Source organism: Diuraphis noxia, unplaced genomic scaffold (assembly GCF_037042655.1).
Source record: "Diuraphis noxia isolate RWA-SAM2 unplaced genomic scaffold, SU_Dnox_SAM2 contig0003, whole genome shotgun sequence".
In the NCBI taxonomy this organism is placed as follows: Eukaryota; Metazoa; Arthropoda; class Insecta; order Hemiptera; family Aphididae; genus Diuraphis; species Diuraphis noxia.
The window spans coordinates 15,642,773-15,714,861 of record NW_028301713.1 but is presented as its reverse complement, the minus strand read 5'-3'; the positions used below and the strand labels follow the sequence as shown (position 1 = coordinate 15,714,861).

General features: G+C 33.7%; 4 protein-coding genes and 2 pseudogenes across 4 annotated transcripts; 5 read left to right on the top strand and 1 right to left on the bottom strand.

Moving 5' to 3' along the window:
• Positions 1–19,472: 19,472 nt before the first annotated feature.
• Positions 19,473–20,712, top strand: LOC149056793 (uncharacterized). The gene has a single exon (XM_089223758.1). The coding sequence runs from the start codon at positions 19,651–19,653 to the stop codon at positions 20,485–20,487; it is 837 nt and encodes a 278-aa protein (XP_089079884.1). The 5' UTR covers positions 19,473–19,650; the 3' UTR covers positions 20,488–20,712.
• A 142-nt stretch (positions 20,713–20,854) lies between these two features.
• On the top strand, positions 20,855–24,430 carry LOC149056792 (uncharacterized; annotated as a pseudogene).
• A 19,819-nt stretch (positions 24,431–44,249) lies between these two features.
• Positions 44,250–46,632, bottom strand: LOC149056791 (uncharacterized). The gene is made up of 3 exons (XM_089224296.1): positions 45,174–46,632; positions 44,846–45,096; positions 44,250–44,754 (listed from the first exon to the last, which is right to left on the bottom strand). Exons 1-3 carry the CDS (start codon positions 46,041–46,043, stop codon positions 44,475–44,477), a joined length of 1,401 nt encoding a protein of 466 aa, XP_089080422.1. The 5' UTR covers positions 46,044–46,632; the 3' UTR covers positions 44,250–44,474.
• Positions 46,633–52,088: 5,456 nt separating this feature from the next.
• On the top strand, positions 52,089–54,820 carry LOC149056790 (uncharacterized). The gene is made up of 3 exons (XM_089223178.1): positions 52,089–52,278; positions 53,023–54,185; positions 54,737–54,820. The coding sequence occupies exons 1-3, from the start codon at positions 52,089–52,091 to the stop codon at positions 54,818–54,820; spliced, it is 1,437 nt and encodes a 478-aa protein (XP_089079304.1).
• A 945-nt stretch (positions 54,821–55,765) lies between these two features.
• Positions 55,766–61,979, top strand: LOC149056789 (uncharacterized; annotated as a pseudogene).
• A 2,040-nt stretch (positions 61,980–64,019) lies between these two features.
• LOC149056788 (uncharacterized) lies at positions 64,020–69,245 on the top strand. Its single transcript, XM_089223177.1, has one exon. It carries the CDS (start codon positions 64,020–64,022, stop codon positions 69,243–69,245), a length of 5,226 nt encoding a protein of 1,741 aa, XP_089079303.1.
• Positions 69,246–72,089: the final 2,844 nt, after the last annotated feature.

Genomic DNA, 72,089 nt, shown 5'->3' with positions numbered 1-72,089 from the left:
TTTAATATTAAATCAACTTACGTAATACTATAAGAGACAGAGAATAACCGATAATAATAAATAAGCGTATAATATATTTTATAACTATAAAATATTTATCAAATTTGATGATTAAGGTGGAAAATCAAGTGATTTCTTTGAAATATTTGCAATTGATTTTCAAGGATTTCCGTAGAATATAAATTTCGAAACATAATAATAAGTGTAGAAAATTCATTTGAATTTAAATTGAAATAAGAGTTCTTAGTTATAACATATTCATACTTATATGTCTTCTATCAGGTCATGCATAGAATTAAACATAACGAACACGTAGTTTTGGGTTAATATTTTGTTATAATAGATTATAACTAACAGTATTTTTTTTATAGAAACTCGAAAAATTGAATACAGATACTAAATAAAAATAAACCACACTACTTATTTAAATCATGTTGGATATAATGTAAACAAAAGATTTAACTTTAAACATATTAAAGATGCATATTATGAATCGTGTAAAATTAAATAATTATTTAATATTAAATCAACTTACGTAATACTATAAGAGACAGAGAATAACCGATAACAATAAATTAGTGTATAATATATTTTATAACTATAAAATATTCATCAAATGTAATGGTTAAAGTGGAAAATCAAGTGATTTATTTGAAATGTTTGCAATGAATTTTAAAGTTTTTCGGTAGAATATAAATTCCAAAACATAGAATTAGGTAGTAAAATCATTTGAACTTCATTTGAAATAGAGTCCTTATAGTTAAAACATATTCATATTAATATGTCTACTATTAGGGCAACATAGAATTAAACATTATAAACCTGCAATTTATGATTAATATTTAATTAGGTATAATAGATTATAACTATAACAGTACTTTTTTTTTTTAGAAACTCGGAAAATTGAATGCAGATATTTAAAAAAAAAAATCACACTACTTATTTAAAGCATGTTGGATATAATATAAACATAAGATTAAACTTTAAACATATTTAAGATGCAAATTATAAATCGTGTAAAATTTATTAATTATTTAAAATTAAATCAATTTACCTTTTGCTATAGTAGACAGAGAATACACGATAATAATAAATAAGTGTATAATATATTTTATAATTATAACATATTCATCAAATGTTATGATTAAATTGGAAAATCAAAAGATTTATTTGAAATGTTTGCAATGAATTTTCAAGTTATTCGATAGAATATAAATTCTGAAACATAGAATTAAGGATTAAAATCATTTGAACTTCATTTGAAATAGAGTTCTTATTTAAAACATATTCATACTAATATGTCTACTATTAGGGCAACATAGAATTAAACATTATAAACCTGCAGTTTAAGATTAATATTTAATTATAATAGATTATAACTAATAGTTTTTTTTTTTTTTTTAGAAACTCGGAAAATTGAATGCAGATATTTTAAAAAAAAATCAAAATACTTCTTTGATTTATGTTTAATATAATATAAAAATAAGTAACTTAAGATTAAACTTTAAAGATATTTAAGATGCATATTATAAATCGTATAAAATTAAATAATTATTTAAAATTAAATCAACTTACGTAATGCTATAATAGGCATAGAATATCCAATAGTAATTAATAAGTGTATAATATATTTTATGATGATAAATTATTCATCAAATGCTACGATTAAAGTGGAAAATCAAATGATTTATCTGAAATGTTTGCAATGATTTTTTAAGGTTTTCGATTAAATATAAATTTCGATACATAGAAATTAGTGTAGAAAATTCATTTGAACTTAATTTGAAACAGAGTTCTTAGTTATTACATATTTGTACTTATATGTTTACTATGAGTCCATGCATATAACTAAACATTATAATTACTTAGTTTAAGGTTAATATTTTATTATAATAATTTACAACTAATGTACCTTTAAGTATTTTGTTAAACTCTGAAAATTGGATGTCGATATTTAAAAAAAAAAATCACATTTCTTAATTAAATCATGTTGGATCTAATATAATCATAAGATTAAACTTTAAACATATTTAAGATTCATATTATAAATCGTGTAAAATTAAATAATTATTTAAAATTAAACCAACTTACTTCTATCTAATAGTCAGAGAATATCCGATAATAATTAATAAGTGTATTATATATTTTATAATTATAACATACTCCTCAAATGTTATGATTAAAATGGAAAATCAAGTGATTTATTTGAAATGTTTGCAATCAAATTTTAAGTTTTTTGGTAGAATATAAATTTCGAAACATAATAATTAGGGTTGAAAAATAGTTTTAACTTAATTTGAAATAGAGTTCATAGTTATAACATATTCATAATTATATGTCTACTATGAGGCCATTCATATAATTAAACATTATAAATACGTAGTTTAATGTTAATATTTAATTATAATAGATTATAACTAACAGTTTTTTTTTTTAGAAACTTGGAAAATTGAATACAGATATTAAAAAAAAAAAAATCACACTACTTATATAAATCATGTTGGATCTAATATAAACATAAGATTAAACTTTAAACATATTTAAGATGCATACTATAAATCGTGTAAAATTAAATAATTATTTAAAATTAAATCAACTTACCTTCACCTAATAGACAGAGAATATCCGATAATAATTAATAAGTGTATAATATATTTTATAATTATGAAATACTCATCAAATGTTATGATTAAAGTGGAAAATCAAGTGATTTATTTGAAATGTTTGCAATCAAATTTTAAGATTTTTGGTAGAATATAAATTTCGAAACATAATAATTAGGGTTGAAAAATAATTTTAACTTAATTTGAAATAGAGTTCATAGTTATAATATATTCTTACTTATATGTCTACTATCAGGCCATGCATAGAATTAAACATTATAAACCCGTAATTTAAGATTAATATTTAATTATAATAGATTATAAATAACAATTTTTTTTTTTTAGAAACTCGGAAAATTGAATGCGGATATTTAAAAAAAAAAAAATCAAACTACTTATCTAATTTATGTTGAATATAATATAAAAATAAGATTAAACTATTAATATATTTAAGATGCAAATTATAAATCGTTTAAAATTAAATCAACTTACGTGGTCCTATAATCAACAGAGAATATCCGATAATAATTATTCAGTATATAATATACAACATAATTAACATAATTAATCATGTGATTAATTTGATATGTTTGCAATTAATTTTCAAGTTTTTCTGTAGAATAAAAATTTCGATACATTATAATTATGGTAGAAAAATCATTTGAACTCAATTTGAAATATAGTTCTTAGTTTTAACATATTCATAATTATATTTCTACCTTAAGGTCATGAATTGAATTAAACATTATAAACCCGTAATTTAAGATTAATATTTAATTATAATAGATTATAAATAACAATTTTTTTTTTTTAGAAACTCGGAAAATTGAATTCGGATATTTAAAAAAAAAAATCAAACTACTTATCCAATTTATGTTGAATATAATATAAACATGAGATTAAACTATAAAAATATTTAAGATTCATATTATAAATCGTGTAATATTAAATAATTATTTAAAATTAAATCAACTTACTTAGTCCTATAATTGACAGAGAATATCCAACAATAATTGATAAGTGTATAATATATTTTATAATTATAAAATATTCATCAAATGTTATGATTAAAGTAGAAAATCAAGTGATTTATTTGATATGTTTGCAATGAACTTTCAAGTTTTTCGCTAGAATATTTCAAAAAATAAATTTAACTTAATTTGTATAGTGATTTATCAGTCGTCCACCCATCTAATTTTTATTTATAAAAAATATTTTTACAGTTTAGCACATTTTAGTTACAAGCATATGAATTTCGTTAACACAAATTAATTTTAATTATTCCAATATTAATAAAGCCAAATAACAAAAAAATTACCTACTTTTGTATACTAGAAAAAAAATAAATAATTGTATGGTTACTTTAATAAAATAAATTATAAAATATGATACCTAACTTATGGTTTTTTATTAACAATAGATTTCACGATTTTGAAGTATTTAGAATGTAGGAGTTTCTTTTTGTAATTTTGTCAATCATTTATGTATTTATATTTGAACTAGCTACATGATTTGAATTTTAAATAATGAATACAATCATAGTAAAATTAATCAAAATTATTTCTTTATACGTATGTCGTCACAAATTACAAGAGCAATAAATTCAGTCTTCGGAAAATAATGAAAAAGTGAACCTATTAATAGCACCTAGTGTTTAGTAGACTTTCAGAAGAGGTAGGTACTCCGTCATCGAAAGATGTAATTTAAGTGAGCAATTTTTAATCAATGACTTATAATATTGAATAGAGTTGGTGTGTTAGCCTATACTAAAAATTATTTCAAAGGACAGGTATTAGACTTATTTTAGATTCTGAACGGAGTGATGAATAATGAATATATTGATTTTACCATAATGTGTGTGGTCCTTTTTAATTTTAAATTTTTAAATCTTTTTTTTGTGTCTGTCATCACGTTTTGGGGCACTAAAAATTCTTTGATTAGTACCTTGTTAGATCAGAAAGTGAATCTAGTTGCTCCTTTGGGGTTTCCAAAGTAAATATTCTCAATTTTTTCTAAATAATCGAGATAAAGAAACTAAAAATTAAGGGGAAAACGGGAATTTTTACGCACAATCAGTTTTTGACAAAATCAATTTTGGTTTTTGATGTAACTTTAAAACAAATGACAAAATACATAACATTTTCACCGAATGTTTATATAAGTATATCATATCCACCGGGCAATTTTTTAACTTAAGTTGAACTATTTGTAAGCATGTGCAGTTTTCGATCATTATTAGTTTTTTTTTAAATAATATCGATAAAAAATGTATTTGATGGGTAGAAAAACTTGAAAATTTAATACAAGACTCCTAACATATTGTTACAATAGCAGTTGAAAATAAAAGAAATACTTATTCACAATTTATAATTTTTTATAATCATTTAAAGTTTGAATTTTAACAAAATACGTAAAAATCATGAAAATTTGCAAATTATTTCAAGCTAGAAATTCATAAAACATTTTCTTTTTCAATCAATAATTTGAAAATTCAATTCAAGATTCCTTACAAGTATCTCAATCTTTATCACAAAAAAATTTTCCAACGAAAATTCAAATTCAGTTTTTACGAGTGTTTGAAAATTAAAATTTTACGACAATGGATTTTCACTAGAGTTCTCATTTAACGATTATCCTATTTTGGTGTAGGTAACTCTAAAAAAAATGACCGCAGATACTTGAAATTTTCACTGAATGTTTATATAGGCATTTTTTATATTTTCAAAATTTTCAAAATATTTGATTTGTTTAGAGCTTTTTACTGACATTTTAATTTATTAACTTTTTTAGTTTTTTTTTCTATAAATATCTATAAAAATGTATTTATTGGGTTGAAAAGCTTGAAAATTTAACTCCAGACACCTAACATATTGGTACAACAACAGTTATAAAATATTAAAAATACAAAGGTATGATTTTTTTTATAAGCATTTAAATTTAAAATGTTGACCATATACGTAAAAATTACGCGACAATGTTCAAATTATATTAGATAGAAATTCATAAAATTTTTTCTTTCTGAATCTAAGATTTGAAAATTTAATATAAAGCTCCTAACATATTTTGACAATAGCAGTTGAAAAATAAAAGAAATACATAGTCACAATTTTTTTTATAAGCATTAAAAGTTTGAATTTTGACAATATACGTAAAAATCACGAAAATTCGCAAATTATATATTATAACATAAAACGTTTTGATTATAGTGGAAAATAAAGTGATTTTTTTTTGAAATATCTGAAATTAATTTTCAAGTTCTTCGGTAGAATATAAATTTTGATACCTAAAAATTAGGGTAGAAAATTCATTTGAACTTAAATTGAAATAAGAGTTCTTAGTTAAAACATATTCATATGTCTACTAGCAGGCCATGCATAGAATTAAACATTATAAATACGTAGATTAATGTTAATATTTAATTATAATAGATTATGACTAACAGCTTTTTTTTTTTAGTCACTCGGAAAATTGAATACTATTATTGAAAAAAAAAAAATATCACACTACTTATTTCAATCATGTTGGATATAATATAAACATAAGATTAAACTTTAAAGATATTTAAGATTCATATTCTAAATCGTATGAAATTAAATAATTATTTAAAATTAAACCAACTTACTTCTATCTAATAGTCAGAGAATATCCGATAATAATTATTAAGTGTGTAATATATTTTATAATTATGAAATATTCATCAAATGTTATGGTTAAAGTCGAAAATCAAGTGATTTATTAAAAATGTTTTCAATGAATTTTCAATAATTAACATAATATTTATGGTAGAAAAATCATTTGAACTTAATTTGTATAGTGATTTATTAGTCATCCACCCATCTAATTTTTATTTATAAAAAATATTTTTACAGGTTAGCACATTTTAGTTACAAGCACATGAATTTCGTTAACACAAATTAATTTTAAAAATTCCAATGTGAATAAAGCTTGCAAATAACATAAAAATTACCTACCAGATGGTACTAGAAAAAAAAAACAATAATTTTATGGTTACTTTAATAAAATAAATTATAAAATATGATATCTAACTTATGGTTTTTTATGAACAATAGATTTCATGATTTTAAAGTATTTAGAATGTAGGAGTTTCTTTTTGTAATTTTGTCAATCATTTATGTATTTATATTTGAACTAGCTACATGATTTGAATTTTAAATAATGAATACATTCATAGTAAAATTAATCAAAATTATTTGTTTATACATATGTCGTCACAAATTACAAGAGCAGTATTTTCAGAAAATAATAAAAAAGTGAACCTATTAATAGCACTAGTGTTTAGAAGACTTTCAGTTTAGGTACTCCGTCATTGAATGATGAAATTTAAGTGAGCAATTTTCAATCAATGACTTATAATATTGAATAGAGTTGGTGTGTTAGCCTATACTAAAAATCATGTTAAAGGACAGGTATTAGACTTATTTTAGATTCTGAATGGAGTGATGAATATATTGATTTTACAATGATGTGTGTGTTTTTTTCTGAATGTTTACCGCATATACAGTCGAAATAATGCTGCAATTTCATACTTGGGGGTGGTTTTTGATGAAAAGTGAATATCCTTGGTGCTTTATAGAGGTCAAAAGTAAACATTTTCCAACAGTTTTCAATAAAATCGAGAAAAACAAAAATAACTAAAAACTGACAGTAAAACGGGCATTTTTACGCAAAACCAGTTTTCGAACAAATCGTTTTTTTTATATGGTTGTAATTCAAAAACTAAACACTGTAAATACTTGATATTTTCACAACATATTTATGTTAGTGTTATCTATATGCAGTTTAATTTTGACTATTTTTGAGTTATTTATAGACCACTGAAATTTTCGATTTTTATGAGAATTTTTTTTGAAGTGTCGATAAAAAAATTTTAAAATTTAAGACAAGGTTCCTTATGAGTTGTTCTTATTGTAACTAAAAAAAATTAAAAATTGTTGGTCAACATTTTTTTTTATAAGCGCGTTTATAGTTCAAATTTTAACGAAATCGATCGAAAACGCGAAAATTTGCAAGTAATTATTTATAGGAAAAATTTTAAGTGCGTTTGAATTTTAAATTTTTATGAAATAGTGTAACGATAACGATTTATCCTCAAACGATTTTAAACATTTGTTATTATTGAAGAAGTATAAGTCGTAGATACTTGAAAATTTTACCAGTTATTTAGATTGGCATTTTCTTTACATCATTTAATTTTCAAATTGTTTTGACTTTTTTTGAGTTGTTTATAGACAACTGAAATTTTCAATTTTTCAGAAAAATGTTTTTCTAAGTGTGGATAAAATTGTTTTGGCCCAATCAAAATACTTGAAAATATAATTCAAAGTTCCTCATAATTTATTCTTATAATGATTAAAAATTATAAGAATACATAGGCACAATTTTTTTTATTAGCATTTGAAGTTCAAATATTGACAAAAATTCGTCAAAACCATGAATATTTGCAAATTATTTTGAAGTTGAAAAATCATAAGATTTTTTTGTGTTTATAACTAAGGATTAAAATTACAACACTAAGTTTTCCATAATTTTTCCTTCAAGTAGCTATAGAGAAAACTCGAAGCATCATCATAGGGAAAATGTTTTTAGCATTTGAGTTTTAAATTTTTATGAAATCACGTAACGATAACGATTTATCCTCAAACCAGGTATATGTGTATTGTATATCTATGATGATATAAATTATAAGGTATTATTGATTATGATAACTACATGCAATGGTTTTGGAAAAATTAATAAACCATGCCTTATGCAAAATGCATCCTGATTGAAAAATAAAATATTTGTTTCAAAATAGAATATATGACAATATTTAAATATAATATATCCTAGACTGACAATTCATTTCCGTTCAGAATCGGTTTTCGTGCAACGTAGTCAAGAGACCTTGTTACGATATTAGTTATCCAGGGAAGGTTTTCTATTCCTTATGGATAAGTTTTCCGTAGCTGGGGGTTAGAGCACTGTGTATGAGGCATTTTATCAATAATAAGACACGTTTGATTTATTGATCCATATTAATTATTATATTAAAAATAATACTTTACTAATGTAGATGGCTGTTAATAAGTATATTGGTGAGTTCGCTCCTGTTGATGGTGACTGTCGAACTAACTGCTGTGTGTCATTTTATTAATAAGTAATATTATGTGCATGGGTAGAAAAGTGTTGAGTGTGTATATTATGTTTTGGTCAATCATATATAGTGTGTGTTAAGTGTAGGTATAATATTTATATATATATAAAGGGTAAAGAATGTTACATTCGTATACAATGATAGGTACCTGTAATTTCATTCAAATTAACACATCCATCATAGTGACCTACGGTAGGTAGTATTGGTGCACATATGGGAGTGCCAGAAGGTGCTTAGCACCCCTAAATCCTTAATTAGCACCCCCAAATTATTTTGAATTAAAAATGTTGTTTAAAGTGTAATTTTTCATTTAGAATTAATTATTTCCAGTTTATATTGATAATGCACTAATTTTTACTAAAAATTTTGTTTTCGTATACTGCAATGTCTAATGGAATGATGATTTATTGATATGAAAATAATGATTTAAACTAAAAATTTTTAGTTTGATAGTATAGAAATGTTTAGCCATTAATTCTTAGTTAGTAGTTTTTTGATATGGTGTTTTTGATTCAGTGAAAACATCACTGATATTAAATTATTTTATTTTATCATTATTTCCAGTACATTTAAATTGAGTAAAACAAATAAAAAAAAAAAAATGCTGAAAGTAGTGAAAATATAAACGACCCTGATTGCAACACTTGTTCATTTAATAATATCATAATAGTCGTTATAATAATCGGTTATAGGATAATATATTGAAAATCAGAGTCATTAATTTGAGAATTTTAATGTAGTAATGTAGTAATTTTTGAAATAGTAAGTGTAACCGTATAGGTGGTGTGTGGAGAGCAAAGTCTCCCACTAGCCACTTTGAGGTAAAACATTTTAGCATTCCCGAGTTTAAGACTGAATGTGCACCTATGTCATCTACCTACTCTACATCTCTACTGGACGGTGGAAAACTCTCCCGATTTTTAAAAATAGTAAATCTCCCGATGGTAAACTCTCCCGGGTTAATATCATGTTTACCTAAAGTAAATGTGTAAACTCTCCCGGGTTAAAACTATGTTTACCTAAAGTAAATTTGTAAATTCTCCGGGGTTAACTTGAGTTACATGTAGGAAGTATGTAAACTCTCCCGAGTTGTTTTAAATTTTAAAACATTTTTTTAGAAAAAAAATAGATACTCTAACTTTTTTTAAATCTGCATGTTCTATTATTATCAAAAACAACAATTTTAACATTTTTACGTATATTTTGTATTTGTAACTTATATTATTATTATTATTATTATTGACTATTTTTAAAAGAAACTTAAATGTATATTAGATTTTTTGAAATTTTATTTTTTATTATATTTTGACTGTAATATTATAGCTCATAGCAGCTAAAGACATTAATTTATATTTTTATTATTATTATTGTTATTATATATGATTGACTATTTTTAAAAGCAACTTAAATGTATATTAAATTTATTTTATGATTTTTACTAGACCAGGGATAGTTTACAATGTAAACTTTACATGTTTCCGTCAGGTAGTACAGGAATACCCACCGGGAGAGTTTACACGTTTCCGTCAGGTAGTACTGGAGAAGACCAGGGAGAGTTTATCATCGGGAGAGTTGACAATCGCCCTCTATACTATACAGTAGAGCAAAACCCACTTGCCCACTTTAAAAAAAAAATTTTTTTAGTTTTTTCTAGTTATATATAGGTACAATCTGTATCATTATATACATTAAGAATATATGCTAAAGAGTAAAATTGACAGGAACATTATTGTTGCCATCCAATGATGACACTTTCTATGGTTACTAAATTATTATATTTAATTACATATGTTGCTTTTTTTCAACAGTCATTGTAACAATATATTAGGAGCCTTGTACTACATTTTGAAGCTTTTTTAGTTTAAGTTAGCATTTTAAGTTTTTTTATTTATAAAAAAAAAACTAAAACGATCGAAATTACAACTTAATTTTTTCCTGTTTTTCCCTGTAGTTTTGAAAACTACTGGGAATTAAATTTGACCTCCTCGTGCAATGCACTAACAATAGATACACTTTTCAATTGGGAAAGCTACTGAAGTTTAAAATCGAAGTATTATTTCGATAACTTGTCATTTACACAGACACACACAAAAAAAACAACACATCATTGCAAAATCAACACATTCATCGCTCCATTCACAATCTACCACCTATCGTGGCATTACACTTAAAAATATATGAAAATGAACATCAAATATATTTCGCTGTGTCTATATCCCAGACAGTCGGGTCTTTATTAAAGACCCGACAACTTTTATAAGAAATGCCCGTGTTATATAAGTCTTTATTAAGCAATCTAAACATAAAAAAAATTGAAATAATTATTCATCAGTTTATCACATTAGTCACTCAAACACATTTTTACAATTTTGACAAAACCGATATTTTTCTATTCTATTATTTTTTAAATCATCAATTGAATAATATCCGATTTATCTTTAGGAGTCATACGGCGTTGGCTAGGTAAATTATTAAATAGTGATTCATTTATTTCATGATTATGAGTATCACACATTTTATCCAATACTAATTTATCAATATCATTTATTTTTGAGTAAATAAATGATGGACACATATAATATATATATATATACTATTTAGAATACTATGACGATGTAACTCTTTTCTCTAAACATGTTTTTTTTTTTTATGTAGGGGAAACCCTCGGTGACAAGTTGGAAGTGGGGTGGTACGGTAGAGATTATTTTTGTGTATTTGTTTGTAGGTTTTTAAATTGATAGGGTTGTAACATGTGTTTGGGGATGTGTGTCAAGGATATGTTGCTAAAAATCCCGGGAGGTCACCCATCCGGGAGCTAGTAACTGCGGCCGGTATGCTCAGTGTGTTTCTGAAGATTGAATGTACGACCGCACCTCACCAAGCCACAAACATGTTTTTCTTTTGTTATGAACTCCACCATGGATGTATGTATACTTTACAAAATAATATTTTAAGTTCTCCATAGTTTTTTTTTTTTTGACAGGATTTTCGCTGCTTTCAGCGTTCTGCAGTTACTAATGCCAAAATCCATACATTTTGCATTTTTGTAAACAATTAACGCTTGTTCAAAATGCTCAAAAGAGTTGAATCGGTCTCCTATTTGCAGAGCCATTTTAATCCAAAATAAATAAAATCAAGGTGGCCATGGTAGATTTTCAACGCACTTAAATTTAATAAAAAATTACCTCAACGGTAACATCTTTACAGACTCATCTCATTTGCAAGTTCACCTCTATAAAGTATAAATAATAATTATGATATGATTTCTAAATAAAATGTATATATATATATATATATATATGAATGAATATTGTAATATTATGATTATAATATATTATTATATATTATAATATATTATTAATCATATTATTGTATGATTAAGAAAGATGTAAAATAATTATCGCATTATCATTCTTATATTGTTATCAAAAGCATTTCTCACGCACGCGCATTTCTTATAATAGTTGTCGGGGATATAGATACAGCGAATATATTTTACAATTACTGTATAGGTCAATATAGTATAATTAAATGAATTTTGAATTCTCAATTTTTTTTTTTTTTTTTTGAATGCTTACAAAAAAAAATTTCAATTTTAGTAATTTGTAATGAAGGTACATAGTTTTTATACAGATTGTTAACTTTTTTCGTTATCTATCTATCTATTTATTTTTTATTAAATCACAATGTGTGACAAATACAATTGGTTTTACTGTCTCAAAATAGATTATATCGTTAACACGTCCACGCTCCTGTCAAAATCTAACATTTTTATTGATAAATTTCATTTAAAAAACATAACAAAGTTCCTTCTTTACATAAAAAAAAAATACATACGGTTCAGGACTGTAAATGATAACGTTCAATTAATTTCTAACTATGAAGATACATAATATTTTTCATAAATAGATTTCAAGCTTACTATGATTAATGTAATCACTCTAGATATTTGGGGGGAAAGTATTTCGAATGTTGCAGATGTTTTCTAACCTTTTAGTGGTTAAAGTAATAATTTTTTATTTTATTAAATAGTATTGTGCAATTTAAACAAACAAATAAATAAATACTACTGTGTTAAAAAAGTCACAATGATATCTGGATACGTACAATACCTACTAATAATTATAAACAAGATCTCAAATAATATAACAACATTACTTTTATCATTGATTAAGTATACATAGATAGCTCATGTAACGATAAAATACGGCAGCGCTGAAACCACAGCCATGGGAGCCAGAAATCTAGTAGTGTGGGAACCAGACACGGGGCGCGGTGTCCATCAATGTGGTCTAGTTGATAGTGACGGGTGTTACAAAACAAAGACACCGAGATCGTATCTGCTCATGGCAATAATATTTTTTGCTGAATTTTTATACAGATTTTTAAATTCTTATAAATTTGATTTATTTTGTATTTTGTATTTTGTAATTTAAATACATGGAGTAATATATTTGGCATATAAGTCCTTTGGTCGATATAAAAAATAGTGGCTAATAAGTAATGACTATGTTTAGATCACTACCAGGTGTACTGCAAATTTCTAATATAATATAATATATAAATAGCTTATACAAACATTTCATATTTTCATGTCATAGTTAAATCAGTCAAAAATCACTATAGCTCATTAAAGTCCACAATAATATATTATTAAAAATAATATATACAAGTTTCCCTATGATTGGTTGACGCGGTCCCGCGTAATAGCCGTTTGAATTCAAACGGCCTATGCGCGGAAATCCGCGCCGTCTATTCTCTCTGTCAACCGCCAATCGACGGCGGTCGACACCGACACGCGATAAGCGCGCCTGGAGATGTCGACCGCCGGTACCGCGAACCGTGTTGTAGCAAGTCAGTTCTACGACCTCGCTTGGAGTGATCACCGCATCACACCCACCGTCCTCGCACGTGTCGTAACCCTCCGCACTAATTCTTTTTGTTGTTCTTTGCTTTTGTTTTTTTTTTAATATACGACAAACCACCGCATCTCTGCGACAAAAAAAGTTTGTGTTAATTTTTTTTTGTTCTATTCCGTCAAACAACCACCACATTCATCCTCGTGGTAACCGTGCCAGGGCCACTACAAATCCATAGTAAACCACTATCGCTTTCACACTTGTGGGATCCGTCCAGGACCGCCACAAAATTGGCTCCCCGTACAGGAATCACCGGTAAGTAAACACTGTTTATCTTAACTTACCCCATACTACCCCCATTACATTTCCCTGTTGTGCAACTCGCGGAAAAATCCCCGATCCCATACGACGCAAACGTGGTTTGCAGGCGGTAACGGAAAAACCCGGCGTTACGTAACATAACCACAAAGCACGTAACGACCGACCGACCACGCCGCCCGACTTACGGACGCACCGATCTCAGCGCGCGCGACACCGCAAACACACGGAGTAGGATAGGTAGGAACGCTAGAGCGCGACAAAGTCACACAACCACCGCCAAGCACCACCACCCGCAACGTCATCCGCGATCACCCGGGACGGAGATACAAATAACTGCCGCCGCATTCGTAGTCGCGATAGTCGACCGGACAGCGCACACACGCGCAACCGCGACATACGCTGCGAAAACCGGTTAGTGTAATCACCCCGGCGCGCACAACGACAACAGACCCACTGACCTACATTCGGACGGAAATAGCACCGATAAGCGGTCAACAGCACAACAACAACAACAATCGCTGTATAGTGTGTTTACTATTTTCCCCATCAACAACACCGGAAACACAGCCGGACGAGATGTCGGGAAAATACATAAACGAATTGACCGTTGCGGAGCTCCGCTACGAATGTAAACAGCGCGGGCTACCGGAAGGGGGCGCGAAAGACGCCCTCGAAATCCGGCTGACCCAGCATTTCGCGGACATGGATCTGCAGGCCAACTCCATCCGGTTTCAGCCGATGGAGACCATGAGGGCGGCCGCAAGTGACTCGGACACGAGTCAGACGCACCACGCCGGACTAACTGAGAACACAGCGGACGACCACACGGACAACCACCAGCCGCAGAACATCACCAACCCGCCGCCCACTCAAAACAATCAACAAGCCACGGACCTGATAAGGCGGGCCCGCGGCATACTGCAGGAGGCGCAGCAACCGACAACGACACCGACGCGTGCAGACAGTTTGGAGTCGCGACTGGCCATGCTCGAGAGCTGCATGATGCGTTTTGGTGACGACCAGCGTCGCATAGCAGAGACGATGCGACGCCTGGAGATGGGCATGTCTCAACAAACACCGGAACGACAACCGGAGGTACCATCACCGTCCCGCCTCCACAGCACGATGTTATCTGGACAACACCGGAGCACGCCGGAAACATCGGCGACCGATAACACTCGCGCGGGCACACACACACACACAAACACGTCGACCACCACGGACCACGGATCAAGTTACACCGCGACACGCGAATCACGTGCCACGGATTATCAACGACCCGAACACGCACCCGACCGGTCAGTACGATTTGAAAACACGGCGTGTCATCACAATGCTCCAACACCAACCCACACATATGAACCGCAGCAGTCTATACTGATACCGTACGACGACGTACGTACAGCGAGATTTTCACTGCCAGAGTTCCACGGAACCACACCCGAGGACCCGGTGCGGTTCATACATAAGGCGGAATCGATACTATACCAGTCACGTATAGATAGGTCGGGCTGGACAAACATTATTGAACCGCAGTTAAAGGGCGCAGCCAGTACATGGTGGGACACCATCAGGTTACTGGACCTCACCTGGGATGAGTTCCGCGCCGAATTTTTAGAAAAGTTCGACAACGCGGACATACAATCTCGACTGCGGGCCGAGATAGTATCGGTTAGACAAACGTCGACGCAGTCACTGACGGAATTCGTGATTAAAAAAAATCAACTCGCGCGCCGCATCAACACCGGGCTACCTGAACCACAGCTAGTCAGTACGATAACCGGATTAACGCGAGACGAATACCGCACGCACATACGGCTGCAAAGACCAGCGACATTCGCCGACCTTCGCCGGATCGCTGGAATCCTGGATTACACACCGGAACAGACACCACCACCACCGCTATCTCGACCGCAACCGAAACCGGAATATAAAAAGATCGGACAAGCCCGTGCAACACGGCCGACAAACCAGCAGCGAGCACGGGACGGTACAGCTGGAAAGCCACTACCGCCCAACCCGTGCAAATACTGCGGAGGGCCTCACTGGAACAGTGACTGCCCCGGGTACACACCGGCGTCGGGAAACGGCAACTGAGTCGGCGGACATTTGTCCGCGCCGCCGTCTCACACACACACACACACACACAACAACGCCACCACCAGCAACACTCGGCATTACGGACGGGGATATAACTGTCAAACGCGCATCAACAAGCTCGGCGTCATCAGATATATCACCCGCCCACACACACATAATTTCATTAAGTAGTAGGTCGTCATCACCACACACAAACACACAGACCACTACTATGAAATTCACGCGTGCACCGTTGGAACACACAAGTAGCACAGAGGCAACCGAACCGGACGCTCTGATAATGGCGGTGCAAACCGCTCACCAGAGCACCGGAAACGCGGTTCAGAACCAGTTGCCCCGCTACAGTACACAACCAACGACGAGGAACGAAAAGCGAACATGCCCCGACAAAATTCCGACCCCCGCGGTCGAGCTCGAATTTAGGTCAGGCTTCGTAACAGCGTTACTCGATTCACAAGCACAAAAGTCATATGTAAGCCCGAACATTGCACACACATTTGGCACACCACACCAAGGACAATCCACACACGTACGAATGGCGGACGGACACACCACAATGACAAGTGGTACCGCCACATTCGTAGCCAGGATCGGAGACCTAACGGTCACTTTCACTGCAGCCATTCTGGACAACCTATACTGCGACATGCTCCTAGGACACGACTTCCTCGTACACAACGAAGTCACCTGGGACTACACAACGAGCACGATCCACCTTGGTACACATAGGAGAACAACGGCATGCTGGAAGGGTCGGAAAAGCCACCACCACCCTACACCAGACGTCGATAATTTGGTAATACATGGTGACATACACACGCGCGCGAAAATAACCGAAGTAATTCGCAACTACCCGGACGTTTTCAGCGGCAACGTAGGTCGCACCAGATTAATCGAACACGACATACTCCTGAAGAACCAAACACCGATAGCACTCAAACCATATCCCTACCCGCAGGCAAAACAGGCCACAATCGACAACATGGTACAGGATATGGAACAACAGGGACTTGTGGAGCAAAGCACATCACCATGGGCCGCACCCGTCGTCTTAGCAAAAAAGAAAGACGGATCGCCCCGACTGTGCATCGACTACAGACGACTCAATGACGTCACTGAGTCCGACGCTTATCCAATGCCGGACCTCAATACGTTGATACGTCAAATGCGAGGCGCAAAAATATTTAGCATTTTGGACCTTAAGTCGGGATACTGGCAAGTACCACTTAACCAAAACGCTCGAAAATACACGGCATTCCGGACGCGTCGGGGTCTGTATCAATTCCGAGTCCTTCCCTTTGGCCTTAAGAACAGCCCCATGACCTTTGTACGTTTAATGAACGAAGTACTGAGAGGGTACCTGGATGAGTTCGTCCGCGTATATCTTGATGATATAGTGGTGTTTTCAAACACTACGGACGAACACCAGTGCCACTTGGACAAAGTTCTGGAACGTTTACAGAGACACGGGTTAACATGCAACACCGAAAAATGCAGTTTCGGATCAACCGAAATATCATTTCTCGGACACCTAGTCACCTCCGACGGCATAGACAAACAACCGGAGAAACTAGAAGGCATCATGCGGTTCCCAACACCAACCAAAGTTAGGGACCTACGGAAGTTCCTGGGCGTCTGCAACTGGTATAGCCAATTTGTCGACAACTACGCGGACACCGTAGCGCCACTAACAGACCGGCTCAAACAGGGTACCAAATGGTCATGGAGCGAGACCGAACAGGCGGCATTCGATACAATAAAACGCGCCTTGTGCGACTCGCCAAAACTGTCGACACCGGATTACGGAAAACCGTTCTGCCTACAAACGGATGCTAGCGAAATAGGAGCAGGTGCCGTCCTTTTCCAACGGGGTGACAGACCGGACGAAAGACGGATAATCGCCTACGCAAGCAGGAAGTTTAGTGACACACAGAAACGGTACGCCGCGGTTGAACGCGAGTGTCTCGCGATAATTTGGGCAATCGACAAATTCAGACCATATTTGGAAGCTCGCCGTTTTGATCTTTACACGGACAACGCAGCACTAACATGGCTCCACCGAGCAAAGAACACAAACTCCAAGTTAACCAGGTGGGCACTACAACTGGCTAACCTGGACTACCACACCACGCATGTACCCGGCGTACAGAACGAGGCGCCGGATATGCTATCACGGAACCCGGCACCCGGGCCACCGGTAGACGAGGAACACCTCGAGGAGCGACTAGTAGGGGTACCCACACCACCACACAACACCACTACTAGCGCACCGGCTGACAATCTGTTCGCCACTACGGACCCGGACAAACCAAACAACGACCACACCATCACACACACTATGCTCGCAACTTGGCAGGCCAACGACCCCAAAATACGAGACATAGTGGACAACGGGACACCGGACGAGCCGGCGCACAGCACCAGAAACGCCACGAGAAAGAATAGCCAATACATTTTTACCGACGGCCTTCTGCGGAGAAAGCTGGGCGAACACACACCCGTAGTCGTACCAAACGACAAAGCACAAAAGGTGATTTGGATATACCACAACCACGTCCTCGCAAACCACCCAGGTTGGAAAGAAACATACAGGGCGGTAAGACAGCGTTTTTTTTGGAACGGCCAGAAAAACGACGTCCGACTGTATGTCAAGTCGTGCCACATTTGCGCGTGTACAAAACCACTGAACGCGCGCGCAGATGACCCGATCGCCGCCAGAACACCGCGACACCCCTGGGAGGTAATCAGCATAGATCTCATGGGCCCCTACCCGCGTACGAGTAGGGGAAAACAATATTTACTGGTTGCCACGGATTTGTTTAGTAGATGGACCGAAGCATACCCGCTCGGGACAGCCACTACGAAGACAATAACCGAAACGCTTGAAAGAGAATTCTTTTCACGTTTCGGATATCCCCGTGTGTGTTTAAGCGACAACGGCCCACAGTTCGTATCGAATGACATGTGCAAAGCAATCGAACGATGGGGGGCCGAGGGCTGGACAACTCCGGTATATCATCCGAGGGCCAACCCAGTCGAGCGCCGCAACCAGGAAATAAAAAAAGGTCTACGCGCGCTACTCATCGACGGGAACCACAACACCTGGGACACCAAGTTAGCCCCCATACTGTTCTCTATCAGGAATAGACGCAACGACCAGACAGGATACCCACCGTCGGTACTTGTCCTCGGCAGAGAGGGCAAGCGACCCGGGGACTGGGCACTGACTCGGACAGCGGACAACCAGATAGAGCACACAGATAGGGACAGAGCGAAACGGGAAAGTGCCGTACTGGACGTACCACCTGTAACAGGGGGCCAGACGGACACAAAATACCGAACAGGTGACTTGGTGTACTACAAAGCACACCACCTGTCGAGCGCGCACAAAAAATTTCACGCCGGCTTCGCACCGAAATGGTGGGGACCGGTGAAGTTACACAGACGCGTGGGTAAAGGCGTGTTCCTCACGGACCAACAACCCGCACGCAAAATCCACGTGTCCTGTCTCAAACGGGCGACGATCACAGCATAACCCCACCCTACACCACCCCACCCACCAACAAACCCATAACTAAATCTAACAAATTTTAGTCGGAACAACAGCCCTACCATGGACCAACAACGGCCGACCACACCGCCAACCGCCATCCAACAAGCGGCCGAGTTGCTGGAACGTAGCCAGCAACTACTGAAGGCGGCCAGCATGGAGGAGGCGACCAACACCACCACGGCGGCACGGGTACGGCGGATGTCAACGGCGCAGCTGCAGCGGGATCCGGTGTTGTGGGCCGCCTACACACGGGGGTGGGAGGACCGCACCGAGGTTTTCAAGAGAGCAACAAGCGGCGCTCCCACAACCGTGCTACGGCCAAACAGGTCACGCAGTCCCCGACGGGCGGCAGTACCGGCAACGACGCGACCGACAACCACGTCACGACCGGCAACAACTGCACGACCAATCAGGCCGCTGCTGCAGCACCCGGTACCCGCACCACGGCTGGCCAAACAACCCACGGCCGACGTAGGCAGCCGTCTCGCGCCAACCACGCGGACGCCAACAGCCGTCACCTCCACGCCAACACCCGTACCAGCCTTCAACGCCCGTCAACGCCGGAACCAGCAGCGCCTGCGGGACCATCGGGCGAAAAAACAACAAGAGTCCCAGCAGTTCCGCCTGGAAAAACCGGCACCAATCACGGCCCCCCCAGCCAACTACCCGGCCCGCACCGTGACCTCGGTACCGGAGGTAGTGATACCTGCCGGAACAGCCGGGACCACGGAGCAACCGACCACCGCCTTCTCACAACCCGTTGATATGGAAATATCAGCGGAAGAGGAGGCGGAACTGTTGGACGGGCCGGACACGCACCTTGGTGACGAGGAAGACATGGAGACCGTGTTCGATAACACGTTCCATAGTCTCCCGGCGTCACCTCGGCGGCAGTAGACACGCCGGGGCCACGTCCGCTATCACCAGCCGGAAACACGTGCCGGAACCCCGGAAAAGTGCCCACAGCCGACATCGGCAATCTCTCCCCAGACACCGCCGGGGCACGTCCGCTGTAATCAGCCGGAAAACGTGCCCGCGGACAAGGTGTCCACCACAACCACACTCCAACACCCACACCACCGCACCACCGATACTGGCTGGCACACCGCCGTCGTTGGCGGTTTGGGGGGGGAGTATGACGCGGTCCCGCGTAATAGCCGTTTGAATTCAAACGGCCTATGCGCGGAAATCCGCGCCGTCTATTCTCTCTGTCAACCGCCAATCGACGGCGGTCGACACCGACACGCGATAAGCGCGCCTGGAGATGTCGACCGCCGGTACCGCGAACCGTGTTGTAGCAAGTCAGTTCTACGACCTCGCTTGGAGTGATCACCGCATCACACCCACCGTCCTCGCACGTGTCGTAACCCTCCGCACTAATTCTTTTTGTTGTTCTTTGCTTTTGTTTTTTTTTTAATATACGACAAACCACCGCATCTCTGCGACAAAAAAAGTTTGTGTTAATTTTTTTTTGTTCTATTCCGTCAAACAACCACCACATTCATCCTCGTGGTAACCGTGCCAGGGCCACTACAAGTCCATAGTAAACCACTATCGCTTTCACACTTGTGGGATCCGTCCAGGACCGCCACATGGTAGTAAGTTCTGTCACTGGGCTTGGAGCTTGGTATAACATTTTTTAACAACTCCCATGGAAAGTAAACATTTAATTTAAAATTAGAATAGATTGATAATTTTCCGTGGTCACTTGATCACTGTATCGACACGACGACAAATATACACAATAAACATATACATTCATAATAATATTATTATGTATATTAAATGTATCGATTTCCGAAAGATAAATCCTTATGTACACAATGGGTTGCAAATTCAGGTAAGAAGAATAGACATTTTTATAATTGATGCTACTGCTACAATAAATATAAAATATAAAACACAGTATAGTGTACGTAGGATTTTAGTTCGGTTAAGTTTTACTTTTACACGAACAAATAATTTTAATAATAATAAACAATTTAAATAATTTATATGATTTTATATGATTAGTTATAATTTTTAACAAATTATAGTTATTAATAAATTAACAATTTAATTTATATCTATTAAAAATTACCATTAATTTATTGTGTGTGTATTAAAATGGGGGTGAATAAGTTTTTTTTTGTTAAATTAAAAAATTTTGGGAGAGGGAGAGGGGGTTCAGAACCCTACCCCTACGTACGCCACTGTAAAACGATATAAATACACAGTGTTAACCCCACATTTCATGTTCAAATTTTTGTATGCATCACATAATGGATATAAAACGTATACCAATAATAATATTTAACGAAGTAATCAAGTAACAATAAAATCGATATTTTTTAATAAAATATCAAATTTCTTCTTAATTTGAACATAAAATATCTATAAAAAAAAAACATTGTGTCAAAATATTTGTATGGATTTTTAGGATACATTTTCGCTCATTGTGGCTTTTTATAGTTATACCTAATTAAGAAGATGTCAGCGCAATATTTCTTTTCTCTCTCACTTCTTCACTTTTTTCTCTCGCAACATAGATAAAACGCTTTAATCTAAAATCGTTTTTTTTTATGATTTTTGAGTAACCTTATAGACCAAAATAACCATCACAAAAATTATAGAAGATAATATTTGTAAGGGAAGGACATATCGATTTTATATTTAATTATTATTCGGCTTTGTATAAGACTTTTTAAAAAAAAAAATTGAAATTGAAATGATGTTTAAATTATTTTGAGACATTATTTAGACAAATCTATATGTCAACAATATTATTCTCTTTTGATTTTGTAATAGGTAGGTGATTTTACTCTAAAATTATTCAAAAACATTAAAAAAATGATTCTGCGTAAATGCGTTTTGTCAATGTTGCGCGTGGCCTAGAGAGAGAAAACAAACGGTGCGCTGACATCCTATTAATATGATTATAGTACGGCCAGCAAAAAATGAGCCGCAATGGCAACGATACTAGTGGTGTATTTTAGTGTAATAAGGAGTTCTCCGTTTGAAGCTATTGGCGCACTATTCAAAAAGTCAACTGACGTTTTCTTACGCGCGTCCCTACGATTTTTCAAACCCCTTTAGGCAACAAGTTTTTTTTTTTTTTTTTTTTTTGTAGCATTGACTATATGATAAGGATCCACAACCAAATCAGTATGACCACTATTTGGCCATACAATTTCATCACCCATAATGCGAATAAAGTCACACTGATCATCGACTGCGCGCCAACAACATGATACTTCCTTTTGAATTATACATATAGCCAGCTGCATTCCTTTATAAAAAAAAGTAGGTAATCCTGCCGGGTGTTTCAGGACAATAGGAGTAGTAGTCGTAATACGCTAGCGGCTAGTATGTTCACAACCGTTGACCTGTGAGTTTGTGTGTACGTTTTATCGATTTTCCTGTGTTATAAGTATTTTACGAGTTTTTGCCTGCTTTTTTTTAAAAAGTGTTATATAGTTTGTTATAAATTTATAACATTTTTTTTATAATAGAATCTAAACAAGATATTCATTCCCAAACGAAAAAAGTAATTTTTAGTGTTTACAATTACTTAAAAGTATTGGCTACTGACAAAAATAATCCTGAATTCGTTAATTTTTTCCGTAAAACTCGTGAAGTAACTGCCGAAGCATGTGGTGTAAGCGTTGCTAGTGTTAAGCGAATTTGTGCAGGAGGAAAAAAATTAGAAGAAGATGACGGAACCTCTACTTCATTCAAGTCGCCTAGAAAAAGTTATAAACGAGTAAAGTATGCTACTAATCTAGATGATTTCGACAACGAAGTTGTTAGGAGAACCGTTCATAGTTTCTACGACAATCATGAATTTCCTACAAGTTCAAAAATATTAGCAGCAATGCGCGAAAAAACCAACTACCCGGGTTTAAAATCGTCCATGAAAGTTCTTTTAAAAAATTTAGATTTTAAATACAAAAAGTGTAATGATGGACGTACATTTTTAATGGAACGAAATGACATTGTTGCTTCTCGAGTAAAATTTTTAAGAAAAATGAATGCGTTTAGACGTAATAACGATTCGTGACCAGTTGTGTATCTGGATGAGACGTGGGTGAACCAAAACCATACCTGTGGGTACATTTGGCAAAATTCAGATAATACTGAAGGACTCAGGGTACCTATAGGGAAAGGTAGTAGAATCATTGTGTGCCATGCCAGGTCACCGTCATTTGGTTTTGTTCAAAATTCCAAACTGGTATTTCGGTGCAAGTCAGGTAGTTCGGAAGACTATCATTCACATATGAACGCCACAGTGTTCGAAAAATGGTTCATTGAAATGTTCGGTAATTTGGAGGAACCGTGTATTATAGTCATGGACAATGCCTCATATCATTCAATGTTAGCTGAAGACTACCCTAAGACTAATACTAGAAAGGCAGATGTTCAAAAATGGCTACAAGAAAAATCAATACCATTTTCTCTCGAAGAAACATTGTGTGAACTACGGGAAAAAGTGAAACTGTCGATGCCAAAAGAAAAAAAATATAAATTAGACGAGATAGCTTTACAAATGGGTCATGAAGTGGTGAGACTGCCACCATATCATTGCCAGTATAACCCTATTGAAATGATTTGGGCACAAATCAAGGGAGAAGTCGCTAAAAAGAATCATTCCTTCAAAATTGCGGACGTAGAAGTGTTGGTCAATAATGCCATAGATGCGGTGACAAAAGAAAATTGGGCAAAATGCGGTGAACATTGTGCAAAAATTCAAGACGAAGACTTGGTGAAGGAAGGGATAAGGGATGAAATTATGGAACCCATCATTCTTACCATAAATCCCGACGATAGTTCAAGTGACGATGACGACGACGATGACAATTAATATTGTATAAAACTTAAGTATTTTTATTTATTATTTATTATTTTTTGTATAATAATATAACATTTATATTTTATATTTATAAATTTGTATAAATAAATTGCATGCACTGTAATATTACGTATTTTATTTCTTCAAAAATAAGTATTTAACAAAATATAAAAGAGAAATAATAATATTCGTATAACAACATGTTTGAAATTAATTTACGCGGCAAATAGTTGTAGAAGCCCTAACGAAATTCGGCCACCCAGAGCGTTAGTATCGCGTCTCATTTTTCGCTGGCCGTACTATAGTATTGACAGTGGCAGCGCATAAGGGTAGACAATGAATCGTTGTCTACCCAAAAAATATGTAAAATAATTTAATTTTAAAAATTAGTTGTTTATTATTTGCCAATATAATGCCTAAGTCATCTCCGTTCAGAATCGTTTTTCGTATACAATGATACCTATCGGCTATCATTGCATTCAAATTTAAAACTTATATAATATATAATAGTGATCCGTACTTACGTAATATTATACTATACGTAATGTTATTTAAAAACAAATAACTTTATAGAAACTTTTTTAGCTAAAGATTGAAAATTTAAAACAAGGTTCCACGTAAGTATCGTTAATTCTGTGAAAAAATCTAAAAACTGTATTAACACAGTTTTTTTTATAGTTATTTTAAGTTCAAATTTGGATATGATAACATATTAATAACCAAGAATAACAATTTTAGTTATGTCGTTTTAATTAAAAAATATTATTCGTGGGTACTTTGGTACTTAAAACTTCTAGAGTATATACTTTAATATTTTATATTCTAATTGTAATAGTTAATTTATTATACAATTCTATATAGAATTCTATATTTCAACAAAATCGGTAATGTTATTAAAAAATTAACAGAGTTAAAAATATACTTAGCTTAATTAATAATACCTAAACTCCACTTACTTTTTTTTTGTACAGGAAACATTAGTTTAATACATTTAACGACAGATGATTTGTATAAAAAACGATTATGTATGGAACATTTTATAAATAGCGATTTTACTAATGAAAAGACCAAAAATTTAAAAAGAAATTCTGTACCTCAAAAGTATGAAGAACCACAATCCATTAAAGTATTAACACCAACTAAAACTTACGAAAGGCATCCACTATTTCTTTAAAGTCCCCAAATAGCAGTGTATAAAAAACGTCAAAGCTGTGATAATTTCGATGAAGTGTACATACAGACACCAACAAAAATATTTAAAAATACAGAAAATAAGTCACCATGTTTCACTTCTGACCTAACACCAAACACAAAATCACTTCTCAACGCAACACGAAATTTACCAAGTCCTACAACTCAGTCCTCAATTAACTCTCCGCGATCATCTTCAAAAAAATCATTATTCGAAATTGTTAACAAATTAGAAAATACTATACAAAATCAAAAAATTAAATTAAAAAATAAACGTTCATCAATTTCAAAACTTCGTAATAATCTTTCAACTTACAAAGCAAAATATAAAAAATATGATATTTTTAACTCTTTAAATTTTCCATCAAAAGAATCTAAAACGTTGGTAAAAATGCAAGTGTCAAGAAAAAATAAAACTACAAAAAAAATCTTGCTTTGAGCAGTTTTTATAAATCTCCATCGACTTATACATTTTTACGAAATTCGAAAAATATTAACCTATCTGCTGAGTCTACTATTAGGCGATGGATTGGCAATTCAAAGTTTAAAACTGGGTTCAACCCAAATGTCTTTAGGCAACTTAAAAAAAGCAGATACAATGGATGAAAAAGAACGTTTTTGTACTCTTGTGTTCGATGAAATGAAGATAAAACATTTTTTAGAGTACTCGAAATACCTTGATCTAGTTGAAGGCTATGAAGACTTGGGTCCATTGGGAAGGTCAAATAAATTAGCTGGCCAAGCAATGGTATTTCTAATTCGTGGTTTGTATGCTTCATGGAAGTTACCAATCTCATACTTTTTTACTTCTACATCTGTAAAACACACGGATTTGAGTATCTTACTTATGAACGTCATTGAAAAATTGTTGGACTGTGGATTTATAGTTACCACTATGATTTGTGACCAGGGTAAAAATATATAATGTTGCAACTCTTGTTAATGATTTTAAAATGACAAAATATAAACCATTTATTGAGATAAAGGGCCGAAAGATTTATTCTATTTTCGATACACCGCATATATTTAAAAATTTAAGAAACTACTTCAAATCAAACAATTTTATTTTTAAAGGAAAAGAAACGTCATTTAAAGATCTTAGAGACGTATATGAAATTGATAAAAATAGTGGAAGCAGTAGGTCTCTTTTAAAAATTACTGACAGTCATATGAACCCCGGCCCGTTTCAATTAATGTCGTGTAAATTGGCTATGCAGCTCTTTAGTAATTCGATGGCCACCGCTATGGAAACTTGCATAATGATAATGTCTAAACAACTGAAATCGAATACTGCTTCTAATACACTTGATATGATTAAAGAGTTAAATAATTTATTAGACGTTTTGAATAGTAAATCATTATTCGACAAGAATCCTTACAAATGTGCAATATCCGAAGAGCGTCATCAACAATTGGAGTTTTTACTTTAAAAAAATCTTGGATCGAAAACTTAAAAAAAAGTGAAAACCAAATGTAGGCAAGACGATAGACCTCCGTGATTTGATGGACTCTTGTGGACCATAAATTCAATCGAAATGCTCTATAACCAACAAAAAATTCAAGGATATACTTACCTTCTGACAAATCGATTGGCGTCTGATGTTATTGAAAATACATTTTCAGTTTTTAGACAAAGAGGAGGATACAATCGGTAAATATTTTCATTTTTTAATAAATAAATTTAATTTCTGTACTATGTAATTATATGAACGTAACTTTTTTAGAAATCCAACAGCTCGTGTGTTTCGGACGACATTTCGTATGAATGTTAAAATAAATCTTATGAAACCGTCTATACATTCGAACTGTGAATCAGATGTCGACACTCATTTATTAAACAATGATAACCGTGATGAAGCAGCCCAACATAATATTGAAGAACTTAATGAAAATTCAGATTATGCTACCTCTGAATCGAGTCTATCGTTGTCATCTACATCATTCACTGGGGAAAGTGATAATGGTTGTACACCTAACATAACACTAGAACAATGTTCAAATACATATTTTTCAGGTTACTTGGGTAAAAAATTAGTAGCCATATAGTTGGTGGTGGCGTGCAGGACTATAGAAGAGAGCCTTTGAGCGGGATGGATGAGATGGAACTTTAAAGGATATTTTAGAGAGAAGGACTGGAGAATCTATACTATTATTTAAAAGACCTGCAAGGAATTTAATACCTGCGATACTGCGACGTTCGGCCAAGGAGGCCATACTTAGATGAATGCCAATTGGTGTATAGTTATGTGGTGCACAAGGTATTTTAAGTATGATACTAGCATAGCGTAAGAACCGGCACTGAACATGCTCAATTTGTTTTGCATTATCAGCAGTATGAGGGTCCCATACTACAGGCCCATATTCTAAAATGGGACGCACAAGCGCACAGAAAAGCGTTTTTAATGACAATTCAAGCTGAAAGTCCTTAATTATTATTCGCATGACAAGACCGAGAGTTTTCAAAGTTTTACAACATATGTACTCAATGTGAGCAGTTGGATCGATATTACTGCTAAGTTTGTAGCCAAGATCCATGACACAATCCATAACACGAGTAACAATTGCATTGTTGATGAAGTATGGGGAGAACGGGATCTAGTGAAGGTCATAGTTTTGCATTTATTGAGATTGAGTGATAGACCTAAAGAGTTGAACTATTTGAAAACCGATCCAGATCGGATTGAAGTTTTTTGCAGTCATCTGGCGTGGTTATGTGGAGATATATTTTGATGTCATCAGCAAAACAAAGAAATTGACAATTTTGTAGCACATGATTGAGGTTATTTATAAATAATGAAAACAATATTGGCGACGGATAAATCCCTTGGCGGACACCCGAAGAAGCTAGGAACAAAGAAGACTTAACATCAAAGACTTAAGCCCATTGATACATCTTACTAAGAAAGGATCTAAACCAAGATAGGAGATGTTCGCCAAACCCCGATTCTTTGAGTATATGTATAAGTACATTGTGATTGACCGAGTCGAAAGCTTTTTGAAAATCAATGTAGATTACATCTACTTGAGTTCGATGATAAAAAGAGTAGAAGACATAATTATTGAATACAAGATTGCATGTGATGGTAGCCGTTTTGGGCGAAAGCCACGCTGTTTTTCAGCTAGTATAGAGTTTACAGTTTGTTGAATGGCGTTTAAGACTAGATGTTAAAATATTTTTGAAATATGAGATTGGATGGAAATAGGTCGATAATTGAAAACATTTGAAAGTCTACGGGCTTTGATGAATAAGCTGAAGAAAAGTAGGCAGAAAAGATATTGGCGACCTTATAAGTGCATTAATAGAAGTGAGTTCGTTGTAGGACATTTCCTTAGGAATAGAACTATTAGCACGATTGCTCTTAACAAATTTCCAAAAATCAGTAGGTTTAGTCTTAAGAGCCGTTTCAGTATGGTTTATGAAATCTCGATAACATTTTTTTTGTTTCATATTTAAGTTTAGCTCGGAGTAAAAATAATATTATGCTTAGTATACAATTTTATTTATGTATTGAAGTTAACAGTGAGAAAACTAGGTTGAGTAATTCAGAAATCAATCATTCAACGGTTGACGTTTTTAAGATACCTATTCTAATACTGTATCTACATGATGCCCCATGGGGATTTGACAAATGAAATAACTTTTGTTCTAATCAATATTTAAAAAAAAGAACATTTTTAAATAGTTACAATTTATATATTTTTTTAATTATAATATTTCATACATAATATAAACTAGATCGTAATTTACTTAACAAGAATACTTATATTTAAAAAATTTGTAAAAAATCAACCATTTTACTAAGATAAATTTTTCTCAAAATAAAATTTACAAATTGGCTATGAAGTAATAAAAATAACCATTCAAATGTCCGTAGTTATTAATCACTTTAGAAAAAAATTAAAGTATGAAATATTTTAGTCATTGTCGAGTTTAATTACTTGTGCAAACGTTGTTGCATATTATTAGTAATTTTAATCATATAAAATGCAGTGATAAAGATAAAACAAGTCTGAAAAAACTACCAACAGTGTATATCATTCCAAAAGAAGAGAAAATACAAAAAGACAATAAACATAAAATATACTCACGAGCAAATGCTGTAGAAAATATACATAATATACAATTAATCATTGATAAATAAATAATATTAAATTTTAAATGTTAGTGATGTTTGTCATTGCAGGTTTTATCTACCTATACTGATAGTGAAACAGTATAAAATATTAATTACGTACGATATGTGAACTGCATTCATAATATTATATAGTATGACAATCATTATATTTCTACGTTCATATTTTCGAGTATTTTTAAAAATAACGTTGACATTTATTTTAATATGCTTCACTTTTGAAGGGTATAGGTGATAAGAATGAATAATTATGAATAAAATATGAATAATCAAAACAAAAATATACGTACCCAACGTTTCTAGAAAAATATATACAATAATAATAAATTAGTTACTATAGAATACTGTATTCAACAATTTCATTGCTGGACTTTCGTTTTAAAATTAAGTAATAATAATAACAACCATTTCTTTCTAATATTAATGACAATATCGCAACATTTACCAATGCTATAATTCTCTCCGCTCACACAGCAATAGGTAAAACACAATACAAAAGAAAAAGATCAACCGTTCCGTGGTTGAACGCAGAATGCGACAATATAGCGAAAAAAAATATGAAGGCATTTAGAAAATTTAAAAAATAATAATAACATAGGCGATCTAATAACATTGAAAAAAATCAGAGCCAAACCTAGAAATATACTTGAGACCAGCAATACAAATCCATGGTGTAATATCACTAGATCTATTTCATCTCAGTCTAGCTCCAATGAGTAATGGAGCAAAATTATAAAATCCAAAGGTACGCTCTCACAGCAAATTAAGATACTAATTAATGATGGCGATATAGTTACGGTACCATTCGACATAACTAATAAACTAGGTCACTAGGAGAAAAATTCAAATTAAATAGTATTAAATCCGAAAGATTGTGAAATCCTGCACACCACCGAAGTTTACCACCCAATATCATTGCTGAACACTATGAGTTGAATAATAGAAAATATAGTCATATGGTATCTTGAAAAACATATATTAGTGTCACCACATCAACGCGGCTTTTATAAAAATAGATCCCCTAACGATATACTAGTAAGGTTACACACTGATATCATTGACGCATTAATTAACAAACAAAATATAATACTAATTGTTAGCCTTGATCTAAAAAAAGCATACGACACCGGTTGGAGATACAGAGGCTAAAAATTATACAACAATTTGACATCCATGGAAAAATGCTCAAATTTACAAAAAATCACATTTTTTACGAATAGAACCTTTAAAATTAAAATTAAAAATACATTATCTCAACCGTTCTCAAACCAAAATGGCGTAGTATAAGATAATCAATTAGCATTAACATTATACCTCCTTTCGATTAATGAAATATCAACTCAAGTCCCTCCACCTATAGTGATAACACTTTTCGCTGACGGTGCACTGATTTATTGCAAAGGAAAAAATATAAATTCAATAATAAACCAAATTAAACTTACACTCGATAAGTTAAGAAAATGGAGGCTCGAAACTTTCCCCAAACAAAACGAAATATATACTGTTCATCCGTCAAAGAAAAATAGCCAAATCGATAATTCAATTTGAAAATACAACACTTGACTACTGCGAAATTGTTAAAATTCTAGGCTTAACATTTGATAAAAAAAATTCAACTGGTACTAACACATCAAACAATTAAAAATCCATACGCTAAAATCAATTAAAATATTAAAAACATTAGCTCACACTTAATGGGGATCCGATCCAACCCAGTACATAATAAAAATAGCCAAACGTCAAAAAAATCCAGTGTACAATAAAATCATTAAAAACAGCTACCAGGCAAACCCAATTAATTCATCTCATCTCAGACCATTATAAAAATCGAAACCTTAATCAACAATAAAATTTTAAGCACTGTATTAAAAGTACCCCCTTGGCGCTTTAATAAAAATATAATAGACCTAAGCATATCATTACAAGACAAAAATACTACAGATAAAAATATTTATAAAGGTCTTCATTTCGAACTACTGCAATTATACAGTGATATCCTGACGCGTCGAAAATCGAGCAAAGGTCAGGATTAGCCGTGATATCAAATTGTTTAAACATACAATTAAAAACAAATAAGGTATAAACTATTTTTACCGTAGAAGCCCTAGCGATACTCACAGCCATTTAAATCATTCACTATACTAACGATAAGAAATATCTAATAATATCCGATTCTTTAAGCAATCTAATAAGCATTTGCAATTTAAATACGTCGCATTCAGTTATCTGCAAATAATTTATGAACTCAATGAATGCAAAATCAGTATATCGCTTTCGTGGATCACGGGACACGTCGGTATAATAAATAACGAAGAAGCAGACCTAATAGCAAAAGACACAAAAGGTACCTTCGCTTTCGAAGTATGTCCCCACATATTATCTGACTGAGACTTGATAAAATCAACCAAATTCAAGTACATGCATGAATAGCAAAACTTCTGGGCTAAATGTAACAACAATCAGTTCAGATAAATGAAACATTCTATAATATTATCATGGCACAAACCATTCGAGATGTCCAGAAGGGACGAGGTAATACTCGTTCGCCTATGAATAGGCCACACCCGCATGACTCACGGATACATCATGCCCAACTTGCGGAACAATCATTACAGTCAAGCATGTACTGACAAAATGTCGACAATTCATTGAAAGGTTCTTCGAACTGTAACTTCCGGAGACACTATACGAGATGCTAGCACCAACTCCTGAGACGAACAAAGACTTTTTAATTTTGTCAACACAACAGAATTGCGTCAACTGATAAGCAATTAAATGCAAATTCAAAAAAATGTAACGATGGCTAATAACCTCGTTGATGATGCCAAATATAATTAATAAAAAAAATAATAATAAATACTAAGGATGAATTGACAATATAGAAATATTTTTAAATATTGTATGTCTTTGCTTAAGAAAAAAAAAATATATTTTTAATTATTATCGATCGATGTTTCTATTAATAATAAGAAAATATAATGTTATGTATTGACATTTCAACTTTTTGGACTTGATAATTGTAATTTTATAGGCATTAGAAATAATTATCAAATGAAATAAGTGTATTTAATAAGGAAATATATAAATAATTGTTTAAAAAATGTTTTTATTTTTATAAATGATAATTTATATTTTTGGACTTTCTGACAATATGAATGTGTTTTGGACATTTTTTCAAAAGGAATTTTTGTCCTCGGACTTTTCGTACGAGATTTCACACAAGTATGTAATGCGATGTAAAAAAAAAGCGGTTAAGTCGTGGATGTCGCTCTGCTGTACAGTAGGTTTCTGTAATGGATAGGATTAAATTTAAATGCAATGATAGGTATCATTGTATTCGAAAAACGATTCTGAACGGAGATGATTTGTCAGTCTAGGATATTATATTATATTTAAATATTGTCATATATTCTATTTTGAAACAAATATTTTATTTTTCAATTAAGACGCATTTTGCATAAGGCATGGTTAATCAATTAGTGTAGTTATCATAATTCATAATACCTTATATTACAATAGATATACGAATACCTGGTTTGAGGATAAATCGTTATCATTACGCGATTTCATAAAAATTTAAAACTCAAACGCTCAAAACATTTTTCCTATAATGACGCTTCAAATTTTCTCTATAGCTATTTGAAGCAAAACTTATGGAAAACATAGTGTTGAATTTTATAACCTTAGATATAAATACAAACAATATTATGAATTTTGAACTACAAAATAATTTGCAAATATTCATGGTTTTGACGAATTTTTGTCAATATTTGAACTTCAAATGCTAATAAAAATTTAATTTGAATTTCCGGTGGAAATTTTTTTTGTGATAAAGATTGACAAATTTGTAAGGAATCTTGCATTAAATTAGATTTAAAAATAACATTTTTTATGAATTACTAGCTTATAATAATTTGCGAATTTTCGTGATTTTTACGTATGTTGTCAAAATTTAAATTTAAATGTTTGTAAAAAAAAAAATGTGACTATACATTTCTTGTATTTTTCAACTACTATTGTAAAAATATTCTAGGAGCCTTGTATTAAATTTTCAAATCTTAGAATTAAAAAGAAAAACTTTTATGAATTTCGATCTAAGATAATTTGAACATTGCCGTAATTTTTATGTATTTAGTCAAAATTTGAACTGTAAATGCTTATAAAAAAAATTCGTGTCTATATATTTCTTTTATTTTTCAAATGCTATTGTAAAAATATATTAGGAGCCTTGTATTAAATTTTCAAATCTTAGGTATAAAAGGAAAATTTTTTATGAATTTCTAGGATAAAATAATTTACGAATTTTTGTGATTTTTACGTATGTTGTCAAAATTAAAATTTGAATACATGTAAAAAAAAATGTGGCTATACATTTATTTTATTTTTCTACTGCTATTGTAAAAATATATTATGAGCCTTGTATTAAATTCTCAAATCTTAGAATTAAAAAGAAAAACTTTTATGAATTTCGATCTAAGATAATTTGAAAATTGCCGTAATTTTTACGTATTAAGTCAATATTTGAAATTCAAATGCTAATTAAAAAAAATTGTGCCTATTTATTTTTATAATTTTTTAATCACTATAAGAATAAATTATGAGGAACTTTGTATTAAAATTTAAAGTCTTTTGATAGTGCCATACAAATTTTATCGACACTTCAAAAAAAAATTTTCAAAAAAATAGAAAATTTCAGTTGTCTATAAATACCTCAAAAAAAGTCAAAATATTTTGAAAATTAAATCATGTAAAGAAAATGCCAATCTAAATAACTGGTAAAAATTTTAAAGTATCTATGACTTATACTTTTTGAATAATAACAAATGTTTAAAATCGTTTGAGGATAAATCGTTATCGTTACGCTATTTCGTAAAAATTTTAAATTCAAACACACTTAAAATCTTTCCTATAATGATGCTTCGAGTTTTCTCTATAGCTACTTGAAGGAAAACTTATGGAAAACTTAGTGTTGTATTTTTAATCCTTAGTTATAAACGCAAAAAATGTTATGATTTTTCAACATCAAAATTACTTGCAAATTTTCGCGTTTTCGACAGATTTCGTAAAATTTTGAACTATAAACGCTTATTAAAAAAAATTGTGACTTACGATTTTTAATTTTTTTTAGCTACAATAAAAACAACTCATAAGGAACCTTGTATTTAATTTTCAAGTTTTTTTGGTCGTCCAACATTTTTTTACCGACACTTCAAAAAAATTGAAAATATCAGTGGTCTACAAATAACTCAAAAAAAATTTTTTGAAAATTAAACTGTATATATATAACACTAACATAAATAATTGGTGAAAATTTCAAGTATTTACAGTGATTAGTTTTTGAATTACAACCATTTAAAAAATCGATTTGATCGAAAACTGATTTTGCGTAAAAATTCCCGTTTTTTTATTTTTCTCGATTTATTTGAAAACTGTTGGAAAATGTTTACTTTTGACCTTTATTATGCACCAAGGATATTCAACTTTACATCGGAAACCACCCCCAAAGTCGGAAATCGATGCATTATTTCAACTTGTTATGCTGTACACAGACACAAAAAAAACAAACACACATCATTGTAAAATCAATACATTCATCACTTCGTTCAGAATCTAAAACACAAAAATTACATACCTATAAATTGATTTTTTTTTTTTTCGTCAAATGTTTCTATAAAATATTAGAAAATTATAAATAATATTTAGTTGACAAGATATTTATATGTAATATATATAATATATATATATAGATAGATAGAAAGATAATGCAGATATCCATGCAACAACCATACTATTCTACGAAAACAATTTAATGAAAGAAATATTATTTTATTTTGGTATAACAACCTTAAGTTATAGATTAGTAGTAATGCAATTTTTTAGATAATCAGGTCACGACACCATTGTCTTTTTAGTTTTTTATGGGGGTTTTCTGTGACGGTTGGACGACAAGGGAAGTTAGATTATGGATCAGCTTGCTATTAAATCGTTTATAGTGAAGCATGACTAATTCAGTGACGATGGGTAAATTAAGGTTAGAGTGAAGGGCATTATTGGAAACATACAGAACGGATCATTAGAGATGACGTGAAAAATATAAGATGCAATCTGCAAAAATGTATGTTTTGTAAGGACCGTAGTATTGATTTCGGTACCTGGTTGAGCAAGCGTAACACGCTTAGCACTTTCCGGGATTTCCACATTACCACTAGGTACTTTTTGAAATTTACACTCTACCACCCGTCACTTTTGGGTTCTATGCACTTTACCCCCCCCCCCCCCGGTTGACGGAAAAAGGTCGCTTGTCAACGCTTTAAACGTTATGGAAAACTTAACTGACGATGCTGGCGTTATAAAAAATATTTTACTAACAATATAATATTGTAGGAACTCTAATGTTTCTGAACTTCGATTTTAATACGTGCCAATTGATCAAAAAACACTTGCTCGCAAACGAAAATTAATCGAAGAACTAACATCTGCGATGATACACGTTCATTAGCTCCACCGATTTTTATGCAATAATACACAGTTAAAACCTAACCTAACCTATGGTATTTAGATTTTATTTATCTATAAATTAAATTGACATTGGAGCTAATTTATGAAATAATAAATACAAATACAATATTTAAATCTCAAACAGAAAAAAATAATCAAAACAAAATATACGTACTTAAATTGTCTAGAAAAATATATATAATAATAATAAATTAGTTATTATAGAAAACTGTATTCAACAATTTCAATGCTGGACTTTCGTTTTAAAATTAAGTAAAAATAATAACAATCATTTCTTTCTCATATTAATGACAATATCGCAACATTTACCAATGCTATAATTCTCTCCGCTCACTCAGCAATAGGTAAAACACAATACAAAAGAAAAAGATCAACTGTTCCGTGGTTGAACACAGAATGCGGCAATATAACGAAAGAAAATATGAAGGCATTTAGAAAATTTAAAAAATAATTGTTGGATACAAAGTATTTTTAATTTCGCGCGGTCATGCCGCAAGTAATTGCATGCCGTAATGTTGTCACACCGGAGCATTGTCGCCGCCGCAACGCGCAATCCAACCTTTGGACCCCCGATATCGCCGCGACCGAGCTAGCCGTCGCCGGTGCCCCGCCGGCCGCCACCGTATGGTGTTGTTGCTTTTCTACCGTCAGCGGGACTGGTCTACGATCCGGTGTCTCGTCGCCGTTTTTGCTCCGCCATTGTTTTGGCCGTCTGAGCTCATCCGAGCTGATCGGCGTTTCGCGTCCTGTCGCGTTCGCGGTCGTAGTGTTTTTTTTTGGCTCGCTTGCCACCCGGCCTATTGTATTTTGTATCGTCGCCCGTCCGTTTCTACGCAGCGCGACCCATGTAGTGCACCCCTTTCAGTTTGTCGCCCACGACGTCGAGTTCGCCGTGCGAACACGTTAAAACGTATTCAACCTTTTGTCACTTGTGCCGCGGTCTACGCCGTGACAACGGACGCCCACGCGCAACGGTTCGCGTCGTCGAGTTCGCGACCGTTATTTGCTATACGAGCACGCGTCGTCCGGAGGTTTGTATGTTGTTTTGTTCCGTCCATTCTGCTCGAGTGAACTAAGTCACATCCGGACATATTGTCGTTGACCCGTTTCGTCGGGATCGACATTGAAGCAATTGTCGCAGCTCCAATCAACGTCACCGACGGTTATCATCGACCAGTTATCACGTCATCAACATCAACATCACTGGTTATCAGGTCGTACACGCGAATTATTATTTTGTTATTGTTTGGTTGTCGATTTATTATTCGACGTTGTAATTGTGTATTATTTTTTTGTGTATTTCATCGTTTTTCCGCCGATCGACTTGTGATCGTGCGCCCCCTTTTTACTAACCCTAGAATATAAGAGTACTTATTTGCAGAACCGACGCAATAAATTTATATATATTATCAGTCGTCAAATTCTAGTTTTATATTTGTGTTAGGGTGCCGTCGCTCATCATATTATATTATATTATATATATTATATTATATCATATCATATTATACAATCATCTTATTGTTATAGGAGTAATCCAGCCTCCTCGTCCTTATTAGCCTTTTTTTATCTCTTTATACAGTCCACTCTCTACCAGGTTACAGGATCGACAAGACAATCGAACGCACGGCGGGTTGCGTGTTGTCACCCGTTCGCACACACACGCGTACGCGTATTCCGCCGTGTCGGGCTTTCTTTGTGCAGCCCCTAATGCACAATAATAATAACATTCAAAAAAATCAGAACCAAAGCTAGAAATATAATTGAGACCAGCAAAACAAATTCATGATGTTGTTGCAATGGCCACAAGGTCTGAGACCACACATATATTGTTTAGAAAGTATTCACAGGATGTACGTGTTGTACATGTACAAATGTATCACGTAATGAACACAAGGAAAAGTTAGTTTCTAAAAGTATATCGAAAAGCCCACTGCGAATACTCAAGTGGGACCTTGTAGAAAGACAATGCATTCTGACTGTTGTCTTTCCTATATAAAGACGCTCGTAGGGCGATCTCAACACACTATTTCTGCGTGACGACTAGTTGACAGTATTCATGCTAGAGATATTTGTCTTAAGTTGTACATTACTCTGAGTGTTTAGAATAAACTTGTTAAAAATACTAATCTGTCAATAAATCTATAATAATATTTAAATTGACTACTGTGTTAAATTCATTTGATTCGACCCTTGTCAACCGAGCTCCATAACTGGTTCGCAACAGAAAAAATTTGGTGCCGAAACCAGGGATCTTTACAAACATCGTATCAACACGACGAAGATTTCTACCCGAATCATTCAAGGGAAATCTGATCAACTTCTCAAGAATAAATTCAAAACATCTGCCGTGGACCAGCGAGTTCTAGAAGTGTCGACATCAATTCAATGAAAAATTCAGTAATGTACAATAGTTGGTAAGCGTAACTCATATGTCAGATAGTCCGAAAAAACGTAGTAGTTTAAATATAACGTTAGACGATAGTCCTACGAAAGTAGAATTATCCAAAGCACAGGTTTTTGAGATTGTGGTGGGTACTCCGACAAGTGAAAAAATGTTAGGAGACAATAGTAACGCTGGGACAACACTGTCCACAGACACCACACTATCAGCTTGCTCTATGGGGCTCGATAAAACCGTGGAGCATGTAACGCGTATGGTACCCGAATTTAGTGGGGGTATCGATGAAAAATTAATATTTTTTATAAATGCATGCGAGTTAGTATCGGAAATAACTCCGGTAGCTAATAAGGACATAATGTTGAGAACTATCTTAACTAGAATAAAAGGGCAAGCTTACGAGGTGATAAGATATGAGGAAATCACCAGCTGGGGAATGCTAAAAACTTTGTTAAAAAACACGTATGATAAACCTATAAACGCGGCATACCTACAGATAGAATTATTTAGCGCGAAACAACGTTATAAGGAATCGTTAATAGAGTATGCCACTAGAATACGTAATCTGGTACAAGCGGTATCAGAAGGTAGCACCCAGGGAAAGAGCACGAGTGATGCTCTCGCCGTTAAAACCAATATAAGGGAACAGGCGTTATTAGTATTTTTGGAAGGGATTAATGATAAAATAAAAGTAATGGTAAAAAGTAAAAATCCCTCCACATTAGAGCAGGCAATACAAATTGCAATAATTGAAGATAAAAATATAACCCCAAGCGAATTAAAAAATAATTTTAATAATAAGGCTAAAGGGGAAGCGCAAAAATACAATAAAGGTAATTGTCATGTATGCGGAAAATACGGGCATTATGCTAGAGATTGTAGGTTTAAAAAGGGAAGTCCTAAAAATGAGGGTGGTAAATTTAGTACAAATAAACCTACAGCAAATACATATTTAATATGCACATATTGCTCAAAAAAGGGGCACACTATAGATAAATGTTATAAAAAGAAAAATAAAGATAAACGTGATAAAGGAGAAAATTCCAATTCGGGAAACGAAACCCGACCGCAGGAATAGAAAGTCCCTCTGTGGTTGAGGATTTAAGGGAAATATATGATATAAAACAAATAACGGTAGCAATGGAAAATCAACATATTAAAAGTAGGTCCAAACATTTTATGAATAATCCGATAGAATTTTTAGTAGATACAGGTAGTAGCGTAAATATAATTCGATTATCCGAGTTAACATCGGACACAAAGTTAATACCAGGTGAAACAATTTCTTTAAGAGGTATAAGTAGTACGCTAGAAACTACCATAGGTATAGTCGAGATACCGATTGAAATAGGAACCGAAACTTTTAAGAAAGTAAAATTTTATATAGTAAAAAATGATATGCCACTTATTAAAGCAGGTATATTAGGTAGACCGTTCTTTCAATTGCAAAATACCACAATACATATGCCATACGGCTGTGGTACGCACACGTTAACATTAGGAAATCGCATAAGAATACCTCCGCGGGTAGAATACATAATGGCTGTAGGTGTTGACGCCGGCACGGTTGAAGATAATGAAGTAATAACTATTCATCAGGAGGAGCTGCAAGAGCAAGTGTTCTTGGGCAACGTAATAAATACAGTGAAGGACGGGCGCGTGCTAGTAAACGTCATAAACATATCTGATGAGGAAAAAATAATACAACCGGTGTCGCTAAGTCAAATAAAATATGAAATTTATAGAGAGGAGTCAGTCATGTATATAAACACTAATAAAAACGAAAACTTGTCAAACTATTCAGAAAGGGTACAAAAATTAAAAAATGAATTACGTACTGAACATTTAAATTCAGAAGAGGCCCGTAGTGTTGAACAAGTGTGTATAGACTTTATGGACATATTTCATTTAGAAGGGGATAAGTTAACTTATACAACGTCCATAGAGCATGAGATAAGAACTCCGGGGGGAGAACCTCCCATATATCAGAGACAGTATAGGTTACCACATAGCCAAAGGGACGAAATAACAAAACAAATAAAACAAATGGAAAGCGACGGTATAATAGAACCAAGCAGTAGTCCATGGAATAGTCCTATACTTTTAGTTCCGAAAAAAATAGACGTATCAGGAAAACCTAAATTTCGTTTAGTAGTGGATTTTCGAAAATTAAATAATATTACAGTAGGTGACAAAATGCCATTACCACAAATACAAGACGTATTAGATCGACTAGGTAGGTCTAAATACTTTTCTATACTCGACCTTGCTCAAGGTTTTCATCAAATTTCGTTAAATAAAGAGTCACGGGTTAAAACAGCCTTTAGTAGTGACATAGGGCATTGGCAATATACTAGTTTGTATGGCTAGTTACCCATGGGATTAAAAAACAGTCCTCCCACATTTCAACGATTAATGAATAATGTACTTTGTAATTTAATCGGTTTAAAATGTTTAGTATATTTGGATGACATTATAATTTTTTCCACTGATTTACGTGAGCATGACAAACGAATTAGAGAGGTGTTTTCTCGATTACGTACACATAATTTAAAATTACAACCTATAAAATGTGAATTTTTAAGAAAGGAAGTAATCTATTTGGGACATAAATTAACAGAAAAAGGTGTACAACCCGACGAACGAAAAATTAAAAGTGTTAAAACATTCCCTACACCCACAACGGTAAAAGAAATAAAATCGTTTCTCGGATTAACAGGTTACTATAGAAACTTTGTACCTGACTATGGAAAAATCGCTAAACCAATAACAAATCTATTAAGAAAGGGAATAGAATTTATATGGACACCGGAGTGTCAAGAGGCTTTTGAAAAATTAAAAAGTATACTATGTAACGAACCACTATTGCAATATCCGGATTTCGAAAAACCATTTATTATTACGTGCGACGCTAGTAATTACGCGGTAGGATGTGTTCTCAGCCAAGGTGTTATACCGGCCGACTTACCTATCGCTTACGTATCACGTACACTCAATAAAGCTGAAATAAATTATTCAACAACCGAAAAAGAACTAGTAGCTATTATGTTTGGTGTTAAACAATTCCGACCATACGTTTATGGACGAAAATTTACAATCATAACCGACCATAAGCCATTAACATGGTTATTTAGTGTCAAGGACCCAGGCAGTAGACTACTTCGATGGCGAATAAAGTTAGACGAGTTCGATTATGAAATTCAATATAAAAGTGGTAAAACTAATTTAAATGCGGATGCATTAAGTAGAATAAAAGAAATTAACTTAATTGAAACTACAACCACATACGATAAATTTTGGGAACAGTTTAATTCTAAAATAATTATAAATACTCGAATAAAAGAAATAAGTGGACAAATAGCAAATGCACCTAGGGATTCAATAGTAGTGATAGATATACCTAAGGATAAAATAATAACCAACGAATTAATCCAAACCATAACTAGAGAGGTTGACCTAACTAATATTAATACCATTATCGGGGATATAGCGTATATAGAAAAAGACAAATTAATTTGTTTAGTAACTAAGGAAAATGATAGCGACGTACCTACTTACGAAAATATATATAACACGTTAATAAAGCTAAGACAGTTTTGTGAAAGTAATCGGATAAATAAACTGACAATACTTAAAAATGAAATAAATTATACGAAAGATAAATTAAATTGGGCACAAGTAAGAGCCATGTATAGATACATATTTAAAAGTACACCTATAAACGTTTTAATATATTCTGAAACTGTAATGAGTAGCCAGGACAAAATAGATGTAATTAAGTTATATCACGATTCACTTCTGGGAGGTCATTTAGGTATGACAAAAACGTTAAAAAGAATACGAACACAAATACAATGGAAGGGAATGAGGAAGGACGTACGACAGTATATAGAAAAATGCGAATCATGTCAAAAGAATAAAAATTCTAAAAATATTAAATTACCAATGGCAATCACTACGACATCGACAAAACCTTTTCAAAAGATATTTCTAGACATAGTAGGTAAACTACCCACATCTTATAGGAATAACTCTTATATATTAACTATTCAAGATGACCTAACAAAATTCTTATTAACAATACCTTTAGAGGACCATACAGCTAACACAATGGCTAAGGCATTTGTTACTAATTTCGTATGTATTCATGGGATACCTATGAATATATTAACTGATAACGGTCCCGAATTTGTAGGTGAAATATTCACGGAAGTATGTAAAATTCTTAAGATTAATAAAATGATGTCTAGTGTATATCGACCACAAACGAACGGGGCTCTCGAACGGGCTCATAAGGTAATAAAAGAAATGCTTAGGCATACAATAGATAAGCACGCACAAAATTGGTGCGAGCACCTGCCATTTGTAACATTTGCATATAATTCAGCTGTACATGAAAGTACCAACTTCCAACCATACGAATTATTATATGGAAACCCCGTAGAATTACCATCACCCTTGCAAAGGCGAACCGAACCTTGTTATACATATGATAATTATGCATATGAAATGAAACAAAAAATGCAAGCAGCACATGAACTTGCAAGAGAACTGCTTATAAAGACGAAACATAAAACAAAAGAATACTATGATAAAGGACAGAATGAACAGAATATACATGTAGGAGATAGCGTATTAATACTTGACCATGCTAGAAAGCATAAGCTGACACCAATATGGGTGGGACCGTATCCGGTAATAAAAGTATTAGACTATAATGTAAAAATACAAAAGGAAAAACGAATAGCTACTCTGCATAAAAATCATGTTAAATTATTTAAAGAATAATAATAATTAGTTTACTGTACATTAATATAATTTAATTATAGGTTTATAATAGTGATAGGAGCTTTCCAAGCCGTTCAATCGCAAAATTCGTCATATAATGTTTCAACGATTCCGCACGAGAGTGGGATCTACTTCGAGAATCGAGGTTCACTAAGGTTAACCAATTCGGATTGGAAATTATTAATATATATTAATTTAGATAATTATAATAATAGGCATGTAGAAACCATTAATTTTTATAACAAAACAGTTAACATATGCGAAAATCTACAAAAGGAGCATCCTGAAATATTTAATACTACGTGCGGTAACTTTGCATTAACCTCCGCGTCATTGTTACAAGAAATTAATAGAAAAAGGTCCAACATGTTACAGTCCATAGACGTGGAAGAAATAAATAAACGCGAAAAAAGGGGACTAATTAATATGGTAGGACACATACAGAAAACGTTATTCGGAACGTTAGACGACGAGGATGGGGAAATGTATAATACGCAAATAAGGGAGCTTCAAAATAGTAGAGTAGGCATGTTAAAAATAGTTGATAAACAAACTAGCATATTAAAATTAACCAATAGTGCATTTAAAGACGCACAAGGAATGGAAATCCAAATAAAAAGCTTAAATATAACGTGTAACAATCTTGAAACCAGTTTAAGACGTGTATGGTATCAGGTAGATATGTTAGAAATACGGACGACAATAACGAATTTAATAACAACATTGTTATTGTTACTCCAACAATTAGTATTCGAAACGGACATGGTAGGTGAAATAATCGGTAAAGCACGATTCCGTACGTTTTACCTTTTTGGGAACACGATTCCGTACGATTTTGATCAAACAATGGATTCTCAAAATGACCCCAAAAACAACACGATTCCGTACGATTTTATGTGCAATGTTGCCATTTATTATATTTATTTTCAATTTGTCATTTAAAAAAGTTGATGAAAGTTTGTCAAATAAAAAAATATGTAAAAATATATAAAGTATAAGTTGTATAAAAAAATATGTAAAATAATAATTATAATTTGATACCTTGATACTTGTTACAAATATTTGACAAATATTTGATTATATTTTTGTGAGTTAAATATTCTTTATATTCGTCAATTGTGTGGTATAAACGTTGTTTGTCGGCTAAGGCCATTTGATTAAAACGTCCTTTAGATACTGATTTTATTTTTGTGCAAGTCTCTTCTTGTGTTTCCTTTAGAACTGATATAACCAAATGAATAGAAGGGTGTGGACTATGAAACTGTGCATTATATGTCCTATGGAAACTTTCCGATCCATTTGTTGTACTAAAAAAAAAAATATGAAAACAAAACGTTATAGATATTAATTTTTTATATCAATAGTTTTACACCTTATATATAGTTATAACAGTATTACCGAGGATTTTCTGACGGCTCTTGAGCCCAAATTGCTGGTGGAAATAAACAATCATTTTCTACGTAAGTATGCAATATGTAATCAGAAAATAAGCATCCTATATCTATATTTGGACATATAGATACAAGTTCAACGAATGCATTTTCGATGTCATGTGGTGGTACGAATGGCAACCCGAAAAATAGTTTTAACCATTTTCCTAACTCATCGTCGTTTGTATATGATGTTCGGAGTTGCTGCTCAGAATTTATCTGTAAAGTTAATACAATACGTTAAATTTTATCATTTTATTGTGTGTATATTTATAATATGTCTTAAGCGTAATTACTTTTCGCCACCAACACTGCCCTAAATGAAATCGACATGCTTGAATTTCCACATTTGGGAATACCTCTTTACATGCTTCATGAGCGCTTATCTCAAAGTCTAAATGTAACTTGCGAATAATAAGTCTTTTGAAAATTAGTTTTTCACTTAATTCCTGAAGAAATGTCCACATATCAATGTAAGTTTGTTTGGATTTTTCAGGCAAGAAAAAATAAGCCACGGGTATATAAAATCCATTTTGTAAACAATTAATTGTATAAAGCTGAATGTAATACTTTGGTGCATAATTAAAAGTACCATCGGCAAAAAAATCTGATGAATCAACCATACATCTCAGATTTTGCTTTGTAGTAATACAAACGAATAATTTGTTTTCGGGTACAAAAACAAATTGGTCACCTTTAAATTTAAGTACATCATAATTCTCCATACTTTTAAGTTGTTCAATTGATTCTATAACAGATTTTGGAAATGCCGGATAAATTTGTCGTCGTTTGTCGTACATAGCTTTTCTGATTGACCGTATATCTTTATGTTCAATTTCTGAATTAACAGTTTTTACAAGTTCTGTTCGAATTATTTTTATAGGTCGGACAGAAATAGAACCACTTGCCTTTCGTTTACAGTTTTCTCTCAAAACTTGTCTTTCAAGACTTTGGACTGAGTTTTCAGAGTGTTTATGATCATTTGCTGTTTCATGGAGTAAATTTCCGTTCGTCACAATGCTAGCGTAGCAAAATTTTTGTATGCATAACCATTTTTTATAACCATCCTTTCGTGTTCGAATAAGCCGATATTTATAGCGATTAAGTAATGCAAGTGGTTTTCCTTTTTCCGAAAAAATAAACTTCACTTCGTTATTGATTTCCATATTGACTACTTAAAAATATGATTTGTATAACACACCGCACTTTACAACTTAACACATTTACAAAGTTACCGACTGGCGACAAGCGACTGGCGACTTGGTAAAATGTATAACGTTCAACGGGGATAGTTAAGATAAGATAGGTATCGTATATTATGATACAACAAACTTATCTGATAGATATATATAACGATTGTATCGCTGTGGTACGTTAACCTTAACATGTTACTAAACAGATGACCGGATTTTACCGTCCGGTTTTTATATATAGAGTTCGATTATGGTAAACTGAAAATGCCGTTTTTCGCCGGCATCGGTCAGTTCGCCAAGTACGCCTGGCGTTGGCTCCGGCATACTGCGTTTGGAGGAACACGGCGACCGGTAGGCAAAATCCGATCGTCTGTACTCTGTTTGGGCCCTCACTATAGTTACAATGTTACAAATACGCACAACGTACGTAAAAGTGTAAAACACTATAAAAGTCAAATATATACGTAATTTTATGGAAACCTGGCAACATTGCACTAAAATCTTGGGTACAAAACGTACGGAATCGTGTGCCTTTAAAAGGGCACGATTCCGTACGCTGATAAGGACCGTACGGAATCGTGTTCTACCCGAAATAATATCTGCAGCACAGAATGGTATAATACATTCAGGTATAATAACCACAAGAGAACTAAGGATGCAACTGCGGGACATACTAATAAGTCTGCCCGGGCAGTTAAAATTACCATTCGATGTAAACTCTATATCACTATATGAATTAAGTAAAACATCAAAATTGGCTATAGTGTATATGAACGGAACTCTCGTATTCGAGTTAATAATTCCATTACTAAATCCAGTAGAGCTGACACTATACCACATAATACCACTACCAGTACGAAGGGAAAAACTATATATGCATCTCACACCCGAATTCGAATACATGGCCATTTCAAAAACACACGAATACTATCTAACGATTTCCGTAACACATTTAATGAAATGTAAAGAACTAGCAAGCATAACTGGTTCTACGACATTTGAGCGAAAGAAATCGAGCGAACGTGAATGAGCGAATGAAAAAGAGCGAATACAAAATGAGTGATTAAAAATATGAGCGAAAACATTTAGAGCGAAAAAAATAATATTATATAGGTACAGGTTTTTGAAATAATGTGTGTTGTTTGATAAAAGGATCACCCTTTATATATTATTATATACGTTATATATATTTTCGTCTTTAAACATTTTATACGAATACTAGCCCTCCGTGCTAGTACGAATATTATAACGATTCGATAAGATAACGTTTATGATCATTTGTCTTATCTGAGTCACTATCTTCGTAGTGTAGTACACTCGTACCTAAGTCGAATTTGTCATTTTAGTCGTCCGCCAGAGTTCTTATATTAATGTTGTATTTAACGTGTATAAAAATGCAGTATATTCAGTTACAACAAGGAAAACTTCTTCTACAGTTAAATAATTTCTTATTTCGGAAAGAAAAAATACATAAAGATGTCGAATATTGGCGATGCATAGACAAACTATGTACAGTTGTTTGAATTTAAAATACAAAAAAATTTTTAAAGGCCTTTCGAATCATAATCACGTTGCCGATATAATTATAAAAATCAAGCGAAAGTAGTAGTCGAAAATATTAAAAAGCGTGCCGTTGAAACTCAAGATAATCCTGGAATTATAATAAGTGAGTTGTCATCTTCTGTAGTTCCAATTGTTTTTAGTGCACTTCCACAGATCGCATACTTGAAACGTACAATTCAAAGAACGAGACAAAAAAATTGCTTAGCTCCACCTAATCCCCAAATTCTCGATGATCTACACCAATTGCTAATTGAATATAAATTTACCACTCACTAGTCACTTATTTTAATTATATTATAATATAATATTTTTTTCGCTCATATTTTTATTCGGTCATTTTGTATTCGCTCTTTTTCTTTCGCTCAATTGTCGGGATACCAGCATAACTATGTGCCCCGAAACCCAACCATTACGTATAGGATCCGCGGGACTACCTTGTGAAATTGAATTATTCATGAAACCAACGGTGGTACCGTCAACCTGTGCAATAAAATACTTAGAATTATCGCGTAGCGTCTACCATAAGTTAAAATATCATAATAAGTGGATTTATATAATAAACACGTTAGACAATGTAGCTGTCACTTGCGATCGGTGGGATAACGCTAAGAATATACAATTAAGGGGTGTGGGTATAATAACTTTAGACGAACATTGCAAGGCACACACACCGCAGGTAGTATTAACACCTAACCGACATCTGAAGTCTATTCAGTATCTCGACTTCATTCCTCCGGTGAACATACCAACTAGTGCTAAAATTCCGTTACTACCCAGTGCTAAGCTCGACAGTTTACTTACCCACCAACATCCAGTAGTCAAGTTAAACGACATTAGCGATTTCTCCAAGACAATCGAGGAGTTGGAAAGCGCAGTCCAAGAGGAAAAAGATAGGAACATATTAGAAACGACGAGTGGTATGCATACAAAAATAATCATTATATTAAGTATAATATTAGGTTTAATAATAACTTACAAGTTATTTAAAATATATAATAATCGTAGATATCATAGTCATAGGATAATAGTGCCTAGAGTAGAGGTAACCAGCTTATAAAAAAGGAATTTTATTATAGTGTAGTATAATATACCTTACCATTCTAGAGAAACACACAAAAACAATGAGCAGCACGATAGTCATTAACAGAGCATTACTAGAGCAGTTCGTAGAGCAACTGAAGTTCACATTAAACCAAGAATATCATGTAGTGCCAACAGACCCGTACCGATACCGAAACCCGTCCTGTTTAAGGGGACACATAAGCACCACCAACAGAGATCTAGGGGATCCTTTTACTGAGGATCAAATCGATTTAATTAATGCACACCTGTGCAGTTTCATACATTTTTCAAAATTAAGGAGCATGGCTGATAAAGCACCATGTATGCTATTGTATGGGTTTCTAGGGTTAAGGGATGTAGTAATTAATAGATTGATGGCTATGCTGACAGTAGGAATACGCTAACTTACTATTTTAATACATGTAATATTTAAAAAAAAAAAAAAAAAATTTTTTGTAATATTTATTAATAATGAATTTCGCTGTACGAATATATATATGTAATTGTAAAAAAAAAAAAAAAAAATGATAATACTATACTAACATAGCATAAGAAATAATTGTACCACCAGAGTAATAAAAAAAAAATATTTGTACAGTATGGATACCGAATATTAGTCGTAAGACAACAGTTAGAGGTCTTATTTAGCATAAGCCCTCGTTTTGTGGTGGAGGTGTTGCAATGGCCACAAGGTCTGAGACCACACATATATTGTTTAGAAAGTATTCACAGGATGTACGTGTTGTACATGTACAAATGTATCACGTAATGAACACAAGGAAAAGTTAGTTTCTAAAAGTATATCGAAAAGCCCACTGCGAATACTCAAGTGGGACCTTGTAGAAAGACAATGCATTCTGACTGTTGTCTTTCCTATATAAAGACGCTCGTAGGGCGATCTCAACACACTATTTCTGCGTGACGACTAGTTGACAGTATTCATGCTAGAGATATTTGTCTTAAGTTGTACATTACTCTGAGTGTTTAGAATAAACTTGTTAAAAATACTAATCTGTCAATAAATCTATAATAATATTTAAATTGACTACTGTGTTAAATTCATTTGATTCGACCCTTGTCAACCGAGCTCCATAACTGGTTCGCAACAATGTAATATCACTAGATCTATTTCATCTTCTTCTAGCTCCAATGAGTTATGTACTAATTAATCTTTAACATAACCATTATGAGTTAGAAATAATATTTAATTTACAGCATATTAATATTCGATAACCTTTTACGATTCACAACTACAATATTATATTTGGTTATGTTTTCATTGCGGTATAATTTATCTTAGCTATCCATTACACTTAGCTTAGATTAAACTTTCACAAGATTTTATTACCATTTTGTAACGAAATGTAACTACGTTTTACGATTAATATGTGGTTTGTAACTTTATCTTATAGTTCCTACAATAATATCACAATGGTATTGAGTATTGACTATATTACATAGCATATACCTATTATAAATATATAATAATAAAGTAATATACCTTCTTAGAAATACTACATTCGAATATTTTAGATAGGTATTTTTGTTTTTATTTATAATAATGATATTATTCTTATATTATAAATCATTTAATCTCTTCTGATATAAATAATTTTATTGTTTTGTCGCCGCGACAAATCTTGCGATGTCTGGCAGTTGTTTGCCGCGACTCGCGTGGATAAAATAATTAGGTGACCAATAAATTAATTAATTAAATACAAGGTGTTAGCGTATGTATAATAATAGGAAACTGTCACGGTGTTACAAGTATAACAATACAATAACACGGGACCCCAATAACAGTAATAATAAAAGTATAAATAAGTAACAATAATAATACAGCAATATAAATATTTAAGTTACCAGGTGGTGAACAATATATAAAATATAACAAAATAGACCTGATTCCGGCGGTGGGTCGATCCAATGATCCAATTTGGCAATCTTCACTTGTATAATGGAATATTATGGTCAGCTTAACGATGTAGCAATTAAAATAATATTCGATGAATGAACACAAGGTGGTCACACTGGGTATACACTAATATTTTACACCAATATATACGTATACTGCGGTCGGGTCGCACAAACGACAACATATATATATATATATATATATATATATATATATATAAGTGTGTATATCAAATATAAATAATATACAAATGTATATTAAATCGAACGATCTAACAAGAAAACTCGTACGACGTCGCAACTTGCAACAAGGGCGCAAGGAACACGTGGGTTTTGTGTCACCGAACAACAACACGAGCACACACACACACGTGTCACGTACAAAGGTGTCGCGCCTACCGGTACGGCGGCGACAAGTCTACGGCAATATACAGCCTGACCATGTCCAGGGAGGGAAAAGGTGGACAACTGAATTGACCGGACTGTCACTCTCGCCGTGATGACCTTTGGTCCGGCAGAAACGCGCCAAACAAGTCGGTGTTCGAACATTTATAGTAGTGACAAATAACTAGAAAAGAAACGGTTGAGCTCATCCTTATTACTACATTTTTAGGCTTATTTACAGTATAATATTAAGACAATTATGATAAGATTATTTGGATAACGTTCAACATTTTGTGTGAAAATTCAACTGTTATATGAATTCAAATATTATGTAGATATTGTGTTTGTGTTCACGGCTGAATTTCATTGTGTGTGAAATCGGAAGTCCAGCCCGTTAACCATTTTTATGACGACCTAATGATGCAATTTAATATTAATATTAATAGCTGTCATCAACCACACTAACGACCAACCATTCAGAAGAACTAACCTAAGAAAAAAAACTGCCGTAATTAAAATTTGCGTCCCGCGTTTGTCGGGCGCTAAAAAATATAATAAATAAGGATTAATATAGATACAATCGGAGTTAGGTATCCTAATAAATGTGGGCGTTCATAAGATAATAATAATATAAATAATCTTGCACATAACAATTACAATAAACAAAACAATACAAAATAAATACTAATAATACAACGATGGCGACACCGTCCGACCTCTGCCTTGTGGGGAGATGGTAAACTGTGGCAAAATTTACCTTTTTCTAAAATTCGATGTGTAAGCTGCGGCAAAAAAAAATTAAGATTATACAATCTGCGACAAAACCGATAAGATACATCATACAAACTGCGGCAATTTATTTTATATACTTTCTATATATACTATATATAGTACATTCCTGTATGTACGTATATCGTTAAATTAATTATGTGATGAGTACAAATTGGTACATCCAAATGTATTTTTAATTTTTAAAGAAACATATCGGTATTATCGATTCCTTTACTTTTGATTATACTAGTTAGTACCTACTTACAAGTGTTAGATGTTACTTAATAAAAGTAGTTAAAAGTTTTGTATATTTTATTCAACGTCATGGAATTTTCAACAATGTTTAGCCAGAATGGCAAAGTATTAACAGTGTTAAACGATTTTAAATTCAAATTTAAATATGAATCAAAAATAAATGGTAATAAAACTTGGGAATGCACTAAAAAAACATGCAAAGCCAAATTAGTCTTCAATAAGGAAAACACTATACTGCAAGAAAAATCAGTTCTGGATCATAGTCATTGTTTTCGCCACATCCGCTCCTGCCATGAGGTTGGCGTCTGCGACTTGCACCTAAACTGGAAAGCTGCTAAGGGATAGTGAACATAATATATGGTATACGATTGAAAAATAGAACAATATCTTTTTATAAGACCTCTAAATATATATATATTAATTATGCTAATATGAAATATTGACAACATTTACCCACCAGTGATGGCCAATCTACTGGGAGGTAATACATAAAAATATAGCAAATGCTGAGTTAATACAAATAATATAATAAAAAGGGGGAGACAACTGATCGTACAATAAATAATACACAAAGGGGGAAAGATAATCTCCGGACCGAACTGGACTGGATGCCGAGCTGCCACACACGCTGCGAGCTGCACTTGATGTAGTAACAGGAAGATTACCACGTACCAAACTGGAATGAATAACGAACTGCCAAACAGGAGGCGAGCGGCCTTTGTCGTAATAAGAATAGAATCTTCTGATGGACAACAATATCACACGATATAAAAGGTGAATATTAAAAGCCTTTAAAAAATGCTGAGCTGCCATGCGCCTTTTACGAACGGTAAAACAAGAATACAAAACTCGACGCCATGTGTCCACACACACACACACACCAATACAGCGGGACCCGGCCGCTGTCCGAGCTGGAACGGGGGAGAGTGGAAGTAGCGTTCTCACCCAGTATGACCAACTTCACATATGCTGAGCTAGCAGGGCGGTCTTACTTCGTGCACAAACAGTCATGAATCAGATTCTACAATTGAACGTCAAATAGTAAGTAATAGTATCAAACGCAAATTATCTGAAAGCAATATAAATGAAATGCCATCTAAAATAATAAGAAAAGAACTTCGTAGTTTAGAAAACCGCAAACAATTACTAACTAATGATATTTCATATATTCGTAGAAATTTATATAATAAAAAAACCAAATATCACCCACCACTTCCTAAAGATATTACTGAATTACATGAAGCTCTAATAAATATGAATATTATGACTAACAAAAATGAAAACTTTTTGCTAATTAATGATAAGGAAACAAATATAATTGTATTTACATGTCTCACAAATTTAAAATACTTATGTTCTATGGAAAAAGTTTTTATGGACGGAACATTCCAGTTCTGTTCTAAATTTTTTTATCAGTTTTTTGTACTGCATGGCTTTCAAAATGGTATTTATACGTCTCTGGTATATGCATTGCTTCCTAATAAACGTACATCGACTTATGAACATTTATTTAAAAAGTTACGTGATGCATGTTTGACTGAAGGATTTGTACTTAACCCAAGTATGTTTATAATTGATTTCAAAATTGGAATACACGAAGCGGTTCACAGTATATGGCCAACCAGTATTATTCGAGGTTGTAATTTTCATCTCGGCCAAGCGTGGTTTAGAAAATTACAAAATTTGGGTCTATCTAAAGTTTATAGTGAAGGAGACACTGATGAAGGAAAATGTTTAAATTATATTTTTGGTCTTCCGTTCCTTGAACCTGATGAAGTCGAAGATTCGTTTGTTTTTGATTTAATTTCAGATATGCCATCTAATAATCAAATAATACAATTTTGCGATTACTTAACCGAAAATTATATGCAAGGCATATTCCCTCCTTCTTTGTGGGCATCAAAATCAGAGGTTATAACAAATAATGTATGCGAATCTTTCCATTCGAAATTTAACGCGTATTTTTATCACCATCATCCATCACTATATAAATTTATAGATGCTCTACAGGATATTCAAGTTGACACATATATAAAAATTAGAAGTGTAGAAGAAGGGGTAGTACAAAGAAGAAATAAAGCAACAATGCAAAAATACAAATTTATTGATATACAGCGACAAATGAAAGAAGATGGACAAATTTCAAGATATGAATTTTTGAAAAAAGTATGTTTTAAGAATAAACGAAAAAATTTTAATTAAGCTATTGTAAAAAATACCTATTGTATTATGAATATTTATTTTTTTATTTTTTTGATTATACGATTTTTTAAAAAAAACTCTAATAAGAGATACCAATAGCTGCCACAACACGTAATACGTATTATATTATATTATTATTTTTTTTTTTTTATTATAAAAATATTATACGATTTTTTTAAATAATTTTTAATAATAATAATATTTTTTTAATTTTAAAATTGATTTTTTGATTATACGATTTTTAAAAATATTTTTTAACAATAACATACTTTTCAATATTTAAAAATTGGTTTTTCTTTATATTTAAGCCTTATACTCTAAGAGATACTTATAGCTGTCATAACACGTAATAGGTATTATACCTAATTAAACGATAAACGTGTATATAGATTATCGTAACGATATGTATACGTAGTATATATAGAAAGTATATAAAATACATTGCCGCAGTTTGTATGATGTATCTTATCGGTTTTGTCGCAGATTGTATAATCTTAATTTTTTTTCTGCCACAGCTTACACATCGACTTTTAGAAAAAGGTAAATTTTGCCGCAGTTTACATACAGCCGCCTTGTGGTCCGGAACGCTGGAACAATAATCCCGTAAAAATGGTCAGACTTGGGGTGGTAGGCGCATACCACACGAAAAGGCACCGCACCGATACACTACGCATATGAACGGCAGAGCGAGTGTATATAAATATGAGGTTTGTGTATTGTGTGTAGGCGACGCACACGGATGACGACGCGAATACAAATATTATAATCAGGGCTAGGATTTGTAACAGCATGTTTTTTTCCGACTTCTGATTATTAATTTTATCAGTAATGTTCACGAATCACCTCATGATGAGATTAATGGTGGTGTTTTTATTTTGCATGTTAATGCATATATTGAATAAAATGCATGTTAATGCATATTATATTGAATAAAATGAATATTATTGCATATTTCTATTATAAGAATACGAAAAATGCATGTTTTATAGTATATTTCGTAATTAATATTTATAATTTAATATTAATATTTCATATTTAATTCTAGCTCTGCTGATTAAAGTATAAAACTTGGTTTTGTTGTCAAACAAAAATTTTATTTTTATTAATACAAACCTATATAGGTAATATGGTACAATAGGTATGCGATTAAAAATTGAATAGTTTGACGGAGAAAGATAAACACACTTAATAAAAGTATGTCGGTCAATATAAAATCTAAGATGGAAATTAAAATGCATATTTTTGCATATTTTGGTAAATAAAATGCTTATTTTACAATTTTTTATTGTATACAAATCCTAGCCCTGATTATAATAATATTGTATACGCACACAAACGGCAACGTAAATGTATATATATATATATATATATATATATAACTGGTGATATCCACGCGTCATGTACGGTGACGGAAACGTGCGATATTCTGTGGCGACAACACACAAGAAGAGCTCGTTAGACACGTGGTTCGACAACCCACACACACGCACGTCCAAATTGGGCAACGACGTGCAGCAAAACGACTGTACTCGGATCGGCCGACCATGTCTGAAATATCGGGACAAGGACCAACTCGAAATTGGTCACTCGACGACGGCTCTAGTGATCGGAGCGAGACGCACAAACACCACTGTGGTGACGATACGCGAAAAAAACGCGCGGGCGGCGTAATGGTAAACCGTATACCGCTGGAAAAGAACAACAGCCACGGCCGTTTCGGATAGCCCTGGGCGGCAGTGGGGGTAAGACGTGTGCGTAAAGTTTGCACCCGAAACACACTTGTGCCAACCCGTAGTGCCGTCAATGGGGCGAAATCGTGGGGGGTTAAACATCCTCCCCCCCCCATGGAACGACCATGGTGATGTCTCCGGCGATGAAGCGGTGGATTCGTTGATTGATTATTATTCACACAAGAGCGGTACTGAGAGTGATGTGACGGCGGTATCGTATGAACAATAATAATAGTAATAAAAATTACGTTATAAAAGCAGAATAACAAATCAAATTATATATGGTGGTAAAACTACAAAGGGCATTTAAACAACGTATCACAAAATATAATACGAATAATTATTTAGATAATAGCTAATAATACAATTTAAACTAAAAATTGGCGTGGGTATAACAGAAAAGATAATATTTACGATAAATAATTGCATTGATAGCAAACAAAAAATAGTACCTAATAAATCAACACGAAATGGGCAGTCGACAGCGAACGTCCGCCATCGATTCCATGACCATGGCTGACATATCCGACAACTTTAATCACGGCAACCTGAGGTGCATTTAAGTTGCCTACCTGACACTGTCACACAGCGCTACCGCCAATCACATCGATCAGAGTTAATCGATTACTCAGTTTTGTTCACATCTTAGCGAACGCCCTCGACGTGTGATTGACGCCACCGCTGGACGGCGATCCACGTACCATCGGTACGAATTGAAACCGATCCTTTTCAGGACCAACTGCCACGACGGTCAATATACAGCCACGATAAAACTAACGTGGGTGTATCGTCTGACCGAAAATTCCGTCATATACGACAATCGGCGACGGTGCTAACAAAACCAATCATTCTCTGGACGAGATCCGGATTACGCCGAAGCCGGCGACTTGTACCCGCAGCGGGACGCAATGTGCCACTCAGACCTCGTAGCCGCTGACGATGACGCCTAGGAACAAAAACCGTCAAACCGACAGCCAACTGAAAAGGAGTCCGACGGATGTTTAATTTTTAAAATTGGAATACCAGTTAACTAAGCTTGTACCAACGACGACCGGCCCCTACCCCGTTATTTGTACAAACTGTAGACCAACTACAACAGATATATTATATTTATTAGTCAGTTTAAAATACATACTTTTGAATTCAATTATATTGTAATCTGTTTCATCATCTGAAATTTTATTTTTTTAGTATTATACTATTATATGATACATATTAAACACTTATATAATATCTGTTATATTTATAGCATTATTTTCTATAAACTACTAACTAGTAAAAGATACGTACAATGAAATATATTGGTTTTTTTTTATAAGTTGTTACAGTGACGCGTTAGGAATTTCGTTTGGATAGGTATAGTGTTGCGCTGACAAGTCCGTATGAGGGATGTTGTCAGTCGCTCGGTCCTCAGAACCCTTGTGAGAAGGAATGTTTTAAGCAATACACAATTGTGATTAATTTATAACGATTGTATTATAAACAGCTAATATATGGGGAACGGAGAACACCGTTGGACCTGATGACGAAGAGCAGTGACGACAAAGATGGCTTGATATGACGATTGACTTGACGTTGGACTACCGAGCTGCACGTCCCGAGATTCGTATCTCCTAGTTGAGCGTTCACGAACAGGTGACCCTTAGGCCTTTTGCAATCGGTAAGAGCGACCGTGAGCAAAAAGGCAGAAAGATCGTATATAAATGCTTAAAGCGCCGGAGCGGACGTAGAACAAGTGGAAACACACACAGTTTTCAAAAACAACAACGGCCGAGCAGCACGTAGAACGAAAGCGTACGCAACAACAACGCACATACACACACACACACACCGTTACCCGAACCAAGGTGACGAGCGCATCAGGCTGACCAACATTGCGGGTGGCCGAGCGTGGTCACAAGATGGGGGTCGTTCTCCGACAAACATAAATTTGATAACATGATATAACCACAGATTATATAAAACCAAATGGTGCACTTCTTCGATTTACTGATAACACGAACCTACCTCAAATCAGTAGGGTCACATAAGAGAAATAAATTAATGTACAACAACTTTTACCATAATTTTTAATTATTGTATCAAATAATATTTAATACATAATAATATTATATTATATCATATATAATTTATATGTACTTTGAGCGTCAATGGCTCAATGCTAATGGAATTCCAAAAATCATATATAATTTTGCGTAGCTTTAATTCAATATATGGATTAGTGTGTTATAATCTTGGGGCTTATCTTTATCAAATCTACTTGTATTTTTTAAAACTTTTAACAGATATTCATGTTAAGCACACAAATACATCCCCAACATTTTTTGAGAAGTGTTTTTTAAATATTTAAAATATTTTTTTGTGCATATTATTCCAGAATACTAAATTTGTTTTCTCTTTTTCGATATTTTTATTTACACTTCAAGAAATAGTGACTCTGTTACACAATTTAAAAATATTTTACTGTGTACATCACAAAGACAAGGAGGAAATACATTATTTTTAAAATAAAAACAAATTTTGGTCTGTGGCAGGAGTATTAGCTCATTTATTATAATGTTCTTCACAAGTTCAATACACAAAAGATAAATAAATAAAAAAAATTATAGGTAGAGAAGATTAAAATCAGATTCCTTAAAAGAAGCCCGATTTTTAATTTTTAAATTTTACGTCCAAAAAATAATTCGAAAAGCTAACTAAATGAGCATGGTTTAACATGGAATATTATACTAAGTTTTACAGATATAAAAAATCGGGTATCTTTCTCTTTTTATTCAGGTATCAGAATCAGATATGAAAAATATCTTCTTTATTATTAAATAAATATAAAATAATTGGTGCAAAAATAAATTATGAAGATTAAATAAAAAAGTTTAATAAATAAAAAAATTCACACTCAGCATACCGCGTGCGTTGAGCAATGAGCAGCAAAACAATAACAGTAATTCGGTACTATATATTTAAATATACAGGGTGATTTTTTAAGCATGCTCGCCCCATTTTTATGATTAAATTATGCATATATTCAAATTTTGATTTTTGGAATATTTAAGTGTAGTTAAAGGCGATATTTTTGAGTACTTAGATTTTTCTCAACTTTTAAGGAGTATCCTGTAGCGATACCAACTTTGGTTTTTCAAATGACAACCTATATGTTTTAAAGCAAAATGTGATTCAGATAATTTTTCTGAAAATTTTGACATATTGCAATCAAAATTCGAACGAAAACTTCCAGAGTTATTCTACTTGAAATACTAAGGAATAAGGATAAAAGTCTAATACTTAAATGCCTACGTTGTAAATGGATACGATAATTATAATTCGGTATACAATATAAAAATAAAATATTTGTTAATAATCACTACTTATTACTAAATGGCCAAATATTGCATCTGACAATTTTCAAAAGAAAAGAAAATATGAATAAAATAATATCCTTTTTATTTTATCCATGTTACCTATACCTTATAGGCAACGTTAATATTTGTATAGCATAGGTATACCTACTTATAATAAAATACCGAACAATAGTGTACAATAGCACAAATGCGAAATATGTACGTGTATCCATTTACAACGTAGGCATTTAAGTATTAGACTTTTATCCTTATTCCTTAGTATTTCAAGTAGAATAACTCTGGAAGTTTTCGTTCGAATTTTGATTGCAATATGTCAAAATTTTCAGAAAAATTATCTGAATCACATTTTGCTTTAAAACATATAGGTTGTCATTTGAAAAACCAAAGTTGGTATCGCTACAGGATACTCCTTAAAAGTTGTGAAAAATCTAAGTACTCAAAAATATCGCCTTTAACTACACTTAAATATTCCAAAAATCAAAATTTGAATATATGCATAATTTAAGCATAAAAATGGGGCGAGCATGCTTAAAAAATCACCCTGTATATTATATTACTATATATTTATATAATCTGTGGTAAAACGGCTGAACAGTGTCAAAAAAGTCAGTGATGTGTAGTTAATAAACAATAATTTCTTATAAAGCCTTATTTTCCCTATCCGTGGTGACACTGATTTGAGGTAGGTTTTGATTTTTCGCATTTTTGAGAATTACATGGGCCGAATAGGCCACCAATTAGTGCACCATCTGGTTTTATATAATCTGTGATATAACCTCAAATATTTTCTATTACCAACATAATTTTTATTAAATTGACGTTAGGGAAATTTTGTGCTAAAAAGTAAACAAATTTGTAATCTGAATCGTCGAAACTTAAAAGCTCATTTTTAAGAATAAAACCACTTAAAAAGAAAATCTTTGAAATTAAGGTCATCTAAATCCAACAATATTATAATGCTCTATTGTTTTTACTTCTATCATTATTGTAGACTCTACAAACTTAAATTTTGTAGTAGATATATCTTTATTATAAATACAATGTAAATACCATTGCTAAATAAATTTATAATATGAATAAAATTTAAATACCATGGTTAAATGCATTTATAATATAAATAAAATTTAAATACATAATATATTATTATTTATTATTTTTGTTTGTGTTAATTAATGAACATCAAATGAGAAAACCACAGGGCTGGAAGTTGTTTAATATATAATTATATTTTATTATAATATAAAATAAAATAATAAAAATATACTGTTGGAAAAAATGTAGTTGTTTATCCAATTCCTCATTGAAATGCCACCAATATTGTTTAAGTCTATCTGGTTTTTATTAATGTTTGTAATATTCTTTTAAATTTATTTTACTTTTATTTATAGAACTATAGTAAATGTTCAACCAACTAAATTTGATTGCATTTGTTTACAGTTACGTATTTATACTTCAGTATCTAATTCTTGAGGATTGTTCGTGAGGTTTTGCCATTGAATTATGCCCAGTTAACAATCATATCTGATTATGAAAGGGGGTTAATAAATGCAGTAGAATCAACCTTTCCTGAAAGAAGATTCCAGGGTTGTTGGTTCCATTACTGTCAAGTAAGTAATGTAAAGTATTAAGGTATTATTACTTAAGTATTTTATATCAATCAAGTTATTTCTTATTAGGAATAGTTAATATAAATGTACAATATTTAATTAAAATTTTTTATGCTATTGTAAGGTATTGTAGAAGAAGTCTAAATAGTATTTACCATTTATTCCAATCGAATCCTGAGGCAGCTACAATATTGCGCATGGTAATTTAGTCTGAAATTAATAAAACTAAAATATTAATACCTTATACTGTTTTACAAAAATGTCTATTATAGATCTTGGCTTTACCACATTTACCTGCTCAAGTACACCCAATTGTCAATTACAATACATGATGAATTTTGGGTAATTGTTGAATTTGCCAATCAATATCCGAATATTTATCAACAGATGGAAGTATTTCTGAATGGTTATATTCAGGAATTTTGGCTTACACAAATTGGCGCTACCTCAATAAGTGTCTATAGGCATGAGAATTATATAAAAAAACATTTTTTTACTAGGTACCTAATAGTTTTAAAATGTATAATATACTTTTTAGTTCAGATATACGCACCAACAATTACCTAGAGTCATTTCACGCTATGTTACTCAACCAAATGGGAAAACACCCAAATATTTGGGATTTTTTGCGTAAACTCAATTTTATAAAATATTTGTTAATTAATATACAATTAATTTTTTTTTTTTTTTTGGAACTTTCAGCTAAAAATTTATTACAGTTTATTTTATTTTTATCCTAGAAAAATTGTTGTTGATTGAAAATCAATTTTACGTTGAGATGGACCAAGTTCGAAGAAACCTAACAGTAGATTAATGAATTTATTTAATTTTAAATTTATGTACCCTTATATTATAATTACTCATTTATACTGTTGTTTTTAAATGTTTAGGTAAGAAATCATACATCTAGAGTAAAACGGTTAGATGCTACTCGGAAGGTTATAGAGAGTATATTGATAGTTTGATACTCTCAATGACGATGGGAATCTATTAATGTTTCTCCAAAGAGCCGGCCATATGATGGATGGGTATCTGCATAAACCAGTTGGCCCACAGCCATGATAACCTAATAAAATTTTATTTCAAATTTTATTATTATTTTTATACAATTTTTATACTTTTAACTACTTTTTTACGACAGATTTAAATATTGACAAATTATACATTTAATTTTTTACATTTATTGACAAATTCAATTAGTAGTGAATAGTGATGAATGTATTGATTTTACAATGACTAGGTATATGTGTTTTATTATATTTATTATATAATTATATACAATAAATATAATAGGCGATGAATGTATTGGTTTTACAATGATTATGTGTTGTATAGTTCTATTATATTTATATAATATTATGATTTATGACATTGTATGTTTTATAATTTTTTTTAATAAATATAATTTCAACAATGTTTATACTGTTTATAGTAATGGATTTAATGCCTTACCTTATAAAACAACTTCAGAAGCTTCAAACCATGACAAAATGCTTCCAACAGTTCCAACAGTTAAAACTAAAATGTGTACATACAACGAACTTTCAACTTCAAACTTTGTAGGTTAGGATCAGATATGTATAGTATCTATATATATTTATTTCAAATAACGATTTGACATTTTTTTTTCATGGTTGGTCACTCTGACTTTCGGAGAAAAAATTGGTTGTTATCAGTTGTCGGAGAACGGCCCTCAGCCCCGTGGTCACCACTTGCCGCCAAACAGTGACGTGTTTAAATGAACGAAAAGATCGAACATAATATAGTATTATTTAGTTAAGCGGATTCATAACATAAGGTTAGGTTTTATTAGTATACATATTCAATATTTCGTAAATACATAACAAGATAACTATTATAACATAGACATAATATTTTAGTCACGAAAGAACTCGCAACAAAAGAAATTCTAAATGTAGTTAGTAAAATGTATATATATTTCTAACGATAAATATATTTCCAGATCTTTAGTAAATTGAATGACCAAAATTTATCTTTAAAATCGATTAAACAATAGACAATGATTATTAATATGTGTTGACGCCACAATCAATGCATGCACCTGCACACCATGTCCACCACCAAAAGCCCGATAAGCTTATCTGTCGACCGACTGGTCACGGCGGCGGCGACTCCGCGTATTCTCTCGACTCGACCAGTACAGGTGACGTAGCCGCGACGACGTGTGCGTGTCGTCCGTTGCCGCTTTGTTTTTTGGCAGAAAAGGTATTATTGCCGTGCAAATATATCGCCGTATGTAAACGTACTTATTCGCCCGTCCCTCGTCGCAGTGCGAACGTTTACATTATTATTATGTATTAAGTCGATGATCATCGCTCGTCCGCAAAGTGCGCAACGCGACTCGACATATTCGAAAATACTATTATAGTACGTGAGTGTTGGCCATTAGTATTATTACCGGCTGCCCGTCATTATTGCTACGTCGACAAGTTATTACGCAACTGGTCCAGCGGTTCCACCACGACTCACACACTGCAATCCACGGTATCAGGTCGTACTATCATTGTGTATATTTATTATCACTTCGGGATGTTTATATGATATTAATTGTTATCGTTCTGTATTCGTATTATTGTTGAATTATATTATTATTTAAATTATTATTATAACGATCGCATGTGATCCGAAATTTATTATATTATTATTATACTATTACATTATTAGTATAGTATTTTGTACTTACGGTGGTCGTTTGTGACCATATTATTACTAACATAGGTTAAGACCTCATTTGTATTATTATCTGTATTTCAAATATTATTCAATTATTTGTCATATTGGTATTCGCTTGTTTACTTTCCATATTTTAATTCCTGCTGTTGGCAATCTCCTGATAAGTTATTTGTTGGGCGTGCCAGCCGAAACATTGGTCCTTCGGGCCGGATATCGAAAATACAGTCCACTTTAATTAATTACGTAACCATTCGATAAAACAAGTGAATTTGGTCATAATCTTACTGTTCATAGCTGTTTCAAGTCTATTTATTATATTGTTGTATGGTAGCATCGTGATGGCCATCTAGATACGTCATATTATCGTTGTCGTTTTTCTATTTTATTATACAGTATTAATGTTTCACGATGGCGCCAACAGATCAACAACAACAACAGGAACGTTTTGAGCGATCTTTACAGCATGCTATTGTTAAACGAGATAAGTATGTCAATCAGATGTTGATTTTGTTCGACTTAGCGAAGACAGTTGAGTCTGATCCGTCATCATTACCTATATTCAATGCGCGTACACGGGATTTGGAAACACTCATGTCGAATTTTCGCCACGATCAGGAGGACGTTATGGATCAGTTGGTTGAGCTAGGGCGGATTGAGGAGTTCGTACGAGACCATAGTACCATTGAAACTATTGTCACCGAACAATACTATTCAATACAAACCGTGGCCTGTTGTAAATTGGATACGGTACCCAGATCAGGTTCTCACATTAATTTACCAAAAATTAAGTTACCGCATTTTAATGGTGACATAATTAATTGGCGGTCTTATCGTGACACATTTACATCGCTTGTCCACGATAATTCAGATCTTAACAGTGTTGAGCGGTTTCATTATTTAATTGCTTCAGTCTCTGGAGCTGCGAGTACTGTGGTACGTTCAGTCCCTCTTACTGGTCCCAATTATGAGGTCGCTTGGAACGCATTGCATGATCGATTTGACAGTACGCGTCTTATACTTCACGCGCACTTGGATAAGTTATTCGGATTTTCTCCCATACAAAATGAATCGCTGACTGATTTAAATAATTTTTTAGATGTATTTAAAGAGAACACAGCAGCGATCGACGCTTTAGGTTTGAATGATTTGTCCGGTTTTCTATTATTCTATATAGCGTCGCGCGTCCTGGATAGTTCGACGAAACGCCTCTTCGAGGCTGATCAAGGTACACATGATCTTCCCACTCTAAATGATTTATTAATATTCATACAATCTCAGTGCAAAATCTTACAAAATAGTTCGATGACAAACGTCGAAAGGAAACCTACAGCTTTCACGCGCCGAAAGCCTGTAATTTCAAGATCTTCGTTATTGGCCGCAACCAAGCAGCACGAGCCTCACTGCTATGCGTGCCAAGGGACACACTATGTATACAAATGTGAGAAGTTTAGGGGACTAACCACATCAGCACGATTTCAGCTGGTAAAGTCCAACAACATGTGTTCAAATTGTCTCAGTGGTTCCCATACGGCTTCCACGTGTTCGTCGAAGTATTCGTGTCGAACCTGTTCCGGAAAACATCACTCGTTACTACACTTCGAATCACGAAAGCGCCAGGCTGGCACTAACTCAAATAACCATGCACCCGCGGTTCCATCGTCGTCGGCACCCCCCGTTGGTAGTCTACCAAGCACCGATGACACGTCATTTGTTGGTACCGTTAGCAGCGGCAATTTGAGTGTTTTGGGCACAGCTGTTATTCGGATGTGCAACCAACAAGGACAGTGGGTACCAGTCCGTGCATTAATAGATTGTGGATCACAAATATCTGCTATAACAACAAAATGCGCGACGCGACTTGGTCTTACTCGGTGCAATCGTAAAATCAACGTAGTCGGACTGTCACAGAGCCCCGTAGTCCAGGCAAAAGGTGTAGTCTTGTGCAGCATAGTACCACACATGCGGTTAGATCGAAAGCTAACTTGTGAACCCGTTCTATTGTCAAAGATCACTGGGATGATGCCCTCGAAAGTGTTAGATTTATCTATACGAACCCAGTGTATGGATCTGGAGCTCGCAGATCCGAATTTCGATCGTCCAGGGCAAATTGAATTTTTACTAGGCGCTGACGTGTACAACCACATTTTCAAAGACGGTTATCATGTACGTCATACACCAGGGTGGCCTTCTGCATTCGAGACAACATTAGGCTGGATTATTGTTGGAGCCGCGGCAGTCTCAAGCGCTCCGTCATCGCAAGTATCACTGTCATTAACAACCGAACCGTCACTCAAACAATTGCTGAACCGGTTTTGGGAAGTTGAGGAGCCTGTGGTTTTACCTAACCCGTTTACAGAAGAACAAAAGTGCGAAGGGATTTTCCGTCGTACCACCACCAGAGATCCGTCTGAGAGGTACTCAGTGTCGTTTCCGTTTAAAACCGATCCGTCTGTTCTTGGTGACTCCCGGTCAATGGCACTATCAAGATTTTATAACTTGGAGTGTAAATTAAAAGCCGATCCTATCATATACGAGGAATATAACTCCTTTATGAAGGAGTATTTACAACTTGGCCACATGAAACTTGCGCAAACTCCCGCAAACTACATCATTCCACATCACGCAGTCGTCAAACGAGCGAACGGAAAAATTAAACTAAGAGTCGTATTTGACGCGTCTGCCACTACATCCTCTGGAACATCATTAAACAACTTGTTATTTACCGGACCCAAATTGCAGTGTGACATAGCAGATCTATTATTACGATGTCGCTTTCATGTATATATGCTCACAGCAGATATATGCAAAATGTATAGACAAATACAAGTGTCACCAGCGGAATGCTCCTATCAGCATATTTTATGGCGCAACGATCCATCTGAATCAATACAGGAGTATGCATTGTCAACAGTTACTTACGGAGTGTCTTCTTCTCCCTTTCAAGCTATCCGTGTATTGCATCAATTGGAACTGGACGAAGGTTCTAAATACCCAGCTGCACAAGGAGTCTTGTCTAGTCAAACTTACGTCGATGACATTATAACAGGAGCTGCCTCAGTCGAACAGATCGTGACGTTGCAGAAACAGCTCATCGGTTTGCTAGGTCAAGGTCAATTTGAGTTAAAAAAGTGGGCAAGCAACTGTCCACACGTTCTGCAAAATATCCCAAAGGACGATCAAGTTGTGGAACTGTCATTCGACCCAAAGGATGAGTGTTCCATAAAGATTCTGGGGTTACATTGGGACCCGGCAAATGATCTATTCAGTTATCATAGTGATCCATGCGTCTCTCGACCTACGAAACGTTCAGTTCTATCCGCGATAGCTAAGATCTATGACCCACTCGGAGCCTTATCACCTATCACTTTTTGGGCTAAGTGCTTCATGCAGATTTTATGGAAAAATGCTTACCAGTGGGACCAACCAATCCCCGACGAATTAGCTTATTCCTGGAATTCATTCTCCACACAATTACCTTCGGTCTCACAAGTTAAAATCAGGAGACATATTCCAATTGAACAGTGTACTGAAGTGCAGCTACTAGGTTTCTCCGATGCATCACAAAAGGGATATTCAGCTGTTGTTTACATGCGATTGTCGTATACTTCAAAACCTGGCACAGTACATTTACTTACAGCAAGGTCGAAGGTGGCACCGTTAAAGAACAGTCGTCTGGACGAGTCACTTTCCATTCCGAGGTTGGAATTATGCGGGGCATTGCTCTTAGCTCAAACATTGCATCGGGTACAAAAGGCATTGTCGTCAATCACTCACATATCCTCGATTCATGCATGGACCGACTCTACAGTGGTGTTGTCTTGGCTAACAACTCAGCAAGTTACATTCAAGGTATTTGTTACGAACAGGCTTAACAAGATAGGTGAACTTTTGCCTTCGGGTCAGTGGCGATATGTACCATCAATGCAAAATCCAGCTGATTGTGTGTCACGTGGCCTACTTCCTACTGAAGCATTAGAACACAGTTTATACTGGGATGGTCCATCTTTCGTGCAACAGTCACCTGATACTTGGAATTCACTACAGTATGAAAAAATTCCCATAGCTGAACTACCTGAACAGAAAACCGTGGCAGAGACATTGTACGTTACTGTTACATCAACAACGAATGACGACTGGCTTGATAAATTCTCATCATTGACTCGGTTAAAGAGAGTCATTGCTTACATGAGACGTTTCATCGTCAAGACTCGTCACAAGTCACTCCAGCGAAAGCCCGCACATCAATGTGACGACCATCCACCTATGTTTACAGGATTCCTTAGATATGAAGAACTTCGTGATGCTCTACAGACGCTCGTCCAAATAACACAACGCATCCACTTTCCACAGTTACTCAAGCGTATGTCATCTTCGTCATCGTCCATCAAACCTCGGTCGATATCTTGTCTTACCCCGTTCATTGACGCATCTGGAATCATACGCGTGGGTGGACGATTGCGCCATTCAACCGCACCGGAAGATTTCAAATATCCAGTGCTAATGCCAAAGTCAAGCGCTTTAACGTTACTATTGATCCGATATTATCACATAATTGGTATGCACGCTGGACCTCAGCTTGTGGCATCCTTGTTGTCTTCTCAATTCTGGATTGTGTCAGGTCGATCAGTTATTCGTCACGTTATCTTCAAATGTGTTACCTGCACACGACATCGAGCGTCAACTGTCAAAACGTTTATGGGCGATCTTCCATCCTCACGAGTGTGTCCATCGAGACCCTTCTCGAATGTCGGTGTAGACTACGCGGGACCACTTTTGATCAAGGAAGGCAAACGTCGGAATGCCCGTTCTACAAAATGTTATGTGGCGATCTTCATTTGCATGGCTGTGAAAGCGGTGCACATCGAGGTGGTCTCTGACCTCACAACTTCGGCATTCCTTGCATCATTGCACCGTTTCATTGCTCGTCGAGGAATACCTTCAGAGATATACTCAGACTGTGGTACCAATTTCCAAGGTGCCGCAACTGAATTTCGTCGGTTGTGGTCAGATCCTGAAGCACAAAACATTGTCTCAAATGCTGTGCCGTGTAGGTGGCACTTCAACCCACCGGCTGCTCCCCACTTCGGGGGATTGTGGGAAGCAGCAGTTAAGTCCATGAAAATCCACCTGAAACGAGTAATTGGCACCCAACTGTTAACATTTGAGGAGATGTGCACCATAACTCAACGAATAGAAGCCATACTGAACTCACGACCAATTACACCCCTTTCGTCAGATCCGAATGATATACGAGCGTTAACACCAGGTCACTTCCTCATAGGTGCACCTCTCGTCACGCTGCCTGACCCCGACGTGACGCAGATTCCGATAAACCGTCTCAACCGATGGCAGCTGTTGGATCAATTTCACCAATCGTTATGGAAACGTTGGTCTTTAGAATACTTGCGATCATTGCAAGTCCGATCAAAATGGCACCACCCGCAACCTAACGTCACAGTTGGTGATCTTGTACTAGTTCAGTCTCCAAATTTGCCACCCACATTCTGGAAAATGGGACGTGTCGAAGCAGTTCATCCCGGCGAAGATGGAGTTGTGAGGGTAGCAACTGTCCGCACCAGTGATGGCACCCTCAAGCGGCCCGTGGTCAAATTAGCTCGTCTTCCAATCAATTAATTAAAAAAAAAAAAAAAAAGATAAAAATCCTTGTTTATTCCTACGCAGCAAGGGTCTTTCCTATCCTGTAAACTGATACCTCGAGTAATTTTTGTATTTTGTATAATTTTGTATACTTTATTATGTATTATGTTTTTGTTCAAATATTCATCTTCGTTACGCCTCGCTCACATTTTGGAAGATCCTTAGTCTTCCAAGGGGGGAGTATGTTGACGCCACAATCAATGCATGCACCTGCACACCATGTCCACCACCAAAAGCCCGATAAGCTTATCTGTCGACCGACTGGTCACGGCGGCGGCGACTCCGCGTATTCTCTCGACTCGACCAGTACAGGTGACGTAGCCGCGACGACGTGTGCGTGTCGTCCGTTGCCGCTTTGTTTTTTGGCAGAAAAGGTATTATTGCCGTGCAAATATATCGCCGTATGTAAACGTACTTATTCGCCCGTCCCTCGTCGCAGTGCGAACGTTTACATTATTATTATGTATTAAGTCGATGATCATCGCTCGTCCGCAAAGTGCGCAACGCGACTCGACATATTCGAAAATACTATTATAGTACGTGAGTGTTGGCCATTAGTATTATTACCGGCTGCCCGTCATTATTGCTACGTCGACAAGTTATTACGCAACTGGTCCAGCGGTTCCACCACGACTCACACACTGCAATCCACGGTATCAGGTCGTACTATCATTGTGTATATTTATTATCACTTCGGGATGTTTATATGATATTAATTGTTATCGTTCTGTATTCGTATTATTGTTGAATTATATTATTATTTAAATTATTATTATAACGATCGCATGTGATCCGAAATTTATTATATTATTATTATACTATTACATTATTAGTATAGTATTTTGTACTTACGGTGGTCGTTTGTGACCATATTATTACTAACATAGGTTAAGACCTCATTTGTATTATTATCTGTATTTCAAATATTATTCAATTATTTGTCATATTGGTATTCGCTTGTTTACTTTCCATATTTTAATTCCTGCTGTTGGCAATCTCCTGATAAGTTATTTGTTGGGCGTGCCAGCCGAAACAATATGTCTTACATATATTTTTAAAAATAACGTAATATAAACAAATTACTTATTAGTTTGTTAATTAAATAATCTTACCCTTAAATTCGCAAAACTTCTTTAAAAGATCTATAAAATTTAAAAAATTTTCCAAATAACAATATGCTCGAGTAACATAAACATTCAGTTTATTTAATGAGTCATCAATCTTTACAATGAATCAATTGCATAGGGCAACTAAATCTTGTTTACAGAACAAAAGACTTGTTAAATATTAAAAGTGGTTGTTTACAGTACCGGATCTACAAATTATGCAACCCGGGGCACAACATAATATTAACGCCCCTGAAAGTCACCAAATCATAAAAATGATGAGTTTAAAATTTAAAATTTGCACCCCTCTATGATAAGCGCCGATAGATCCGGTACTTCCGGTTATTATGTTAAGAATCCGATATTAAACTATAATTTAAGAATACAAATAATACATAATATATCATCCTTTTGATCGTTTTAATCATATAGAATATCATACAAATTAATTAATAATTACAAAACTTACGAAAACAAAAAACTAAAAGTAATATTATAATACATTTGTATTAGCCAATATTATATTATTTACTAACTACAAATTACTACTATTTAATAATTATTACATACTAAAAAACTATTAATTTCAACTATATCAGTTAGATAATTTAATATGCATTATTCTACCTTTTAACAACTATAGTATAATAATTCATCTGCATAATGTATACAGGAATTAGTTTATAATATGAATGTGATGCACAGAAGATTTTTATGTTTCCTCTAAAATCAATGAAATGTCTGTTTTTTAAAAAAAAAACCCATAAATGTACAATTTTTACAATTTTATTTTATTCTATACAAATAAAATATAATTATGGCATACATTTTATTTTTATTTAAGGTTATTATAATATAGTTATGTTTGACTTCAGTTTATAAATTAGTTCTAGAAAATGTGCAATTCAATGCGGATAAACATAAAAAACAATAAAAAAATAATCAAAATAAAATAATTATATTGTATCAAAAAATAATCCATACATTGTCCGCTCACCACGTCACCTGAAGTAGGTGGTATAGTAACTGAAATTGCAATAACTATAATTGTGATCGTTATTAAACTGTGCATTTTGATTTTATATAAGAAAATAATGTGAACGTTAAACAATGATTAAAATAAAATAATGTTTCTCGATGCCTTTTATAAGCGACTTTCGCCTAGTCAATACTCCCCCTCTCCAACAGTAAAAACGAAATAATGTTCACAATAAATAATTCATTTTTTGTTTGTCATAAAAAGTAATGATATTTTTCTTTATTCGTTGGTTAATAATTTATTTATTTTTTAACACCTGTGTAAATAAGGTGTATTTTTCCTAGAATACAATATATGTTACAACTTCTCACAACGACAAACAGCGGCATTTTAGAGTTGAGACTATTGAGATACACCCTTAATCGGATGTACACGGCTGCCTTTAATTTTATATCGTAATATACAGTCTTGTAAAAAATACTTTTGAAAAAGTATTAAAATACTAATACTAGTAATAAAATAAAATAGTATTGAAAATATTTTTAAAATACTATTATAAAATTGTATTTTACGAATACTCACTACAAATACAAGTATTTTTATTTAAATTATATACTATATAACATGCATCTTTTATGTATAGGTACTTAATATATTATGTTACTACTTACCATAGATTTTAACAATTTGAAAAAAAAAACTATTTAGTTGCAAAAGCATTTTCAGGTATATTAT

Excerpts from the sequence above, each read along its gene's own strand:
- LOC149056793 (XM_089223758.1), top strand. The coding sequence starts at position 19,651 with ATGGACCAACAACGGCCGACCACACCGCCAACCGCCATCCAACAAGCG.
- LOC149056791 (XM_089224296.1), bottom strand. The coding sequence starts at position 46,043 with ATGGAAATCAATAACGAAGTGAAGTTTATTTTTTCGGAAAAAGGAAAA. Across the intron at positions 45,097-45,173 it reads GGCAGTGTTGGTGGCGAAAA|ATAAATTCTGAGCAGCAACT; the intron begins GTAATTACGCTT and ends TTAACTTTACAG. Across the intron at positions 44,755-44,845 it reads GAGCCGTCAGAAAATCCTCG|TACAACAAATGGATCGGAAA; the intron begins GTAATACTGTTA and ends TTTTTTTTTTAG.
- LOC149056790 (XM_089223178.1), top strand. The coding sequence starts at position 52,089 with ATGGAATTTTCAACAATGTTTAGCCAGAATGGCAAAGTATTAACAGTG. Across the intron at positions 52,279-53,022 it reads AGAAAAATCAGTTCTGGATC|ACAGTCATGAATCAGATTCT; the intron begins ATAGTCATTGTT and ends CTTCGTGCACAA. Across the intron at positions 54,186-54,736 it reads GATATGAATTTTTGAAAAAA|CTTACACATCGACTTTTAGA; the intron begins GTATGTTTTAAG and ends TTTCTGCCACAG.
- LOC149056788 (XM_089223177.1), top strand. The coding sequence starts at position 64,020 with ATGGCGCCAACAGATCAACAACAACAACAGGAACGTTTTGAGCGATCT.